Source organism: Cyrtonyx montezumae, unplaced genomic scaffold (assembly GCF_038088225.1).
Source record: "Cyrtonyx montezumae isolate F1298 unplaced genomic scaffold, pur_monq_1.0 scaffold_5, whole genome shotgun sequence".
Taxonomy (NCBI): domain Eukaryota; kingdom Metazoa; phylum Chordata; class Aves; order Galliformes; family Odontophoridae; genus Cyrtonyx; species Cyrtonyx montezumae.
This window is the reverse complement of record NW_027072056.1, coordinates 6,179,369-6,251,457: the sequence shown is the minus strand read 5'-3', so window position 1 is coordinate 6,251,457 and position 72,089 is coordinate 6,179,369. Positions and strand designations below refer to the sequence as shown.

The following is a 72,089-nucleotide window of genomic DNA, read 5'->3' as shown; positions in this document are numbered from 1 at the left end:
TGAGTTTAGCCTTACTAATTTTATACTGAAGTATTTTGGTCCACTTGACAGTGACTATGGCTGATTTGTTCAGATATAGCATCACGTAGGGTACTGTAAATCTGCACCATGAAGTAGACCACGGTACAAAGGCACATTTGTCCCTGCCCACAAAGTTATCATACAGGCTTTTCAAAATAAGGTGATAAAGGAAGAACAGAATAGCTATTCAATCAGCATTACAGATCAATTTCTGTCTGCATGCCTCACATCATGAGAAGATATTTGAACTACACAGGCAAAGAACCAGGCAAACAGGAAATACTGTATGCAGTATGACATTCTGTATTTGTCTTGCTAGCTTATGAACTGGCTAATAACTAAAAAAAAAAAAATTGGTCAGTAGAACTGTTGTGGTTCTATTTTTCTGTACTGTTTTTTACTGCATTTTGCTGTTGTTGAGTTCTTTTCCTAAACTTTTCCAGTTGAGAAGCACTCCAGGAACTGTAGTTTATTTAAAGTGAGTGACAGCTACAGCTGCTTGGATGGTTGTGGATTTAGCATCCTTGCAGGCAGTAAGTCATCCTGCTCATGTTGTCCTATTGTCTACTGTACTGGGGCAAAGAAAGGCCAAACAGTGTGATAAGTTGGTTGGAACTAGAGTGAATGAAGCAATTCAAAGCCCAGAAATATGAACCTGCTGTAGGCTTCAGAAAAAGCACCCATAAAGATACACCATTCCCTAGTCTTTTTTCTTCCTTGTCAAACTGTCACCTCAGTCCTAACCTCTACTAAGTCTACTGGATGTTTGGATGTCTGTGTGGCATCTGATTTTTCAAATAGTAAGTTCACATTTTGTAATAATAAATATTTTGTAGAAAAGGACAGCATGTGAATGGAAGCTTTGTAAGCAGTTGTAATTCATGTAAGCAGCTGCTATTTGTAGAAACTCATCTCTGGTCCAGATTTCTTCATGACTCATACAACAGAGTTATACAATTCTTTACTAATCTTAGAAACAAGCTGTAATATTTTTCAAAAAGAGGCAAATTTCCATCTTTCATAAATAATTATTTAGAATAGCCTAATACAAGGCATATACTTAAAAAAAAATTCCTTGTAGAATTAATTCAGTCTAGTGCCTATGGAATACACAAATAATCTTTAGAAATAAAATTTTTAGAAATCATCCTGCCCACTGCATGGGCTTCAGACAGACTTCAGAGAGCACAATTCTCAAGACATTTAAAAGTTACCTGGGCTAAAGCAAAGAAGAAAGCTAAAAGGTAATGTTACAGTGTTTTTGTGAATATCTGCCCAGCCTACATTGTATTGCTGAGGGCTTTGTGCTTTTATGCTGCTTTCCCCAGCATTGCTGCTAGGAACAGAACTGGCTGTTTTTCACTAAATGACTTTTAGAGCATTCATAAAACATGCAGTTGCATTATTGCTTTTTAAAAGCAGTTCTCAGCTCTGTCTTGCTGGAAGGCAGCATAAAAGCCTAACACTCAATAAAGCATGTCCTGGTCTGTTTCTAGTCAGATATATCTCTGCTGCAACAGATGGCTTTTAGGCCCATCCTACCACAGGTTGGGCCCCTTTCCAGCTGATACTGGATTCAAAGGGTGTTAGGCAAGCACAGATCAAAAAGCAGCAGAGAATAAAGCAAGAGCAAGGTGGAAGACCACATAGTGAAACAGATGAATGGTGGGAAAAGTACACAGCAAGTAAGTAACAACTTAGCAGCTTAAGTGGATGTCTTTATACTGACTGTTTTTTCTGTGCTCAAACGTGCTACACACTAACCACTATACTCGGTATATGTTGGTGTGGATTTGCTTGCATTGAAGGGAAGCTGAAATGCTGGCTGGAAAAAGAGAACACTTTCGGTACAAGTTCTGCTTCACCTTTTCACAGATGGTTGACAACAATTTCCTCAGAGATGCAGCATGTCAGATAGGAGGCACAACATAAAGGCCAGATGCTGTTTGCTAAAAGAAAAGGGAGCTTCAATATTAATTCAATATTTCTGACCTAATATGGGATTTTCAAATTCCCAATTTGCTTTTTTTTTCTTTAGAACTGATTATTCTCTATAAGTTCTATGTTCTGTTGCTAGATAATGTGACATGAGCAATGCACATCCTAACTTCAGAATAAAACACAAGATTTCCCTGATCAAACTCTTAGGAGAACTATTTAACACACTTCACAGCAATGGAGTCCAAGTGCTCACTCTTAACTTCAGCTTTGAGTATATCAGACTCAAAACACTGCTTCCCTCACCCCTTATTCTTCTGGGCAGATCATACAATAACTTTTCCACTTTCTTCTTCTGTTCACATAATGGATATTTCCAGTTCAGCTTTTGCTAGCACAGAGGAAAACATTGGGCTTGTTTTGTACTGCTACCAAGGATTTTCCTCTCAAGGATATCAGCAGGCCATGAGCATTAGCAAATCCAACAACTGTCTCCATAGCATTGCAGTTCTCCATACCTTTCTGCTCATTCTTGACATCAAGTAAGCTAACCAGAACAAGGCCACTAGCCTCTCACTGGACTGAACAGTTCTCAGTTCTGAGTTTTACTTGTTCTCAGAGTTTTTACCTAAGAAAAATACACTCTCTCTCAAATTAGACATGACTCCATAAAGCAAATTGTTTAAACATTTTTAACATTTCCCATTGCTTCTCATAAAAATCACCTTATATCTCACAATAAAATAAACTACAATCATCATTTGCCAGAAAAAAACCAACTATTAAACAACATTGGAAATATTTAATACCCATGAACAACAAAAACATAGAACTGTGGAATGGTTGATGTTGGAGGGGACATAAAAAATGTCAAGTTCCAATCCTCCTGCCATGAACAGGGTTTTCAACCACTTGACTAGGCTGCACGTGGTCCTACCCAGCCTGGCCTTGAACACCTCCAGGGACAGGGCATCTACAACTGTCTGGGATGCCTGTTCCAGCATCTTACCACCCTTCTAATATCTAGTCTAAATACACCCTCTCTTTTAGCTTAAAACCATCACAACATGCCCTATGAAATAACCCAGTGCCTGCGGTCTTAAGCTGCCTGGCTTTTCAGCTGGCTGCTATTTGATACTTTGTCTTTCCCTGCTTGTTACAGAGGTTCTAACCAGAGGGGACCTAAGTTCAGCAGAGCTAGCCTCTTCATCGCCATGTGCAAAGCAGCAAGGGTAGGGAAAATAATTCAAAATTAACAATCTTTTATCAATATCCTGCTGAAAAATGAATTAGTTTGGGATCTTCTTTCTCTGCTTGTCCAGCAGAACAGTGCAGCAACTGTTCCCATGCTGCAGGATACTCTTCCCTTAAAGCCAGAGAAGAGCTGACAAGAAGTTTGACAACAGTCACCCACATGCTCTCCATTCCCCTCCCATACACCATGCAAACTCAAAACAGCCACAGACAAGGAGAAAAATATAACAGGGGAGAGGATAGTTTTCACTCATCTGTCTTATCTTCTTGTAAGTGGAAGCTGGATTCCACGTTCAGCAGTTTAAAATATTTTGGGGGAAAGCAGACTGAACCTAAGACTTCTGGATTTTACGATAAAAAGTTTTACTTCAAAATACATCTCAACATAATTAATGGTACAGCACTAATCCTCCTCTCCTTTGACACTCATAACAGCAAATATTTATTGGCAGAGTATTTACATTCAGTACCATACTACAACTTAGCATTGGCTATGTGACATTCTTACAATCCTATGAAAACTATCATAAGAAAAATATCTGCTTTTGGATTTAAAATCAGAGTAGCAGTTTCAATAGCATGATTATAGGGCAGAAAGGATTTGTTCTGCTACACTCTGCTCCTGACCTTGACACATCCGTCTATGCCACCATCCTAAACTTGGCTCACACCAGTTTTGGATTATGCTTCAAATTGCATGTTGTTAAAAGTTCAAGCGTGTTATTTTTCAGTTTTAAGTGATTGCATTTCAGTGTATCAAGACACATCAAATCATGACAGCTTGATACTTGCATGAAGGGAATTACAACTTTTCAGAAATTCAGTCAAAACTGGAAGTAAACTACCTCCAAATAAAATGTATAGACCTCTTACCAATTACATATTTCACTTCTGCTGCAGAAATACCTTCACATGTTGAAATCAATAGCTTTCTTGGCAGGCTGTTGTTTTATAGTAATCAATACTCAGCATCATAGAAACAAAAAAAAAGTCTTACCGAGGGCTTAGGAAAAAGCAGGCAAAATTGAGCAAGAAAGCAGAAGACCATTGGTAACAGAATTCCAACCTTTTATTGTCCTTTCCAGTTTCTCCTTTCAAGCTTCCACTAGCTTTGGCTTTCTCAAATGAAACGCCATAAAGTATCAGATGAAGACAGAGGAACCAGTGTTCCCAGGTTTTTACATTTTTTACTCCAAAAGTAATGCCTCCATATTTTCCATGGAAACTAGACCCAATACAAAGAGCACAATAGTACAGTTTGATGGAGAAAATTCTCAGCTACAAAATGCTTTTTCAGCAGTCATCACCATTAACCATGCATTTTGGCCAGCAATGAATAAGGGCCTGTAGGCTGTAAACCTAAAAAACTGCATCAAGCGTGTCTTGCCTTCCACATCAGTGCCATCACTGGTAAAACACACCACCCACCACCTCACTGTGCTCACATCCATTGTTTGGTCTCTAGAAACAAGCAGCAAGTGTCAGCAGATGTCAGTGGGTGCCATTTTTTCCACATGGAGAAATTCAGTGCCACTTCTTCATAAGCACTTCCATGTCAGATGTCATTTTGGCAGGCTGTCCCTCTGCTGCCATCTGTCACATGGCAATAAAATGGGATATTGGTGGGAAGATTCAACCTCTGCTGCCATCCCACCAACTTCCACCTTTAATATTGTGAGGCAGTATAATAAAAGAGGAGGCATTACTTTTGGAGCAGCCCTCATGTACAGCAAATTAACATACATGTGGTTAAAATGAATGCCTGCAAATCTAAGAGTTTATCCCAATTACCTTGAAAAGTCATGAATATTTTGCTGAAAGTTTGGAGACAATTTAAATGCTCATCATTGTGCACATCTGCCCATGTCAGTGCCCATCACAACTTCACAGGGAAAGTAGAAACTGCAGCTTCTGCCCTAAACCTTCAGGAATAACCCATCAAACCTTTCCCAAAAGCATCTGCAGAGCTGTGGCTTTAGGGTCACCAAGTATTTGAATTACTTTAAATTTACTAGTAGGAATGTTTTAAAATAAAATGGGAAAAAAAAACTTATGCTGTTCTCTTCCAATATAACCACACATATTGCTTTTGTAATATGCAAGCACCCACTTCTACTACAGACAATAGCTGAAGGAAATGAATATAACTATAAACACAATAGCTTATGCAGCTGGCAAACTGTAATAGTGGAGAACTACTTCAATTTCACATTTTTTATAAGTCCTGGTTCCAGCTAAGACAGAGTTAAAACCTGGACTGAAAACAGATCTGCAAACCCTAGAAAGCCAGCTTACACTGATAATTCATTTGGAGAATTTTGCTCAGGAACAGTTCCATCTTCTGTTATAATATCTTAATATAAATGGATGTGTCAGATATCAAATATAGTCTGCACACTTGCTGTAGGCAATTCCACTTACATGGCTTTAAGAAAATTATAAGACATCATTTGCTCCAAACCTTGCCTCAGTGTCACTGACTAGACATGGGAACAAGAAGCCTTCTTGCTTTGTATATTTGGCATGGCTTTGGACAAAAGAACAAAGAGAAGAAATATCAGTGCAGAGATAGGAAAGCTTTCATTGGCACAGCACTTACAAAAATACAGCCTGCCTTTTTGCTCCTGTCAGGAGATTGGAACAAGAGCTATTGCCAACCTCTGTACAGCCAGTAAGTTTCCACTCTCCAGCAGTGTGAACATGCATTTTTGCTCCTAGGAGTATTGCAAGAATATCCTGCGAATAAGGAGTGGTGCAGGGTACAAAGGGACCCAGCAGAGAAAGTCACTGATACTGACAAGAACATACCTAGATAATTGAAAACGCCTTTGAAAGGAAAAGGATTTTGTTTATTAAGGCAAACTGGAGGAACACACCTGTTGTCTACTCCAGTTCCAGGTCATGGAAGTGCTCAGCACTGAACAAGTTTTGGAATCTAGATGGGTTTATCTAAGAAGAATCGTTGAGAAAGGAGGCCTGAGCTTGCTGTCCACAATTCTGAGTTTTTGTAAATGCAGAACCTCTTGAAAGCTGTCATTCTTCTATTACATAAGATTCAGTAATATCTTTGGTATTTTATATGGTAAGGGAGAACATTAACTGGTTGGATTCCCAGCACGTCAAACCCTCAGTATCATGGTTTGATTTTTGTTTTTTATTAGGTTGTAAGAATTACAAAGAAATGGTTATGGCAGACACTTAAGCTTTATAGTAGCAGTTTAATTTCATACACTGTGTTTCATACAGGAGCGAGAAGACCTTTTCAGTAATACTAGATAAGCATACATAAAGTCATGTCCAGCAGAATCAATCTTAGTGGTAGACTGCTAAGCCTGCCCAAAAGATGCCATGAGCATTTCTTATATAAGTTGCCAAATGTATATTTCATATCCAAAGGCCAAAGTTCTTCCAAAGGTTTCTTGGCCAAGACAACAGGGCCATAATTTTAGCAGTATCAGTTATCTGCAGCTTAACAATTGCTTCTTGACTTGAAGTTTCATATTTCAAAAGACTAACATTTCTTCAAGGAAATAAGTGTGATTCATAATAAAGAAATAAAGAGAAATTACAGATCATACGCATGTAATTACTTTGGGATGACAAAGATATAAAACATATGTTCTTAAATGTTTTATTCTTTTTAAAAGATTTTATGGAAATGACTGAATAGCCTAGGAACGGAGCCTTAGCATTTATGATTACTGACATTTGAGTTTGTAAACTTACCAGTTTTCTTGCTTGTCTAAAGCTCTCTATTCTTGCTTTAATGCCAGCACTCATTTTTCTTACTTACAAAGGGAAGAAATGGCTGTTTGGTACCTTTGGCTTATTGTAACAGGAAACAGTGCTTTATTAGAAAGATTCAGATAGCAGTCTGCAAACTACCTTTGGAGCATTCACTCAGTTCTCTACCATTTCTAAAGCACATGCACTCTGAAAGCTCAGCTCTCCCCAGCATTGCTCTAACTTCATGCCATAACAGGCTGTTAATAAGGCTGTAACACAAAAAATCTTACTAGCCCTGCTATCTCCAAAAGAAAAAAGGAGCAAGTTATAGCATAGCATAAAAGCCAGAACACTTACTCAAAAAAAGTAAACTTTCTTGCCCTCACACTGGTGATGGCATTCCTTTTATACATGTTAGCTGTGATGTTGAGTGTCTTCAAGAAGTTGTGAGAAATACTGGTGTTCCCTGATCTGCCTCCTTAGAGCCCTGACCAATGCCCAAAGTTTTCGTTAACTGAGATCAGAATACTCAAATGAAGTTTCTTCCCCCTATTTGACAATACAGCAAGCAAGCAGGAGCCTCTCTGGAGTTCTGTTTTCCTGCCTCTGCAGTTCCTCTTGCTCTGGTTAATTGATCTATGGGAGAATAGGCTCCACAAATCAACACTTCATCTTCACATTCAGTCAGCCCTGAAGGCTCAGCACAGCAACAGCTCTGATCTACTTTTGCAGAGCTTTTCAGCACTGTAGCATGTGAGTGAAGAAAAGTACAGGATGTTTCTATACACTTTCCAGAATTTTCTAGGTGGTTGTGGCAAGATGCCACTGGTTTTGAGGAAGAAGACACAGTTGTTTCCAGTTAAGGATGCACAAGGCACACAGTACTCTTGAATGCAGACCATTGACTGTAATAATTTCCCACTGCTTCTTTACTCTTTAATGCTCTATAGACTTCAACGCACAGAAAAAAACCCATATCAGAAGAAGTAAACACAAAACCAATCTCATTCACACCAAAGTGAATTTATCTACAAATTCAGACATCTTTGGTGTGAATTTCCCTCACTGTCATTCACTCTGCCTTATTCCTGAATATACTTCTGCAAGCAAGCCTCCCACTTGGGTGTGGAAACATGTGGCTCCACTTGTCTTGCAACTGGTTATATTGTCTTGCATGCTAGTTATGCAGAAAAAAAATCACCATCAATTACCACAGCGTTGTATGTTTTTGCTCACTTTTCGGATCAGTTGCCTGTAAATATTCTGAGCCACAGCCAAATGACTTCATCTATTAGGGAGAAGAACACAGTGTCATGAAGTCCCTCATAATTATCTCTCCTCCACAAGGCCAAGACCAGAGGCATTTGGAATTGGAACAGACTATCTATTTTCTATCTTCAAGGACAAACACTGCCAAACCACTTCCCTTCACACATATTTCACCTCTTGAACAGACACCTCATTGATGATGCCTGACTACTGGAGGCATCATTATCTGGAGTCTATAAAATGAGGCTGAGCAAAACAAAACACCCTCTCTGCCCTGAAAAATAAACAGAATCCCACCTGGGGAGGACGGGACTATGCTACTTATTGAGTCTACCAGATTTTAAGTGGGGAAAAAGGATATTTACATGGAACAGCCTGGATCAAGTAAATAATTACTGTAGTTTCACATCCTAGAAGAAATTACCATCGTTGCTAAAGACATTTAGGACATAGAATGCTTAAGTTCCATTCAGAGTCAAAGTAACTTGTTTTACAGTGAGTTTAATTCATGCAAGTATTTCCTTCATACACATTCACATATCACATCCAACTTTCATTCTGAATGTTTAAGTCTAATTGACAATTAAACAAGAACTGGAAATTGACAGCCTCTTGTAAAACTAGTTTGAGCACTGCTGTTTTCACTCTAAATCCGCACTCTGCTTTCTATAAAACAAAGTTTGAACATTTAATTTTTCACTTACGATTTTTGTGGTACTGAATGGAAACATAACCAATGATTTGGGAGCTTGCTCTAAAGCTAAATGCACACTCCCTTTTATGAAAGGAAGAGGTTATTACACTGGAAGAAGCCTGATATTTATTCTGCTTTTAATTGATGTCTCCATTATTTGACCTCTCAAAAAGGCTACAAATACAAACATAACAGTACATGATTCTGACTTTCCTAATCTCTTGTCAAGGCTGATTTATTGATTTCAGCTGAAGGTTAGCCAACACTGAGCTCTTAACTGATTATATTCACTCTGAATTTGAGAAGTCATTTGGCATATTTGAAATCTGTGAAGTTTAGTGCCAGGCTAAAAATCACAGAAGTCAATTAAGTCATAGCCCTGAGACTGCAGCCCAAATCCAAACTACTAAAGTTCTCAAACTAGCCAGAAAAGCAGGTATACTTAATCCAGTCTTGTGAAACAAATCTGCCATTTGTTCACCATAAAAATTGTTTTCTTCCTACACCAGCTGCTGCTTAATTGCCTTTGTCAACATCCTGGTACACTCTTAGTTAAGACATTATACAGCAGTGATATTTAAATATATAAGTAACATGATGCTTAGGCCAAAAAAAAAAAAAAAAGAAAAAAGGTTCTTCCAAGAAAACATGAACAACTCATCTGTATTTTTCATTCTTTTATTTTTGTACAGAACTAGGCTGAGATTGAAAACAAGCTTCCACAACAACTTATTCTGATATAACACATCTTAAGTTTGTTTCTGAAATATTAGCAACAGCAGATTGTGCTGGAAAACTATTTGGGAGCTTCAGTATATATTTTTCATCTGGTTTTGAAAAAAACAAGTCCTTTTTATAAAATCTCACTAATAACTAATAGCACAAGAATACAGAAAGTGCAGAAGAGAACTGTTTGTAATAGGTAGTTATAAATATCTGCTATAACATACCAACAGCACTTTGTTCCTCTCCATAGGAGATCAATTTATTTTTTTTCCAACAAAATTATTGGGACATCTATGGATCTCCAGACCCTTCTGACCTCTGGTTAGTTACAGGGGAGAACAAAAAAAGCATCTTGGGCATGCTCCAGGGTGAATGTTTTCAAGGCAACTCACAGAATTAAGAAATAGAAATTCCATCTGTTCATACTAAATGCAAGTGAAACTGGAGGTCGTATTTCAGACACTCAGCATACACTCAGACTTCAGGATTCCTCCCACTCTCCCCACCCGACCCCAAACAATTTGAATGTATCACTGCAATTGATGTCAGTAACTCTCCTGCATAACCTAGAATGACTGTTTCTTGTAAATGTCACATATGTTTCTTATTTGAATTCTCACTGGCACAGTTTGAACTGCTCTTTGCAGTTATATTTCAGAAGTGGTTTGGACATACTCTTTACGAGGGCTACATCAATAGATCTTCAATAGAGTCCTAGCCTGAGGGAATTAAGTTGTAACAGAGTTTAGCTTGCTGTGAATTTTTGTTTTAAATCAGAGGTAGTCAACACTACGTGCAATGAATCCTTGTTACTTACCAAACTCTGAGAACAATATATTAAATTAAGTACATATTTACCTTAAAGAAGCAGCAGACACCATAACTTTAGATCCAACTCACTATAGCTTACTGCCCTGGAAACAAATGTTTCAAAATGGGCAGCATGTTTTTTTTTCTCAATACTATGATTTCAGTTTTATAACAATAAAGTCCAGTACCTGAGCATTGTTGTTCATTGCAACACATCAGCAGTACCTGCTTTTAAAATTCTGTTATCGTGTACAGTTGTATTCTCACTCTAGGAACTATTAATCTCAGATATACCCTATGGCTGGATCCATGCCATCTCTTCTAGAACCTAATGCTGAAAACTGAAACTTATCCTGGACTCCTCACAGCTTTGTCTTTGCCCTGACATTCTTTTCAATCTCAAAAGAAAAATTTGCAAAGGAGAGGCTCCTTCCACTCTCTTATTTAACTACGAACAGTTACTGAAGAATAGCAGTCCCCTTTTTTTCAGTAATTACTGACTGTGACTAGAAACAAGCTTGATTCTGTTCCTTATCGAAAATAATTCAAAACAACTACCCTAAGAGGAGGTAGGCCTCAAGTCACATGGCAAACCTCCCACCAGACTCCACCTCACATAACAATGTAGCTGCATATCTCAGAACTTTAACCTCGCACTCTAGTCTGGACAAAACACAGTAACAGGTGAGGAATCAAACTTCAGTACTGAGAGCCTGAAGAACAACAGGAAACAAGGTCAGTGCTGTAAGGCACAGCTGGATCCAGGAGCCTGAGTTTGGAGGTACCCAAGGCATATGCAAATTGCATAGTCAGAGTACAGTCCAAGAAACAAGAACTATAGCTTACTGATAAAAACTTTAAGTGTATTATTACTTGGAGAAAAAAAAAGCTTCTTCCTATACTTAAAAAGATTCACTAGCTGTAATGAAGCTCTTCAGAGTATATCAGACAGCAAATTCTTTGTCTAGGCTTAGACAAGCTATACAAGTAACATCTACTCCAGATGGAAATTAAGCCACATTTATCAAGTGAAAGAAGCAAGGTGATTGACTTCCTAGGCAACTAGTTGCAGCTCGAAAGCACCTCTGTATTCTTCATGCTCATTTAAGATGCCTGGATTTGCTCAAGTGTCTGAATTAGACTGCTTACATTAATCCTAATGCTGTGACTCCACAAAGACCAACATTTACTACTGTGAGCCTTCACTTATATCCAGACTCTTACAGAAAAAAACAAAAACAAACAAGCAAGCAAGCAAAACAAACAAACACAACTAATTGATGTGCAGTTACTAGCTACAGCTGACAGTAGTTTCAAGCATCCTGCTTTAGCTCACTCTGGCCAAACATTCACCTTTTCTAAATGAGCCAGTCATCCTGCTGTCTTTCAATGAAAAAACTACAAAGAGATTCTCTTTCAGTGATTTAAAGAGTGAAATCTTTAGAAAAGTTTCACATTGGGTAACTTATATATGATTCATGGCATATTTTTTAACCCATGACTCTTAAAGCTGAAGACAGAAAACCCAGGCTTTAGAGTTTGTCTGAAACAGAACTGCATGTTGGATTCACATTCAAGAGACCCATCTGAGAATAGAGTGGATTCAGTGTCTTAACATTCCACTCTAGACTCCAGGTGCTGTAAATAAGTCATATCAGGCTCACTTTTTCTCAACCTCGATTTACTTGTGGCCTCTGTTCACACTTCTAATATTGACCTTTTGCTTAAATATTTGTTGTTCGTTTCACATATTTATAGGCAGCAATCATATCTTGCCTCAGTCTTTATTTATCCTGTTTAAACAAACCAAATCTGAGTATTTTCTGATATGAAACCTTAATTTTACAAATAACCTGAGTGATTCTTCTGTATAACTGATATTGTTTCAATACACTTCTCATGAAAACTGACAGGCCAAGTCACAGATGCACTCTCTCCAGTTCTCACAAAGACCATACAATTGACTACTCTCTTGTTTCTCTTTTATGCATATGAACATTCCCAACTCGAACATCCAGTTCTCAACAAACAGGGCCTATGCTTCCTTCCTCCAACAAGCATCTCAGGTACTGATATGACACATCTGGTCCTGGTCTTCATTTTCATTAATTGTTTTCATCCTGCCTTCTGTTCTTTGCTTTTACACATATCATTGTAGAGCAGTTCCTTATTTTCAATGCATTGCTCTATTTCTATTATTATTTTAAGATAAAGCTGCTCCTCTCTTGTTTCCCTATTATCCTTCTCTGACCTCTTCCACTTTATCTTCTGGATATTTCCAAAAAGACTATGGAAGCTATGAACCAGACAAGTCCCTGAGCAACAGACATAGAAATGCACGTGTATTCAAGGAACAAGAAAAACAAAACTTCCACAAAGTACAGAGAAACATTTTCACCACAGTTTCTATGCTTGCTTCTTTGGTCAAAAGGTTATTTGTAAAACTATCAATGACCTGTCCAATGCCTCTAGGTTAAACGCACAATTTGTCTCATTTTGTTTCATTATTTGTGAAAGAAGTTATGTATTTTTAAATACAAATTGATAGAAAAATATTAATAAAATCAGGGGATTTGCTGAATTTCTGAAGTATACAGCTTTTTGATAGGACATAAGTCCTCCAAATTTTGCACTTCACACCATTAGACAAATTCACTTGTCACGTCAAAAGAGCAATACAAACTCATTTTATTTCTACCATCATTACATTTCATGAGCTGAAATATATTTCTTGTAATGGTCTTGCTATGATTCCAGCAAATGAGCACCCAACTCCTAGCAAAAAAATCCTTGCCAGTCATTAACGAGGACATTTATCACAGAAGTGCAAGCTGCACAAGTCAGAAAAAGGTTTTTTTTATAGGTCAGCCCTAAGATTTTGGTGTTTATGTCTCACGCTCTTTTTCCCTCATTACAAGGTCTCAATGTATTAACAGAAAGATTCACTACCATCATCTGCCCATTATGAACAGTCTGTGGAAACAGTCTAGACAAAACACCAGTGGAAAAGATAAAAGTACTTTAAAGAAAAAAACGTGTTAATCTAAGATACTACATATTAAAGAAATCCAGCTTCTTTCTTTCCAGGGGCTTACTCTGCATCAAAATATAACCCTTCTGTCATGTCATCATTAGCAGTAACAAAACAGTCCAACCCATTATTGTTGTTAATATGCATTAAGTCAATTCTCAGACAAACAGAGAAATTAACACTGGCTGTTTAATGAGTTGTATTTTATCAACCACAAACGTTGAATCCACTTGTTAAAAGAAAAAAATTGAAATATTTTATAAAAAGTAAAAGAAAATGAAACCAGTAAACAGTCACTCACTTCTCCTTTTCCAATGTATAAAAGCTGTAATTTAAAGTCTCCTCCCCAGTTTATGAAAGCAGTTCCTTGTTTTCCATATGGGAACACAGATGCTGCTAAGTCCTAAAGCAATATTCCAGTTACTATGCTTATAAGACCTCATCTGAGCTGCAACTGACCCTGCAGTATCAACTACCTTCAATCATTAGCACTTCTGTATCTGCCATCAATTTCCCAATTCCTCTTAACTAATGCCTGCTGTTCAGCATTTCACCACACATGACCACCTACAATCTCTCATTAAACTGTCTCCCATATCTCCCTTTCTTACTTTGATCTAGGGACTTCTCTACTTAAATGTTCTTAAATTTTGACAGAGGTTTTTCTTCTTAATGAAACTTTATTGAGTCCTATTATATACCTTAGTTAATCCCAGCAGATTGGAAAAGTAAATATAAAGCCCAACAGAACACAATTCTCCCAACTTTTGAAGACTCTTGGGGTTAAGAACATGGTTTTGTAAAAGTTGCTTAAAATTTGCAATAAAGTTATGAAAAAATAAAATATTTAAAAGATTGAAAATCTGTTGAAAATGAGACCTTGTTGAAGTTCAGATGCTTTTATTTGTGTAACTGGGCTCTCAGAAGTAATTCCATGTGACAACTCCTCCTCTCACTTACCTCTATTGACTGGGATGAAAGGGGAAGTTCACTGTAAGAATCCATATCCATTGAATAACACTGGAGATGCAGTCCAGTCAGAAAATTCAGCCTAGTAAGAAGGAAAAATATTATTATTAAAGACAGCTCTCAAGAAATGACACAACATTATTTGGAATCTGAATGCTTCAAACTACAAACAAAAATAGGGAAGATTTCCAGTTGGGCACTTTTATTATTTCAGTGAAATACCATCAAGTTTCTACAGAAAGATATTTTTTAAAATCTTCTAAAGCTTCTAATATTGCAAATACAATATTTCAATAGCTTTACTTGTGTTTACCACTCTAAGCATTCATAAAAATCAAGTTACATCTTTTCATTCGTCACAGCATACTCTGAGTGTTAGTTGAAGTTCATGGCTCGCAGATTAGGAGGTCACCTATACAGAGATGGAACATTGTAGGGTCTGTGTCAAGCTCTCTTAATATTTTAGCTTTCCTTCAAGTTCACTGGAGCACATGCTCACAGGATGGCAGAAAATCCATTTTATCTTTCTTCTTAGGCTATTGAAGAAACTGGAAAAGATGGACCTAAGACCTCAGACTTAGCATTTTGCATAAGACCATCGCTCACACTGCATTTAATATAATCAATGGTAGCATTTTCAAATACTCTTAAATTAATTATAACAGTTCTAATTAAGCCAAATATGCTCACTTTTTCTTGTGTGACACCTTTGGCCAAGCTGCATGTGATCCTTTCTCAAGTTTTGAATCTCATTTAGAGTCCATATTTATGCATGCATTCTACAAGTTCCTAAGAGCCTTATCTGTGTTTTTGGAACAATTGGTTTTCAATGAGCTGTTTCAGCTCTCACTGATCTGTTTACTAGTTTCAAAAAGACACCACACGAAGTACCAACACAGAATGCTAAGTAAACTCACTGCCCTACTTTTGTTTCAGCTCACTCTAACTACCAGCCCCCACCTGAGCACCACATATCTTATGTTTTTTCCAGGCTCAATCTGCCCTATTTCTGTCTCCCACAGTAGCTCATCTTCTCACAAGCTTTTTTTCTATAGTTACAAAATAACAAGAATGCATGCAGTTTGGTTGTGTGGACTTTTCTTTAAATTGCACTTTACATAACTAAAACAACTAATAAATCTTTGTTTCATTTACAACATATGTGAGTGTAAAACTGGACACTGGAAAAATGAGCAAGGGAAATGACAATCAACATATCTACAGTAGAAAGAAAAAACAGAAAATATGATCACATCAAATGGGTAAAACCAGATACTTTGTATTGTATAACTTGAGAGGACATCACAGGGAACAGTAGGCTCACAGAGAGTCAGTGGAAATCAGGGGGAAACCAGGAATCACACCACACACTCAGAAGAAAATGAAAAGCAGGGTCTAGAAATACAAACTCAATCTGCCTGCAGTACTCTGTAAAACAAATGAGCGGAGAAAGCTTTACCAGTGTACTAATGCACCAATGTTAGTCAATAAAGAAAGAAACCCTTAAAGGATAAAACAATCCATTTGGAAATAAATGGAAAATGAGGTAAAACTTTGCTATGAAATAAAAACAGGAAAAAAAAAGCTTGTATCCATTGTTTAGAGAGTTACATTCACAGTGTAGAAGAACATTAACTTGTGCAGGTGTTAGTCTCCTGAAAATCAATTTTGAGCAGCTCTGTATGTGACACAGAACTCTCTACTGAACACTACTTCTATCACATAGGAATATGTGTTCCTATCCTCCAGAAACTCACTATACTCACTTAGGAAAAACTCCCGAGGAGTTCGTGACTGCCTTTTGGACGAGAACCGAGAATACAACACACAAGGTGGGGAAACGAGCAGAAGAAAGCCCGGAGCTACACCCTGCTGGCAGTGCTGCCCGCGCTTGGACATATCCCCATTTCCGCCCGTTTTGTGCCGTAGGACACAGGTGCGGACCGCCACAACAGCTCCGCACCTCAGCGCGCGCTACCTCAGAAGAACCGCAAATGGCAATCGCGCTTCTCTTATGTAAGACGGCGCGGTGACGTCACGCCCCTCCAGCCAATAACAGCCTCTGTTTACTCTAATCCGTTACATATTCATACCCCTGTTCTTCCTGTTGCCGCAGCAGTTCAGCGAGAGGGGGCGGAGCGAGCGGTCCAGCCCCGGTTGCGCGGCCGCAGGAAGCCGCGGGTTCGCTGCGCGTTGGTGCGGAGCTTGCCCGGAGCCGGCGGGGCGTGGGGCGGAAGCGCCCGGTACCGCTCCCTGCCGCCCGGGTGCAGGCGACGAGGATGAGCCAGAGAGACACGTTGGTGCATCTCTTTGCCGGCGGGTAGGTGAAGCCGCCGCGCAGTGGGAGCGAGCGTGGCAGCAGGCCCGGCGTGTGCTCCGTCCCCGCGTGGCCGTGTCGTGGCTGCGTCGCGTTGGGGCGGGGAACGGGCCCCGCCGTGAGGGTGCTGAGGCGAGGCGCGCAGGCCGCGTTAAGGCCCGCCCGGCGCCGCTTCCCCCCCGCCACCTTCAGGCTCTGCCGGGCCGCCCCGGGCCGGGCCCCGATGGAGCACCGGCAGAGCGGCGGGGTCGGCGGCCCTCGTGAGGCCGTGCTGCCGCGGGCGTTGGGCTGCGGCGAGAACGGCGCCTGGGCGGCACGTGGGCCCTGGCGGAGTTGCGGGTGACGCTGCCCCTCATAAACTGCGCGTTTCCTCCAGAGGTTTCATACTCTTTTAGTGTTTCTTTGAGGAAATGCGTTGAGCTCTCCGGGCAAGGGGCTGCCCCGGCGTCAGCGAGGCGACCTGAAGGTGCCCATCTTCTCGGCAGTTTACAGACAGCCGCTGCTAACTTCAGGGTCAAGCGTTATTTGAAAGCGTTTCAACGCTGATGTGTAAGGCGTTTGGGTGGGCATTCCGTCCTCTCTCGTAGCTTGTACCGTTTATGCACGAAGATGGACGAAATTGTAGAGAAAAGCATAGTTTAAAATAAGCACGTGGGCCTTGTAGCCCTGCTTAGTTTTGAGGTAACTCAGGTAACTGTGTGTGTGTTGTGAAGCTTTGTAGTGCCCAGTTACACTGCCTGTGTTTCCTCCAGGGGCTGGAGCAACACCTACCTTAAAAGAGGAAAGGAGCAACAGACATGTACTTGGGCAGTTAGTGTGGCTGTGTGGAAGTGAGGGAAGAGACAGAACAGTGAACATAATATAGTTACAAGAGAGCCTGAAGGTTGGATTTCCATTTGTACTGCTCCTTTACAAAATGGTGCCTGTGGCTTGGGTGTTTGAGGTGGAGGAAGACTGCACTGCTTCTTGTGAGCAAGTGTGGGTAACATGGCTCAGTGTGAGCACACACCTTACTGGCTCCAGTGTTACACAACCAATTTAGTGCTTATGCAGGTACTCTCCCCCTGCAACTTTTGGCTGCCTAAGAGGAGGGGGGTTGTACAGCAGTAGACCTGGGATGTGGTGCTGTGTGTTTCTTTCTTCAGTATTCCCATCCTCATAAACGTACAGAAAAAGCAGTAGAAAGTGCTTATAGTGGTGCTTGAAATGCTTTCTGCAAAAGACACATTAGCAGGAAACAGTGCGTGATGATTGAGACAGCATTCCAACCTGTGATCTTAAGAGTGAAGTGAAGATTGCTGAGTTCAACAAGGTTATTTCTTTTTTTTTGCTTATGGGAACTCTGATCTGCAGGTAGCTGGCAGCCAGTTGGGTCAAGGGTAATATTGTGAGGAAAGGGCTGACTTTTCCTCATGTGGCAGCCACATGTTTCCTGTAATCACAGCTCAGCAAAACAGCATATATTTGGTCACAGTGGCAGGAAAGTTACTCAGGTCATTGCATGACTTCTTTCCAAGCATGGTAGACTGTAGATACTTTGAATTATCTTTAGTTCTCAGTGAAACTTAAAAATGAAGGAAAGTGTTTCAGTTTTCACTAGGGATTGTATAAAAACAGCATGGTTGTCTTAATCTGCTGACCCTTTTTACTTAAAAAAAAGTTTTGTTAAATGCTCAGTCTTTAATTCCCATTTTCTTTATTGAGGCTAAGTGATGACATTGCTGTTTCAGCAATGTAGGTGGGGCCATTCTGGGATTTTTCTGTAGCTGCCCAGCTTGTTTCATGACAATTCATCAACAGCTGTCAAACTGCACTATTTCTGGGGAATTACCAGTTCATGTCAGAAGTTGAAGCTTTGTTTGTAATAACTGCTCCTCCATCTTTTCCCTCCCGACTCTGCATCTTTATTGCACTCCGACAAGTTTGAGCAATTTTACTGTTAGTTTCATTTTTGAGAATCCCGTCTATTTCTGCTTCGTAACTGCGTGTCAGCTGTAAATATAACCAAAACTTTACAATAGAAGTTCTTTGTCTAAAAATAATTCAGTACTCATTTTGAGTATTGCTTCTGGCACCATCAATAAGTTGAATTTTTTTTTAGAAAAAAGAGCTCTGTTCAGTGATGTGGCTACACTAGTTGAGGCACCAGCCAATACTTCAGTAAAGTACTACTTTTACATTTCTGATGGTCACTTACCTTGTGTTTTGTCATGATGTGCTTAGTTGTCAGGGTCTGCATCCAAAGATCGTGTGGTTACCAGAGAGCACCACTTGTCCCTGTGAGAATGGGGGCTAGACAGGCTGCCTGTAATGTTGGTTCCTGATACGCAATCATACTTCAGGTGAAGCCTGACTTTTCTGAGTACTCTGCACTCAGGTTGCTTAGAACTCAGCATTTTCAGGTGTCGAACTGTTGATTTCATATAGTCTGTTTTTCCATTTGCTGTCAGATAGCTGTTGGCATTGTAGATAGCATGTTGGCTATGTGGATTCCGGTGAAGAATCTACAGAGCTTTCTGTGTCCTTAAGTTACCAAGTCTCATGATTGAAGGGCAGGCTTTGGGTTGAACATTTTAGCTCAAGTGCATGAGTTACACAGTGATGGGCTTTGCTGTCCATTGGAGTACTCTAAAAAACAAACAAAAACTGGAAATCCTTAATGCCCTCCATGGGGATAATAATGTGTTTTGGTTTAATTGCAGCCATATTTGGACCATTCATTTAAAATCCAGATGTTGCCTACCAAAATCATTTCCAAGTTTTCATGATAGATCTTTAGTTTCCAGAAATCTTATGACAGTAAATCTTTTCTCAGCCTTTTGCTGAGGAAAGAAAAGCCATTTTGCATTGGAGATGGATGGTTGCTGCTCTGAGTTCAGGGTTGAACAGTCATAGGTTTACTTCTGAATTTTCTTTGTTTTCCCCTCAGAAAATTGGGCAGTTTTGATTGAATTTGTGATCAACTATTGGGAAGAATCTCTATTTGTCTTGATAAAATTTTAATTTGAATCACTCTGAAGTTCTCAGCAAATCTCTGTAGTGATAGAAATAGCCAAAACTTAAATAATGTATTTAAGTAAGTCTGATTTCTTTAGAAAATTCAGATACTGCACAGATTAAATATTTTTTTTCAATTTAAGAAGAGATTAATTAATAACTAAGCAGGTAGTGTGCTGACAAGGGTTTCTACTGCCTTTCAGAAGTTGTCACTTGAGCTGTAATGGAGTTACCAGGCCACTTAGTAACCTTCTTCCTTAAAGTATGTTCATTCCTGGCCTGACCCTGAATGCCTTTCAGAACTAGTTCTTCCTGTTGTAAAGCACAGGAGAAGGTTAGTGCCTCCTTGCCCCGACTTGAGCTTGTTTTTGTGTTCTGATACTGTTCTATGGTGGGGGGGAAGAAAGTGGAACTACTTAAAAGGTTGGGTAGCTTGGGTTTTGCTCTCTCAGGTGACCAGATTGCATCAAAATAGCTATATTTGAAAAATAGTGAATCTGATGTGTTTCTCACATTTCCCTTTAGCTGATTGATGTTTTCAGCTGTTCTCTTCTTGATATGAAAGTCATGTTGTGTTTATTTGCCCTGGCTCTTAATTGAATCTGTACTTTGTGTTAGTGTTTGTTTTGGATAATGGAAGCCAGTGATGCTTTTCCATTTGTTATTTTTTCCAATTTTCATTTGCAGGTTTTGGTTTGTCAGCACATTAGGGGAACTTCATTTTTACGCTTAATTAGAAACAGCAAATTTGATTATTACTTTTGGTTCATGGATGTTAACTTAAAAACAACTTCTTAAACCTTGGCAAAAAGTATTATCAGTGAATAAAGGGGCTGGGGCTTCTATCTGGCAGCACACCTTAGCCAGTATATTGAGGCTGAAGACAGAAAGCTATATAATACACAAGTGTAGTGGTATAATTGCAGGAAAATCCTGACAGCTGTGTGTTAATGAGGTGCATTCTTGCTGTTTCTGAAAACTGTACTTAGTTAAGGCCTTAAATTGTCTCAAAAGTGGATATGTGAGCTTAATATCCAGACCAGCAAGTTATCTGTTGATGTGAAAATCAGTTACGACTGCGCTGTAAGGCAGGTCTGTGCAATTGCTGATAGTGCTGAATTTACTCGAAGTGCTAAAGACAATAGGAGCTTTGTTTGCAGGTGGCTTGTTTGTTTTTGACAGTTTTGTGCTCGCTTTCCTTACTATGTTACTTATCAGTCAGTATTTGTGTGGAACTTTCATTTTCATACAGGAAAGAGAAGCAGCTGGTAAAATACGTGAATGAATGTAGATGTGAGATAACAGGGTCAGGGGTTATCTTGGAGTCTGAGGCTGTGGTTACAAACAGTGTAAAAGGTGAATCTGAGGCCAGGCCTATGCAGTCTCACCTTGTGTTTGAAAAAATACATAATTATCTAAAGGAATAAAAGTTGGGGATTCTTTATTAGGTGTAGTAGGTGGGCTGATGGGCAGGGGAACGTTTGTAGAAGCATTTGTAGTCAATCAGTGAAGCTGAAGTGTGAGGATCCCGACCCATAACAGAACTGTCTCTGCTTTTATTGCAGGGTGTAAGGTAGCAGCAGAAAGTACACAACAATTCTGGACAGGAGTGGTGATTCCTAAGTAAATATCCTCAACCTGCAATAATAAAAGGTCTCCTGTCCAGCTGTCTCTGGAAATAAAACCTGGGATTTGCATGCTGAATGGGATTAGATTTTGAAATGTGTACTCTTTTATTTCCTTGAATGTTCTCACAAATAATACAAAAAGATTTGGAATGAAGGGCTGAGTCTGTGTCCTGGCCACGTCCCTGTCAGCAAATGCCTCGCTTTGCATTCAGGAGAAGAATAAATCTGATTATTTTCTAGCTGCTTTCTGAACTGTGCTACTCCTGAACTTGCATCAAGCCACAAATTGGGAAGGACAAAAAAAGAAGAGGCCCCTAGAAAGCTGGAGCTGGTGGCTTTCTGTTCCTGGATCGCCAGTGTGGAGCACAAAGTGGTAGCTGTCTCTCTATTCCCAGTACTATATTAAGTTAACAAGGCTGGAAACATATTTCTAATATAAAATACTGCAGTGGCAGAACAGCAGGCATGTTCCTTAAAAGTCAGTTATTTTTACAAGTCGCATAGTTACTGAATCTTTATTTTAAACTACAAACTATTTATTGAAGTTTCTTATAAACAGATTTTTTGTCAAGCCTTGAAGTTCAAGTGGGTGTATAAGTCAGCATAGTTGCTGTGCTTAGTGGTTCAGTTCAGACCTGGATCTTGTTACTACTAAGCAAAGCCTGGTTCCTTAACATTTGGTGAGTTTTCCTTCACTTTTAAATGTCAGATGCCTTTTCTTTTGTACAGGGATTTTTGAGGGCTGTGAGAGTGATGAGGTATTACGTTTTGACAGGAGGAGAGATTTGGGGTTTTGAAGATATGTTTGTGAGTGATACAGGACCATACAGTGCTATGAAGAACTTCTCTGTTGGTTTTGTTCTCATTTGTAAGTGGCAATCTGAAGTCTTGAAAAAGGGGAGGGAAGAGAATTTGAATCCAGACTATCAGTAGTGAGTGGAAGACATGCAAGATGTTACCAAGTTCTGCTAAGACATCTTAAACTGCTTACTGGAAGAAAACCAACACGCCCGTAAGAAGTAGTGTCAAAGTGTTGATTATTTGAAATCGTGACCTGAATGGCAGCTAAAGTGTGTCCAGCTCTTAAGAGGAGGAAACTGTTTGGCTGCTTCTCTTACAATGTGTGTAAAATTGCACAGGCTACCAGCTGCCCTTACAACAACTGTGCATCATTTGCTCTGAGTGCACTTGGAAAGAGCAAGCACTGGGAAGGTTTATGTCTGCTCCATTCCCTAGCTGTCTGTTATTCTGTTGCTGAGGCAAGTCTAACCAGTGCTATTGTAATTGGGCATCCATCCCTTGTAGTGATGTGGTGTGGTGCAGGGGAGCGTGCAGAATACAGCCTCCAGCATGGTGTTAATCTTCAACCTTGGAAAATTTTCCAGTGCAGAGTAGCAATGGAGCTAGCAGCCTTAAAGACTCTAAATGCCAAGCCCTGTTGATGGTGCCTGACTTTTCACCTGCTCCTTACTTCCCCATTCCATTGTATTTGTCTCATTACATACCATGCGCTTTCTCTTGCTGTTGCTTGAAATAAGTCCTCATATAACCCGCCCAAAATCAAATGCAGAAAGATTTTAAGCAGAAGCAGGCACCAGAGGGATTGAAAACAGGGTTTGTGAGAGATGATATATCAACTCTGAAGCCAGGTTCCTGCATTGCTCATGGCCGTGCAGCACTGGCTGCTGTTGAGTTGCATGAAGTACAGCAGCTTGCTGTCTGGAAGATGGGCTTGTTGCTATAATTGTTCCATCGAGCTATCTCGAGGGCTTCCCTATCTGTGACTCACAGTATTGCAGGTTATCAACCCCAACATGCTACAGCTTTCTATTGCTTGCAACAATGGCTGAATTATGTTTCTGCACATGTAGCCTGTGTCTTATTTTAAAAATATATTTGTAGCTTAACATTAGAAGAGTAGGTAAATAAAATACTCACTCCAAAATGCTACTCTAAAAGCTGTATCAGTCTTACTGCTTCTGTACACTGCTCTGGGAAACTGGCTACCATCTTCATGTGTGAATGCTGTATCTCAAACTGACAGATTTTATTTCCTTAATTCAAATGTGTAAGAGGGACAAACTTCAGTCTGATATTGGAGTTACAGCTGTAACAAGGTGCCTCCAGGCTCTAGGAATAGGCTGTCTCTTGATTGCTAATTTAAATGTGAGCAGTAAGTGAACATATCAAACACAGTATGCAGCTGTCTGATATTATCAGTTCAATTCTTACAGACAGATCAGCGTGTTAGGATACGATGCTGTACTGCTGCTTCTGCTATTATCTGCGGCAGAAAACAGCTATACTTGATGGACTCTAAGTGTGGTACTTGACAGACTCTTCTTTACGAAAATGTAGAAGATCTTGAGTCCTGGGTATTCCTGCTAATTTGTACTGAATTCTCTTTTGCGATTTGAAAGATGTTGTTTTAAAATACTATTAAACAAACCTTGAGGCTTTTTAAAAATGTGCTTCAGTGGAAAGAACGTTTTTTTCGGTGCTTGCCTGGGTCAATTAACAGCTCTACTTATTGCTGGAGAGAAACGAATGCTGAGCCCTTTGAATTTAATACAAATCATATTTGTGTGGTTGCTAGTGGGGTTGTTAGTAGTACTGAGTCATCTAAATTAGTTGGTTTTTTGTTGTTGAGGAGGAGGTTTTGGAAAGTAATGGGGATAACTCCTGTGCTAGTGTAAGTCGCACGCATATTCCTTTAGCTTTCTTACAGAAGCAAGGTTCAGACTTTTATCTTCCAGTATTCAGCTCTACAGTATTCTGTACTTGGAATCCAGTGTGCCATGCTGAAATGGGCAGAGCTCAAGAAATGTTCAGTGAATCATTACTGAGATGGCACCACACACAAAATTCAAAGGGACTTTATTGGTTTGAATTTAAATTGACACAATACAGTTTTTACTAGCGTTCCAAGGAATGATGAGTGTGTGCATGCTGCACAAATCTGCTCTACCCTTCAGGACTTCTGGCATCTCTTTTGTGGTCAGGAGCACAATGAACATTCAAAAAAAAAAAAAGTTAAAATTTACTACAGGAAGTTAAACATTTGAGACGCTGAGCTACTTTCCAGGACGGGTTTGAACAGCATGTGCTGTGGATAATGCACCTTCACCACTTGGGGAAACTTTCTTCTTTCCTGTTAAAATTTTTATTGAATGTTGAAGGATCGATGAATTAACAGTTTGCTTGCCTTCAAGGACAAGTATTTATAACTCTGTCACACGTATGTCACTTATTTTATCACATTTTGCAATTTGTCTCTGCTCAGTATAACACTGTGTTCTTCATTTTCTTTGCAGTTTAGAAAATGGTGATCCTATTTCTGTTTCTTTGCAGATGTGGAGGTACTGTTGGTGCAATTCTGACATGTCCACTGGAAGTTGTGAAAACACGGTTGCAGTCCTCCTCTGTGACGCTGTATATCTCTGAAGTTCATCTCAACACTGTGAATGGTGCCAGTGTCAATCGAGTAACGGGAGTTTCTCCTGGACCTCTCCATTGTTTGAAGTGAGTGTACATGTTACTAGGTTTTTGATTTGGATTTAGGGCCAGAGGGGGAGGCATGCTGGACAAATCTGTGTAAAAACTAAATACTTTTGTGTCTGTCATGTTACCATGAGACTTCCTAAATGTTGCCATTTAACTGTAAGTTTCACATTCTAGTTTTCCAAATGTCTTCCATGATCGAGTCGGTATCCTGGATTATCCAGAACACACATAGCTTGTGGAATTCACAACCCCAAACTGTATCCTCAAAACTCGCTGGGAGCACTCTTTCACACATAAAATTAGAACAGTTTAGTTGTAAGGGACCTAAAAAGATAGTCCAGTTTAATTGTCTGTCTACTTCAAGGCTAAACAGAAGATAAAAAGTGTGTTCTTGAGGACACTTGAACACTGATAGGTGTGGAACATCAGACACTGCCTGTTCCAGTGTTTGGCCTTCCTTACAGTGCAGAATTTTCTCCTACATCCAGTCTCATCCTCCCCTGGCACAACTCTTAGTCTTTCCCATGCATGCCCAGCAGCAGAGCCTGGTGCCTCTCTCTGCCTCCCCTGCAAAGAGCAGTGAGGTCACTCTTGGGCCTCCTTGTCTCCAGGTGGGACAACCCCTGACTCTCCTCATAGGATACACCTTCCAGCCCTCTTACCAGCTTTGTTGCCCTCCTCTGGGTGTTTTAAATTATTTTAACCTCCTTTTCATATTGTGGAGCCCAGATCTGAACACAATATACAAGGTGAAGCCTCACCAATGCTAATAGTGTGAGAACTGCTTCTTTTGACCAATGAACTATGCAGTGTTATTGCAGTTCAAAATATAGTTTGCCCCCTTGGCTGTCAGGGCTTACATAGAGCCTGCTGTCAGCCATCAGCCCCAGATCCCTTTTTGCTTTTCAGCCACTTGTTTCCCAGTCTGTATCTTTCTGGCATTTCTCCTCTCAGGTGCAGAGGGGCCTGCGTTTTCCTTTGTTTAATGTCATACCACTCATTGCCCAGCTCTGCAGCCTACGTAGATCCCTTACAGAGGAATCCATTTTGGTGCTGGACTGTTTGTTAACTGAAGATTTTTTTAACCTGGTTTGTGTCCAGATCATGAATGTTGATGAAAGCAGAGGCACAGAACCGTTTTGGTTTTTTTTCTGTTGGACATGTGCCTAGTGACATTTCTTAGAGCTAATAAAGGATAAGCATGGTCAAATTTTGCTGCAGCCTGGGACATTTTGATTTCACAACTTTTGGAGCAGGGAGAAGCACTCACTGAGAGCAGACACACAGAGAATGATTTTGGGATCCTGGTGGATGAAAAACTGGACATGAGTCAGCAGTGTGCATGCTTGCAGCCCAGATGGCCAGCGATATCCTGGGCTGCAGCGAAGGAGGGGTGGCCAGCAGAATGAGGGAGTTGATTGCCCCCTTCTGTTCTGCCCTCATGAAGCCCCACCTGGAGTATCATGTCCCAGGCCTAGTGCCCCCAGCACAAGAAAGACAGAGCTATTGGAGTGGGTCCAGAGAATGGCCACAAAGATGATCAGAGTGTTGGAGCACCTCTCCTATGAAGACAGGCTGAGGGAGCTGGGTTTTTTCATCTTGGAGAAGAGAAGGCTTCAGGGGAGCTTATAAACAGGAAATAGATAAACTTTTTAAATGATTTCATACTGATAGGACAAGGGTGGATGCTTCTAAACTGAAGGAAAGGAGATTTAGAAAGAAATTCTTCACATGGCAAGTGAACAACATGTTGCCCAAAAAGTTGTGGATGCCCCACCCCTGGCAGTGTTCAAGGTCAAGTTGGATAGTATCCTCAGCAGCCTGATCTCATTAGCAACCCTGCCCATGGCAGAGTGCTTGGAACTAAATAATCTTTAAGGTCCTCTCCAGTCCAAGTCTTTCTGTGAGTCTGTGATTGCTTTTCTTCCCATTCATACCAGTGTGTATGATATAAAGTAGTCAGCAGAAGAGGTATCTGGCTACTGTTACACTGCTAGTGCTGATTGCAAGTAGAATTCACTTTGAGGGGCTCAGCCAGGCACTTGTGGGAAGGTACATTCAGTATTTGGCTATAAGAAGAGGAGAGTTTTCATCCAGGAAGGATCTGCTATTGCTTTTTGCATTAGACTTAGTTAAGATACAGACCAGCTACTGCTGTCCAGAGTTATTTGGTGAAGTAGTTTGTAGGCAGCCTCTTCTGGCAGTTTCTGTGCAGGATTTAGTGTTTTTCTGGTTAGAGGGTGGTTCTTCAATAGAGCTTATACCCAAATAGCTGTTTGCATGGAAGTTTTTTTTTAATATTTTCAGACATGTAAGGTTGGGTTTTGGTTGTCTTTTCTCATACCAAATTCAGTGCAGTGCTCCAAGACTCATGAGTGAGCTTACAGTACTCTGTCTAGAACCAGGACAAATTATGTAAGTGAAGTCAGTTTCAGTTTAACTGACTGTTGTGGAATCAGTTCTGCATCATAAGAGACAACAGCACTGATTTCAGAGGCATCTATGCCAGGAAAATAAACTCAGAAGAGTGAGTGCCAGGTGATGGCATTCTCTGGCAACAGAAGTGAATTCCCTTATTCCTAAATATCTGTTGGGTGTATCATATTGCTGGTGCCTCTTGTGTCTAACTTGGCTGACTTCAAACCAGAGGTCTTGATAATGGAAACCTGATCAGTCTTGCCTTGCCCACTTCCCCACATGATGCTTGCAGGTCAGCTGGGGCCAAATGGAACATGACCGCTGCTCTCCCAGCCATGGATTTGCCACAGACTCTGAGATCTGATCTTTAATTCAAAAAGTTTTTCTTATTTTTGGAGTAAACTCTTAACTCTTCCAGCTGATGTCTGTGAATGCAGAATAGCATCAGTAACTATCACCGTTATAGTCCTGTCTGCTTGCTGTTGAGGAAAATGCTGTGACTTCTGTTATTTGTTGCTCTTACAAGTATGAGGACGCTGTTGATCAAGAGTTTTATTAATATATATATATACTGTGACTTATTTATTATTTATATTTATTGGGCTGCAGTCATTTTTCAGTTAGGCTTAAACTTATGTTGCTGTGAGCTCCCTTACAAGAGAAGGTGGGAGTTTTCTTCAGGAGTGATTTAAGAAGACCTACCAGCTCCACGGCTGGCAGCATTGCTTGGGTAGAAGCACGCAGGCAGTGGTTCAGAGCTGTTAAGCTGTTGCTGTTGAGTGGAGGATGGAATGCCTCCAAGCCTCAAGGAGGGGCCACGTCTCATATTCGGCATTTCCACTTCTTTTTATTATAGGGGGCATTAAAGTCAAAAGAGTAACACAAAGAATGCATTTCTGTTTGAAAACTTAGTAGAGTACCTTATATCTTAAGTGATTGCGAATTATTTTTTACCCAATCAATAGAATAAAAATGTTGAGTACCTCTGTCTCAGAAGAAGCTGTATTGTGGTGCAACAGGTGACACAGGTGCCTATAGCTTTGTGAACTTGCATACCAGTGTATGAAGAAGCACTTCAGGGGAATATGAAGGAGGTATAGGGGAGTGCATAATGCTAGAGGTCACATGTATTGTAGCTTGAATCTTGCAGTACAAAGTTTCAAATTCTCATGTTTCAAAATTGTGAGGATGGCACAGACCATGTTCTCTAACATGATTATTTAAGTCATGCATGAGTGCAGAGAAGACAGTGCTTCTTCTACGAAAGGCTGCTTTCCTTGAAGTTTGGACAGGCGACTCTCTGTACTGAATCTTATAGAATCAAATGCAAAACTGTAGTGAAGTTTCTATCTTGATGAGAAGGGCAGGTGGGAGCTTGTAAAATATATGCTTGGCTGGCCGTGATTTAAGCAGCGGAGCAAGTACTCTCAGAACACTTATAGCTGTTCCTCTAACTGAATCTTTCTTACTCTCTTCTTCCCCGTTCTGCCCTTCTTATGCCCAGAAGTTTTCAAAATCTGAGAGCTAAAGTGTATGAAAGGAAGACAGAACAGAATCCATTTCTCTCTGTTGCTACCTAGAAAAGAAAAATCTATACATAATGAAATAGAAAATCTTTACATAATGTGACTACTTCAGTGCTTGGTATTTTCTCACTTAAAAAAGGACACTTGAGCGTTTTAACAATGAATAGCATCACAGGTAGTATCTGATCCTTAAGGAAAGTCTGTATGGACATTATAAGACTTCTGCCTTTAGTTTCTTGGATTTTTGTGATACATGAAGGAATAATAGAATTTTATTTTATGCTGATTCTGGGAATTGATTCAACTCCTTATTGTCAACACTGCATTGTCAAAGCTATACACAAAAGCAATGCCATGTTGACTGTGGTCATTGCATTCAGTAATTTTGATATTAATATTAAAATATTGTTTTTGTTTTCTAGGATGATCTTGCAAAAGGAAGGTCCTCGTTCTCTGTTTAGAGGGCTGGGTCCTAATTTGGTTGGCGTTGCTCCTTCTAGGTAAATATAGATGCTCAATGAGTGGAATAACTTCATTGGAAACTTGGTTGCTGTTTATTTTTCAAGAGATTGTGGGCTTGTTTCAAGAGAGTTATTGCAGTTAAATACTTAGTAGTAAATATCATTTTGTTCCTGGGATAGATTGTATCTGAAAATCCTGAACAACTCATGCTTTGCTGCTCCAGACCCATGATCCTGCACCAGCTGTCTCAGTATTTCCTAATGCCTTGCTCTGTGTGCTATTCCTTACCCTGAGTTTCTTCCAGATAAGAAGGAATATGTTTACGGAGTTGCACTTCTTATCAAAAGTATGTACCTTATGCACAAATAGCCACAGTTCATTCAAAAATAGAATACCTAAGGAGGAATATGTAAGCAAAGATGTGTAAAGCAATTATAATCCTGGATGAAGGCAGTAATCTTTTGGCCCATTTTCTTTCTCTTCTATTCTGTTTTTAAGCTAAAAGTATTTTTTGTATCATGTATATATAGTCACAGTGATTTTATTCTTCCCTTGACTTAGTGCCCTGCTTCTGTTTTTTTGTTTCCATCTGAGCAGATGATATTATTCCTGTTTCCTGTACACTGATCAACTGTCAGTGTTCTTGCATGCTTCTGGAAGACCTTGTTAAACTGGGTTTTCTATTTGGTGTTGCCTTGTCTTCTATTTGACAATGGGGTGGTGTTCCCTAGATTGTCTGTGTGAATAAGAGGAAAGTGTAACTCAGCAGTTGGAATACTTTAATTTTAGCTGATTTTTTGAAGTATTTTGAATACCTGAGGTATTTTGTGATCACTAATTTAGCATTGATGTTTGGAGAAGCTGAAGTGATTCTAGTAGCTTTGTGTTCTTGACACTTATGGGATATCAGTGTGTAACACTGCATCATTCTGAATGTAATTTCTTCAAAAATGAAATGAGAGAAAGGAAATCCGGAGTCATGTTCTTTCAGTCTGCTGTTATTGCGCAATTAGCATTTGAAGACTGCTGAAATGAGTACAATATGATGTGTATCTCTAAACTAGGAACCACCAACAAAAAATATAGGTAGCAGTAGAGGGAAAAGAAGTGAAGTAAGGCTAGAAGAGTCAATTTCCCTGTTTTTTTTTAATCTAGATAGTTTCTAAGCTGATGAGTGGACTTCAGTTGATAGCCAGTCTGGATCTTGAATGCTCAGCATTGCAGCTTTCGCTGGTTCCAGCAGATGCCTTTGCTAGGAGGTTCTGTCACCTCCTGTCCCTTTAATCTCTCCTCCTGTGTTCTGTGTTGATGTGCAATAAAGCAATGCATAATTGTAGCTTTTACTTCTTTAATACCTGCAGCTTTATTCTCCCTATGCTACTTATAGCACTCCATGTGTGGACTGCTGTTTTGTGGTCACAGTTCTCACTTTATCCTTCTGCAAAAGAAAGTCATTTTTACATCTAATTTATCAACCCAAGTTCCCTTATTTCTTCATCATTATTTAGGGAAAGTAACTTCTGAGAACTTAGCGCTTGCTGGGTTTTTTTTTCTCCCTTAATCAGCTTTTGTTTTTCTTTTGGATAGAGACTTAAAAGATGCATGGTAACAGTCATTCTTATGTAGCATTGGGTTTGTAAGTGACTACCCTCAATGAAAAGTAACCTCAATTGCAAATATTTTTTTTAGGGAATTTCTTTTTGGTAAATTCCTTTTGCATCTAGTTAGCTTGCTTTCTTCAGTGTTCATGCTAAAATATCTTCTTGGAGTAATGCCTTATAAACAAGCTCATCCCTGTTCCCTTCAGCAGACTCGGTTTCCGTCCACAGCTCCATTTTGACTGAGCACTAGCTAAGTGGATTGAACAGCCGCTCTTTGTTTAAATAAGCTGTAGAGAAGCATGTTTTATAACATAGCCAGTATGCTTAACTGGGTCCAGATTCCATTTTAGAAATTGTGTCCATTAGGCAAGCACTTCATCATTTCTTGTAATAAAGAAAAACATGTTTGCACAGCTAATGAAATTAATGTTCTGATCACGAAAACTTGTATTTCTTTTTCCTTTTGTAAAGATGTCTAAGTAGTTTAATAAAACTTGAGTTACAAATTCAAATGTGAGGTTTATGTTCTTAAAGTCAGTTTTATGAATGAAAACAAGTATTATATTACTGCACTGACATGCTTGTTTGTCTAGCTTTGTTTAGATATCAGCTTACAGACTTGAATGTAGCAGAAGTTTACAAGCATATTCTATGTAATATATCAAGGAAAAAAAGTGTCTATTCTAAATACAGGACTAGAGAAAGGAAATGAAGATCCCATCTCTGCAGCTGCTGAAGCATTTTAAGTTTAAATATTCATAACTAGCAGTTATTGAATCCACTGTTTTTAAAAATAAACAACCAAACCAAAAGTGCTCTGTATCTGCTGATTCTCCTCAGATTGTAATGCTGAAAAGTTATGTCATTAGAACAAAGTTGTTTTGTTACAAAAATACTGAGCAACATAATCTCAGGCCTCAGTTCAACATTATTTTGCTTTCCTGGCTAAACATTTTGGTGCCACAGAAGCCACTGCTGTATTTACAATTATGCATCCTTCCCCTGGTGTTGTCATTTTGTCATTCCTAAAATATATCCACTGCTTTGGCCTTCAGCAGTTTTTTTCCTTACTGTTTGTAAGAGTGTCAGTGCATAAAACAGCATAACTCACATCTTGTTCTAATTTCAGAGCGATATATTTTGCTGCTTACTCAAACTGCAAGGAAAAGTTGAACAATGTTTTCAATCCAGATTCTACTCAGGTACACATGATTTCAGCTGGTGTGGCAGGTAAGGATCTGTAACTTTATAGCTTCTTCATTCTACTGTCCTAGTGACCAATGAGAGGTGGTTGTAAATGTGTGAGGTAAAAAAAAAGCAGCAGAAAATGTTTGGTGACCGAGTGACTTCTTTTGGTAGTGGTTACCTGTTTTGGCCTCTTGTATACAAAGCACTTGGAGAAATATGTACATGAAACTTTGCACTTCATGCTAATGAAAATCTTTAAGCTGTGTGAATAATCTTTCAGAGGAAAACTTGCATGCCTGCTTTCTCAGTTGTATATTTGTGATGTGAAAAATGAATGCTTTAAACACAGCAGTTATCTGCTCTGCAAACTATAAACAGCATTGTGTATGTTGAACTTAGGCTAAATAATTCTTAATCTACTTTTTATGCTCATGTTATCTGTTATAGCTTTATATGTCTGACCAATTTTTGTCTTTCTGAAATATGCCTGCAGATGTGTATAACTGTATATAACAGTTGTCCATCTTCCCCCTTTCCTAACTGTCCTTTGCTCAAATGCTTGTCTATGTGAAATCTGCTCAACCACTAAAGTGGCACAGAAGAGCAGATTTCCATCGTAGGCATATATTTTCTCTGGAAATGCATTCCTTTAATCTACCATGTAACTTCAGTATATTTTAGCAATTGACACTACTTGCTACTTGTATGTTTTGTGATCGTTAAAGAGGGATCGAAGGTTCTGATAACAAACTTAACCTGAAGAAGCTGAGCTCACACTTTGCCCATCGTTGCCTGTCTTTCCTACACAGAAACAAATTTTAAGAATTTTTTTCTGCATGGGTCAAAGGTGCTTCACAGATGAATTCTACAATACTATTATAGACTTCTGAATTTACCAATTCATGTCAAACTTCATAAGCAATCTGGAATGTGCTGCCAAGGATCTTGACAAAAAGATGATCAGAATAACTTGTTTAATACTTGCTAATAACGTGTTATAAAGAAATTACGCACCATAGTGAATTTGAGTGGCATTAGCTTTTTACTTAAATAGTGCACTGATGCTTAGCTCTGTCATATGAGAAGCGTGGCAGCAGCATTTGACCTGACCTACAGATGTGAGGACAGCTGTATATCTTAAATGGGCAAAAAGGTGTTCTCAAGGGTAGAGTATTTCTTCCCACCTACCAGCACGTGCTTTGTTTGTAGGTGTACAGCATGAGGTGGAAGGAGTTTCATGAAAAGTTGATCCTAATCAGCTAATCCAGACCTAATTATATACACCTAATTATGCAACTATATTTTCTTGTCTTCAGCTGTTTGTTAAGAGGATAAAACAAAAATTAAATTCTAAAGGGAGAAAATATATGGGTACCAGGGGAGAGGGAGAAAGTGTATCCTCAATTGAAAATCAATTGTAAAACTCATGCATTGCTTACAAACACATGAGGAATTGGTTTTCTGTATCTTTGGAATTCACTGTCCTCTCTCCATAACAAAAAGAACTGCTGTGGAATTACAGCGCAGTGAGTTTCCCAAGAACTTGCAGACACAGCCTGTAGTCTTTCAAGGAGTTCTGTATCTGCCTGTTGACTTGATTCCCTTCCAGAAGAGTGTATTTTGCATTTGCACTTAAGTCTGCTGCTAAATGTAGGCTGAGGTATTTTAGCCTAAATTGCTGGGTTTTTTTAGAGTCAATTTATTATTGAACATTTACGTGGCTGTTTTCTTTCTGACACTTACCTAGCTCTCCGCGTGTGTTCTTGAACTAGATAGCTGGTGAAACTGAATGCCCAGTGCATTTCTTTTGTATATTCCAGACGTTCTCAGGAACATCTGTACAAGAGGGTTCTTTGACAAAGAATTTCTTGATGCTCAGTACTGCTGTTATTTTGATAAACATGTAAACAACTGTAGTTGTAAACAGTGGGTTAACAGTGCTTTTTTGGGAACGTGCTAACCTTGTTTTTATAATTCTAGTGTATTTCAGACAATGCACATAACCCACCTGTTAAGTTTTATCAGCAAGGTTTGTATTGCTACGTGATGCAAATAAACTGCAAAAGAACAGGGGCAAAATAAATGAGACCTCTTAGCTGGTTGACTGAAGCAGGTTAACAGAATTTTGCTGTAATATGCTTGGGAACCTAAAATTGCAAAATTGGCGAGGTGGACAAACACAACAACTAGCAGAAATAATCAGTATTGATTTTTTTCTTTTGCAGCTGCCATTGGTTTCAGTAAGGAACTGAGTCCCTCAGTCCTAAATAAGGTTTTGTTGTTTAGATATGACCTTCTTCTTATATGAAGGCTTCTGATACCTGATAAGCATGAGGTGGTGGTTATCTATAGTGTTATCTCATTAATATGTTGTATGAAAGCACTGTAAGTAGTGAACTTTGGTAAACTTGAAATCTGTGTTAACTTGTATCACTGATAGTACATGAGTATCCCACACTAGTCTAATATTATTGCAAAGTAGATTACTTTGTACACCCTGAATTTTTGGAAGCAAGAAGCAGAGGTCCAGAATTTTAGACCTTTTTAGTTTTAGACTTGATTCTTCCCAAGATTAAACATAGGTTTTTGGTTTTATTTGCACTTAAGTAAATTTGCTGCTTTTTCCTAGGAGGGTGCATTATGCTGCCTATTGGTAACTGATGCCTTATGCAATTAGAAATGAATATTTTTCTTTTGATGTCTGCTAGCTTCCAGCATATAATCTGCATCACCTTCATCTTTAAAATATTAGTGTATCCCCCATGAAGAATTGAATTACTTTTTGCTTACCACCTGACATATCACATGATTCTTACTGCAAGCTCAGACAGTGAGTGGATCTGAGGCATACTACAAGAATGAATGTTTGCTGTGTGAAGATCATTTCTCTGTACATTCCAAAGTTAGGCTAAATCTTCAGATTCACTGTGTGAACTCTGCCTTCTCATTTTGCTTCCTCAATATCTTTTATCCCAGCAGAGAACAAAAACTTACTTAAGAACTGAATGGAATGCTTGATTCCTGTATGGCTTTCTGATTTTCTTTTTAATGATTTTAAAGCATCATTCAGGCAATATTGCTGCAAATCTGCTGCAATACTACTTTGCTTAATGTACTGTTGCTGTTCCTTTTGTAACTCTACTGGCAAAACAACCCAACCAACCTTAGCCTAGATTTATTTTTTAGTTTGGGACTGCTTTCCTTCTTACAAAAGATAACATATAACTTTTTAGTGTACACAGTTAATTAAATACCAACTAAAATGTGCATTTAAGCCACTGATTATTGCCACTAGAAACTTTGATTTCATAAGGCATCTACCTTGATTTTGTAGTCCTGAGATGGGCTTACTTTTTTTAATGGTATTTGGGAGGGAGTGGGAAAGGAGGGCTCACTTACAAATCTCATATATAGGTAAGTATTTGGAGATGTAAAATTGAACTGCTGCAAATGAGCAGAAATTTCAGTACTCAGTGCATTTTACGCAACTATTTATTATCTGTGGCCTGTTCTGATTATTTTTCTTTCTTTTCTTCCTAACTTTTACCTGAAAAAAGTTAGAACTCAAAATAATTCACAAACCCTTCCAATGGGATTCGATTTGTACACATGTGTCTGATGAGGTCACTGCTTGTTGTTATGATACAGAAAAGCCTGTGTCTATTTTAGGCATTTACTGTACATTTCTCCTGTGAAAAGAGTGAGATCGTGTCATCTCATGCTCCCCATCCGCAGGTCACTTCCTGCAGAAATATGGACTAACTTAAACCTCGTGAGTACTGAACTGAGCGTCTCTTGCAGCCTCTAGTGTAAGAACCACACGTTGGGTTTGTAACATCTATTAAATAAACAAGGGGAATTCACTTTCATTATCTTGAATTCACATTGTGTGCATTGTGCAAAGACAACACTTCTCCTGAACTCTGTTAAGAGTTAATTTTTTTCTGTGCAGTTCAGGGAAAGGTGGAAAATACCTTTCACTGGTGGCTGCTACTTTTACTTAGCTCTCTTGCCTAATTCAACGTCCCTTACTGGGTTAAACAAGGCTTTTTTGTTTTTTGAGTGTCCTAGAGCTGCCTTTAAAATGCTGCAGCTGATATTTGTTGTCACGTTATTTCAAAGGCCTCTTTTTTCTTTTTCTTTTTTAATGTCTACAGTCTCCTTTCTGTCTCTTTCTGTTTTCTCTTTTGGTTCGCTTTTATTTAACTGTTTTGGATTTCTGATTCAGCATTCCATATTCACATGTGTCTGTATCAATTACATTGGCTTATAGATTTAAAAAATATATATAACTTCTGAAATATGATGCATAAGTAGGAATACCTGGGATCTTACCTGTCATTAGCTAGGATAGCTCAAAAAGTTGATTGAGAATAGTGTTTTCAATCTGAGACTTGGATAGGATTTCATAGACCATACTAAAACACAGAAGTAGAAGAATTTCTGGTATTGCCAGATTGATCTTTACATGTAATGAATTTGAAATCTTAAATCTCTTGAGGATATAATACATGGATAAACTTGAAATGCTTTACAGTACTTCAATCTTAAGCATACAAAAAAAAAAAAAGGAAAAAAAAAGATCTAAATAGTTACTGGAAGCCCTTCACCTTCTTTTTTTTTAAGCAGTAGTTATGATGTAGGCTTTCTGTATCTGTAAAGAAAAGCTTATCTTATCAAAGATCCTGAAATTCTGGATATTTATGTTTTGGAGCCTCTTCCTTAAGGTCAGCATCACTCAATTCTTAATTTTCTTCTAGTGGCTGTTTTTACTGCATTACATCTAAGAATTGAGTTTTGTTGGTGTTTCATCATGAAACCTGAATTCCTGAAGGCTCTTTGATTTGAAAGCTTTGGTACAAGAGTTTGTTCTACTTGAGCTTATGGCAGCTCTGGGGATAAAATTGCTTTTGTTTAGTGTCCAAGCAGTTAGCAGTGCTAATCTTAAGTAATGTATAGAGCAACCCACGGAGGGCATGTTTGGACAGAGTAGGCTGTGTCCTGTGGCAACCACCATTCACTGGCAGTTTCCAGTGTAATCCTTCCCAGCCAGCCTTGAAGGATCAGGATGCTGCTCTGGGCACTCAGATATCACTTCTGATTTTTTTTTTCCTGTTCCAGATAGAGCATCTTTACAAACCAGTTCTTTGTGCTGAATAGGAAAAAGAGAGTGCTGAGTCAATAGTATTGCGAAATGCAGTCTAACACTTAATTAAAATCTGGAGTGTATGCCTGAGATAAATAGGAATGCTAAAATATTTTTATCTCATTCAACTAATTAAACATCTGCAATTAAGAACTAGAAGGGATTTTAGAATGAGTCTTGCCTTTAGGAGAAGCCTTTTCCTGGAACATGCACGTTGGTAGGGGAAGTTATTTTCCCCACCTTATTTCAAAGTGTCTGGTTCAGTCATGTTCATTTCTGGTATCCTTCAGGAGCTGTACCTGTGGAAAAAGTGATTAAAGATAGGAAAAGGAAAATATAAAATGTACATTTAGTTCAATTTGGGGTCAGACGTTGCTGGAATCAGTGGAACTCCTATGCTGTAATGTGGCAGATCAGAAAGACTCAAAGTGGTTGATGTGCAGAACTTTTTTTTTTTGCAGATGTTATGTTCTAAAGTCATCCAGTGCCTTGTTAGATAGGTCCCTGGTGGTTTTAAGTTTTCACATAATTACTTGAAGTGTGAAATGCAGGTATAAAACACTTCTGGCTTGTTAAGATTTCATCTTATGAAGGGTTATACATTGTCTTGATATAGAATAAATAAGTAGTGTGTCAAAAAAGCGCCAGCCAAAAACCTTTATGATCTATGCAGTCAGTTCACAGGAAATTATTTAGTTTTAATTTAGTCCATTTAAAAATATATTTAATCACTGAAATTGCTAAGGTGTTCCTGCTATTTTGGCACAGAAATATAACTCAATTTTAGTAGCTTCTAAACCTCATAGTTGGTTCTTAAAACTGTAACTGAGAATCCTAACTGTCCTATTTAAGAGTTCTGGGGGCAGGAGCAGAACAAACCGTAAAAACAGTTAAGATCCCCTGGCATTTCTCAGAGTATTGCAGTCATTTGTGTGCAATGTAAACATAGATTGTGATTAAACAGAAGTAACTGGTATGCAAGCAGTTCTACTAAATATATCTATCTATGTAACCTGTTAAGGATCTCCATAAACAAGCCTATTGATACCCTGTTACTTGTATAAGCATTTTGTACCAGGTATGCACTGAACAAGTTAACTCTTGGTTGCTTTCCCACAACCCCAGTCCATTCCTTTGCAGGAGGGCAGCATGTCTTTGTAGTGATATACAAGTGATGTGTGCCACTTAGCAAGCAGCTGTCTAAATTTATCATCTCTTGCCTGGCCATGTTCCAGTCCTTCCCTTTTCCTTCTCTCTTCTGCAGACATGTCACCTCATTAATGGTGCACGTGTGGTATTACAACTCTAGATGGTTTGTTGTTTTTTATTTTTTTCAGAGCTGCCTTTCACTTTGCTCTTTTTCTCTCCATGGTTGTGCAGAAGTAAGAGTGATTCTTACTTCTTTATTTTTTTCTTCTCTCTCTCTCTCTATTTTTTTAATTTGTCTTTTTTCTTTTTCTTTTCTTCAGTGGACTGAAAATCAAAGCTTTAACCTGTAGCCCTGATGCAAGCCCGAATTGTTGCTGTCTGTCTGGATAGTTAGAAGTCATACTATTTACTTTAACAATTTAAACACTCATATGCTTGTAAAACTATTCCTGGGCAACCAACAATCTGCTTTGAATACTAAATAAAACATTAGCTCTTAAATTTAACTTCTCTTTATAGTTCACTATTACAAGGTCTCTTAACTTACATGCCTTTTAACTGCACCGAAAGTAGTACTTACTCAGTTTGCATGCTTTTAAACTCGGATTGTATTTCAGATAGCAAGTTAAATTGACACAATGCTTTATACTATGTCAAACTGCTATAGCTGTATCTGCAGTGTGTTCTTACTGAAATGTTTTCCAAGTTAATTGGCTATAATTAGACTAGCTTTGTTCTACGGTGTCAAAAAAGGGTTGATATAATTGCATAGGCATAGAAATATACACAATTGGGCTTATTTTATATGGGGAATCTCTTGCTAAGAGTAAGCTTAAAAATCTTAATGTAAAATTTAAAAAAAAAGGCTAAATGTTTTTTGGCTTTATGGACTCATAAAGTATCATGGGTACTTCCTAAAAATCAGTATAGTCCGAGTTTTTGCATCCTATCTTACCATGTGCGTTTCAATCTTAGCTGCAGTTGCTTTTATGATGCTATCGTGTCTAACACTTTCATTTTTAAATATTAGGTTTTACTGCAATCACAATGACCAATCCCATTTGGCTCGTAAAGACACGGTTACAGCTTGATGCAAGGTGAGAATCTACAAATTGAAACTGGAAATATTTCTGTTGTGATAATACAGTGTTTAAATGTTGCGAATCTTTTCTGCTTCTCAGCATGGGTTGACTCTCAAATATCCAAAATTTTGAATTGGGAAGTTGGTGCTGATCAAGTTACAATTAAGAGTTATACTATCATTTTTCTGTATTAGTCTATTCTGAGGTGTGCTTGAGACACTGTAGTAAACTGGCCAGCCAGTTAGGAGTGAATTATGAGGTTATCAATCTGATTAAAATATTATTCTGGCAGCCTCACGCTTGCATTTTCCTTCAGTAATGCATACATCTTGTTTCCGCTGAGGTTTCTCTCAAAACTCCACTGATCCCATTAAGAGGGTGTCTGGGGCTTTTGAAGCAATGTTGAGGGTGTCACATCAAAACAACAACAACTTATAGCAGTCTGTGTCAGTTCACCCTTCCAGATGTAAAAGAGATATGTGGCTTGTGATATTCTCGGAGCTAAAGATGTAGATCCAGCTTCTCTTGTTGCTAGTTGTTCTTCCACTCTGTTTTCCCATCCCATCAGCAAATCAGAGCTGGCAGCATTACCTACTGTGGAGTGCCTACCACCCAGCTCAGCCGAGCTTGGATCTGCAGCTGTGTGTACTTGTGCCCTCTCTTAAAAGTTGGGCTTGGTACTTTGCTTTCTGCTGTCTGGTACTGCCATACTGCCATTTCAGACCATAAGGGTTTAAATTCTGCCATCTAGTGATGCCTCGTTTTACTTTCATATGTCTGTCTTGCTTGGATGGTATCCATATGACTCATCATAAAATCTCAGTTATTTGCTGTTTTATTCTGTGCAACTTGCTCCTTCAGGAGACCTCTGCTGGCAGAATTTGTGTGCTGCAGCTGCGTGTCCACCTTGCTGAGCTGAAGTTTATATCTTATGTATTGTTGTATGGATTTTGCTTAGTTGTGTACAACATCTTAAATCCTTCAGCCAGTCAGCTAAAGTGAGAGTTAGATTTATTTACCCAAATACTCGTTGATACTTTTTAGCATAACTTGGCTCGGGTTTATGGTTTTTGTTTTGACATCTGAAAGTAAGAAGCAAGAGGATAAGGACGAAGATTTTGTTGTCCTTCAGGTGTAGTGTGCATATCACGATGACTAATGAGCATACACATGGCATCAGCTGTGGCTTACCTGAATCAAATGAAGGTTGCCTATGTTCTATTGGTTGGACCTTCTTTCCATATCTCAGTTGTTTGCTGATAGCTGTGGTACTGTGAGGGCTGCAGTTTGAGTTGTAGCTGCTCTCCGCTCTTTTCATGTTCAAGTGTCTAAAAGCCATATATTCCTAAAGGCTTCACTGCAGAACATGCTATTCTAGAACAGGATGTCACTGCCATGCTGTAGAATCTGTTTATCTGAAGCATACTTTAAGGGAAAATCCTCTCGTTATACAGAAGAAAATCATCATATTTTTCACAACTAACTTCTACAATTCATTTGGTAGCCTGGTTTTTCAGGCAGTTTCATCCTTTGTTCTGTAAGACTGTGGGAAGCCTGGAGTTGCTCAGTTCATCTGTATGACATCTTTCCTCAGTCATATCATATGAAGTTTGGCGTAATGCTTTTCTTGTGTTCGTTTTCAAATTGTGTCTTCATTTAAATGTCAAAATTGGAATCAGCATTGGTGTGAGATATTTCCCAAGTTCTCTTGTCACTCAAACAAAACTGCTTAATTTAATTTTCTCATCTCAGGTTGCATCAGTTTGATGTCTGTCTTGTTCTTTTCTTCTTAGGAACCGTGGAGAAAAACGAATGAGTGCTTTTGAGTGTGTCCGAAAAGTTTATCGATCAGATGGTGTTAAAGGCTTTTACAGAGGAATGTCAGCATCTTATGCAGGCATATCTGAGACTGTTATTCATTTTGTTATTTATGAGAGTATTAAGAGAAAAATACTGGAACATAAGACTGCTTCTGCCATGGTCAGTGAGGATGAATCGGCAAAAGAAGCTTCGGACTTTGTTGGAATGATGATGGCTGCTGCCACTTCTAAAACTTGTGCGACATCAATAGCTTATCCTCATGGTAAGAGGGACTTGTGGAGTTGAGAGCCTGCCTCAGTGTGTTCAAACTGAGTCTTTCAATTTATATGTAGCCAACTTTGACTCACTTGCTCAAGAACTATTTCTGTCCGATGCTATTTCACTGCACATTCAGAGAGTCAACATGAGTGTAGTATTTGGAAACAAAAATAATTTTAAATGGAATTCTACAATGGTTGGTTTTTGTCAATGTTTATTTTTCCCAGGGATTTGCCAGGGTATGGCCTGAAGCACTTAGGGGCGTGGTACTTTTTTCACTTGGAATCTATGTACCCAGGAATTTTACGTAACTCAATGAGGGACTGTGGTGGTTTAGTAAGTAGCTAAGCACCAATGCACCGCTTTCTTACTCTCCCTCCTCAGACAGGGAAAAAATATATTGGATATAAGCTCACAGGTTGGTGGAAGTCCAAATAAACCCAATACAGAGAGAACTTCTTTCTGGCCTGTAAGAAAATAGGCACCCTAGTGTGGTTTTTGACTGCACTTGATTTTCCAGCAGAATCATTATGTATACATTAATTTTGTTCATGTGTTGAGTACTTAATTTGTGACAATTTCCAAGCTGAAAAATATAAACCATCCTCTTCCGGATTTTAATGAGCGAACTCCTCTTGCTCAGCTGTATATCCAACAGTGTGTGAGTATTTAGTTTGTCTCTTACACGTTGCTGGTTTGCTCCTGTTTGTCTTCTCAAAATTTTTTAAGAGCTTCTCTGATACTGAGAACCTGAAATGGGGGAATGATTGACTTCTAATGTGAAATGGCTAGTTGTTTACTGGGAAAGATGATATCAAACATAACCACATCTGGTTTCCTTTATACAGAAGTTGTACGAACAAGGCTAAGAGAAGAGGGAACAAAATACAGATCTTTCTTCCAGACATTATCTTTGCTTATGCGAGAAGAAGGGTATGGATCCCTGTACCGAGGTTTAACTACACATCTGGTCAGACAGATTCCAAACACAGCTATCATGATGTCAACCTATGAAGTCGTAGTCTACTTGCTTGATGGATAGCAGCGCGACAAGGCTTTCTAGAGGAAGGCAGAAGACTGAAAGACTGAAGTGGACTGCTGAATGTCAATGCCAAATGTGGGCAGAAGGAAAGTTGTATCTGGAACATGCAGATATTGACAAAATAGAAGGTTGATTGTGGGTGACTGTGATAATTTTGCTGCCTTATTGTATGGTTTCTTAGCAGTGTTACAAGTAGAAGCTGCCCCTTAGGGAATGCCTCTGTGCATCTCTTTATTCAAAACTACTTCTTTGTTTCCATCTGTTAATGTATAGACAAGGCTATTCAGTCATCTTCAGCTTAATGGGTGACAGAGGGGGCATGGAACTTTCTGGGCAGCCTTATTCCCACCTTCTAATGATTGCTCTTAACCACATTCTCTTTGTTCTGTTCTACTGCACAGTAACCTGTTGGAAGAATGACGAGGATAACACTTCCATGTTTTTCCATGTCAGAAATTTCCATTCATTTGCTCTGAATATCCATGAAGAGACTGAGGTAGTCAGTGTGTAAAGATTTCCATGTCGCTACCTCAAGATAGGATATGGCACAGGGACCCAAAATTGAATTACTTCTTCACTACAAATGGTGATACTTGTGTTGTATTTTTTCTCTTTAAATTTGAACAGTGTTCTAGAGTAGTGAGAGAGAATCTGATTCCTGGTATGATTTCATGATATTTGATGTATGTAGAGTTTTAGTTCTTCTGCATCATTGGTTTTTCTTTCTGAAGTTTTCCCCCCTTCTTAAGAAAGAGAGGCCTATGAAACACTCTCCTATATTATCAGTTTTTCCTTGCCAGTCTGTCAAGTTGTTCACACAGCTGTGGGAGAGCCTGCTGAATGCTACCTTATAGCCTTTCAGAGGATGCTTACCGTTACAAGATTTGTGGAGACCATTTGTGAAGGCAGGATTAATTTAGAGTTTTGTGCTACTGAAGAACAAGCTCTTTTTATCCTAAAACTTTGGGCAAAGCTTGACCTACTGGTATCTGTATTTGAGTACAAGGGAAGAATACACGTGATTATGGTTGAAAGGGCTAGAAAGCAGAAAAAGTTGGAGCTGTGGTAAGTGTCTTCAGTGCAGACAACCTCTGTACAGAGTGATGGAGAAAGCAGTATTATCTTTTTTGGTAAGCGTTCCCCTTGATATTTGCTGTATGATTTTTTCCAGTTTGAGCCTGTGTTCAGAACAGCAGTTGACAGTATAACCTTGTCCTCCAGTTCTGAATATTCAGGCACTGTTTTGTTGTTCTTTAAGCCAGCTACAAAAATGTGTTACGTTCAACAGCAAGGCTTAGGTAATTAACTCTGTTGTAACTTACAGTGTTTTCTGAGGTCATACAGCAGGGCTGTCAGAACCAGAAATTTAATGTTGTAAGAACTTGTGTAGATTTCCAGACAAATCTTTAACCTGCACTGTGAGTATTTGTCTATCTATGTCCATGATCCTTATAGGAAAGATGACCATTATAAAACTGGGGGCAATAGCTTTCTGCATATAAATGCTGCTACACTGCTATGACAGAACGTGCGATGGACTCTTCCGGTGTGGTACTTCAGTATACTTAAACTGTGCATTGTGTGCAATGGCTTTCTTATGAATGACTCCTTATGCACTTTGTGGCCTTCTGGCTTGTGAATTTTCTTTCCCTTACTGGTTATCTGTAGTCAAACTGTGTTCAGCACATGCAGTTTGGTTTTAAACAAAGCATGTGGTTTGATTTCCGTGTAACTGCAGGATGAAGCATTTTCTGCTGTAGATCTGTAGGATCTCTGTTGCAGCATTTCTGTAAGCTGCATGTAAAAGCTTGAAGCTTACAGAACAATCTGGCTTTGCTTTTTCACTTTATTTTCACCCATGTAATGTTCTCCCCACTGTCAAAATATGTGAGTACTTTGTGTAAATGTACTGATTTCTTTTTACTCTAAGAGCAACCTATAGCACACACAGTGACCTTGCAGTGGAATCTTGTCTGTATTGTTGTCTTTGTCCTTGGACAATGTTGTTTTACCTTTTATAGGCAAAAACTGTGGTCTGTGATATACCCACAAAGGTGAACTTGATTGTTTTAAAGAAGTGAGGGGAGTGCTGAAATGCATGTTCTAAAATTGGCCTCTCTAGGATAAATCCAGAGTGTTATTTGTGGCTCTGAGTTTCAAAGTTTTACTGTGATACCATTATCCAGACAACTAAGTGCAGGATTGGCTACTTTAATTTTTGATATGTAAGAAGTGGATTTCCCTTCAGCTATCTGAGTTGTTTGCTCAGAGCCAAACTTTAAATTGTCATGACAACTTTCAGCTTCAGTGTTTGTGAATAGAGTTAACGTTTGCACGAGTCCAGGCTTTGTGCAGGTTACTCTCCTGTGGTTTTTACTGGATACTGTCTCCCTTGATAACATGTACATCTCTTCTAGCAGTTCCCTGTGTGCCTTCTGGGTGAGATCAGTCCCCTTGGAGTTGCTTTTAAAATAAAAGTTTAAGCAAAGAATGCTAAAAGAATAATTAAATATGAGAGAGAACAGCTAAAAATACACAACTGGCTTGTTGTTCCACCTTGCTAACAGGGTTGAAGTATTGTTTTAGCCTTAGGTGATCTTTTGTTTTGACTTCCTTAAGGAAATAAAACTTGGATTTTTGTTTAACTACCAGTACATACAAAGTTACCTCTGAAATATTTCCCAAAGATCTTTAAATTATTTCTGTTGTTCATATTTTTTACAACAAAAAAGAGCAAAGGGATTAAGTACATGCTACATTAGTAATATCCTTAACTACAGAACTGAGAGGAGTGCATTTTATCTTTCTCGTAACTTAAAAAATGGTCATTGTAGTTTATATTTGAATGTAGTGTACTTATTTCACTTTTTTCCCTGCCAAAGATGCAAAGCTTTTGGAGGTCAGAAACAAGTCTCAGTAATTAGCATCTCTTCATCTATTTCCTTTGTCTTGATAGGCCCCTAGATGTTACTGCAAGCTATTAATTTTGGCATGGCAACCAGACACTGAGGCTGCACGTTGCAGAACGTGCCAAAAGGTGGCACTGGAGCATGTGTTGATCAGAGTGATAAAGGGGCTTCTCTGCCCAGCTGTGTGTGACAGTGTGCTGCTTGTCATGGGCTTTCTCCAGCGTCCTGGGGGGTAACATGGCAAGGGTGACCTGAGATTAGAAAGCCAGAAACATTTGAGTTCAGTGGGCGCGGTCATGTCTCACAGCCCCTCTGTTACCCCTTCTGTCCCTGTAGTGCTGTGATAACAGGTGAGTTGTGCTTTGCTGCAGCGGGCTGAGCCTGGCACTTATGCTAGCAGATCTGTCAGTCAGTTTATGTTGTTCTAAGTAGGTTTACACTAGAGTTTTATGGAGTTGTTTGATTATTTTAAGTGAATCATCAGCCTATTCACTTGTATGTTGACACTGCACCTATCTAGTTCCCTGTTTACATAATGCACTCCGTATATTTTCTTTCTAATTGAGATGTTTGTTAATGACAGTTTTTGTTCCTGTAATTACCATTTGTAACATTCCTCAGACTGTAGTGTTTTAAAAGAATACTTCCAGATCCAAAAGTTTGGAGAGCCTTTATGTGTATATATATATATATATATATCACTTCCTGTTTAAACTGTTCAAATTCAGAAAACAAGCTGAATGCTGAAGTGTGCCTAAGTAAATGTACTTTATTTTTTCAAGTTTGTCTGTACAGATTTAGTTATGTAAGTTTTCAGTTCTTCTATTTAAGAGAGTCTGCCTACCCTGCATATGTGAACATAGTTATGCCCTGAGAGTCATAGCTAAACACTCACAAAGGATAGTTTGAGAATACTTTCATACTCATGTGAGGTTTGCTGTCATTCTTGCATACATTCTTGGCTATAAACTGTGTGCATTTATTCCGTATTTATATTGTTAACTCTTTTGTTTGGATTGCTTTAACCTTCGAAGCAAATTAAAATGATGTGCTTCTATTCAAATGTTGCCTTCTGTGCTAAACTGTACTTTGATGTTTCTAATTTTTTATTATTGATATATACCAGTGCCTGGACAATTGTGATTAAAGAAGAGCAATTCATTAGGATATCACTGAATCATTTCATCTTTTGCCTTATTATATTGTCTGGGAGTCATGCATTTGTGTTGTACTTGTAACAAGCTCATCTTTTGCTGGAGGTAATATTTGACCTAAGTTAGTTGAATATGCTCTTGCAGTTAGATTGAAGTGCTGTTTTTATAGTCTGTCAACTGAGATCCAGTAACCAGCAGTCAGAAAACTTATGTCCATTTAAGGTACCATCTAGCACACACTTCTGACTGAAATGAACAGCAGTATTTCCTCATAATGTGAAGACTTCAGATTCAAAGAGTGGATTATAACCGCTTTTGCAACGAAACATTAGATTCCATTTCGTTTGAACAGAAGGTATTTGATACAAAGTCTATCATCAGGATTTCTTCATAAGTCATTCTGCATAAATACATATGGGTTTGTTTGCAGTTCACGCTGTGTTCTGGCCTGGTCTTTCCCATTGTATTCTGAAACTGTATCCTTAGCAGTCTGTGGTGCAAACTTGATGTCACTGCTTGCATTCTTCCAGCTGTTCAGAAGCATTTCAAAACTCACATTAAAACATCACGTGTATGATAACTTTCAATTTCTTTTTTTTCTTCAGTAGGTGTTGATCTGAATTGACCCTGCTCTGCTTCTGAGACTTTTAGCATTGAGGTCAGCCAAACTTAGAGGTGATCAGTCTGCTGGAATTGCTGCAGGCAACCTGTGTGCTCGTGCCTGGCACATCTGAAATGAGACCAGTCACTGACATAATGGTAACTGTCTGCAACTGATCTGTGTCAGTCAAGCTCTCGGAGGGGCAGATTGGCAGATGGAACTCAGGTTAAGTGTGCAGGGATGTTTTGATGTTCATGTTACTGTACAACCCTTTCTACTCGAGTGGTTGTATTAAGCATGCCTGGACAAAAGGCATGTGTATGTGAAATCCTAATTGAGTCATGGCATGGCATTAATGCAGAGGTGGTTGGTCGTAGATGCAACCTAGAAGTGTGTGAGGCTTAGTAAATATCTCTCAATCTCTCACAATTAAATCCTGTGAATTTGATATTAAAGAAGATACTTCCAAGTGCAAATGCTCCTCAAATCTTTTAGGCATTGTTTGCCAGCCTCTGTGCTTTAGGCTGATTCAAAATGATTAGTTTCTGTCAAAGGCAGGAAATGCTGAGACAGAAATCTAGTTCTAATGGACAAATTGATACAAAAAAAAAAGCAGAGTATTGAACTGGGAAAGATATACTGGTGAGTTTAAATCTTAATACTGTATGGGATACTCTTAATGCTGATTTCACTAATGCGAATGTACTTGCTACTGGTAGGCTTGTGTGAAGTTAATCATCTTTTAAAGATGGGCTCCAGGTGGTGAATCTTAGTGCTTCTGCGTGCATGTTGATCTGCGGGAGCGTATCCTGCCTTAGCTATGGCGGTTCAGAAGTTGGTAGCTTTTTCTAATCTTGCTCCCACAGCTAAAAGTTTTGCCTCTGAAGTGTAAACAGAATTCCAAGCAGTCTGTTCTGAGACTTGAGCATCCATCTAGAATTTGAAAATAGGCATGTAAAGTGCAAGTCTGGCAGAAAATATTTTAAGGATTTTGATAATTTGGGACTGCTGTTATATAATTAGGGACTCGATAATGTACTGCCAATATTGAAGAAGGAAAACAGTTAAATGAGGAAACTACAGGTTTATGCATGAGCAGAGCTCCAAGGATGTCCTTGTACACAATGACGTAAAGGTAAGCGTACAGTAAGCAAGTACTGTTCGTTTTGAAATAAGTTAATGACTGCAAGTGGTAATGGATATTTTAAATGAAAAAATTCAGAAAATGCATTTCATGTGGATTTTATGGAAGTATCTGATGTGGAGCTACAGAGAAAAAATCTTTCTGTTATTCCAGTCTGGATAAGATCTTGTCTCAAGAGGAAGTTTTGTAGTGGGAACTGTTGGGTCAGTGGTGAGTAGCATAAATATTTGATGAAGTCTCTAGAAAATTTCTGCAACAGTCAGACTTTGTATTTTATTTGCTATGTCTGTAGTGCTTTAGACAGGAAAAACTTGGCTGCCTTTGCTGGCGGTTTCCATCCTATGAAATAAAACTGTGATTTTGAAGAATTTTAGTTTTTTTCCCGTTTTTCTGCACTAGATTCTTCCATTAACTGCTCTGAGTGAGGAGAACGTAAAAGTGAACACTCTGAAGGGCTGTGTCTAGCTCTGTGCTGACTCCTCAGTAGCATCTTCAGAAGAATGTCCTGTGGAAACATTCCTGCAGACACGTTGCCTGCTTGCAAGGAAGAAAGGCCAGTTTTTACAGGGTTATCCAAAGTATACTCGGGGCAGGCTTTGGTTAAAATTAGTGGGAGCCTTGTGGATACGAGTGCAGCAGGGAGAGTACATCTCTTGGGAGTTATTTCACCTGTTCATCTGGAATAACCTTTGAAGAGGGAGTGAGTGATTGAAAAAGGAAACAACTGTTCTTGCTGAGAAAGCCCAGTAGGTGTGAGTCTTTCCAGAGAGGGGACAACTCTGCAAGGAGTTCTACTGAAAAAATCACTGTGGATTTCCCTAGGCATTCCCTGTTTTCAGCTGTATCCAAGAGCAGGGTCTTCTAGGGAAAAATTAGAGGTTTCCTTCTTCATCCTCTAGCAGAAGATATGCAGTCTACAAATACTGTCTTCTATGTTGAACTCTTACGGATGTATAAATAACTTGTTGACCTCTGGCTGGGGAAGGCAGGCAAGTGTAACTTTTTTCTTAAGTTGGTAGATTTTCATTATAAATCTTCTCAAGTGCTTTCACTCCATCATTCCTTGAGATACTTGTTCCCCTTCTGTCTCTTTTGAAACTTAGTTATCAGTATAAGTTTAAAGTTTATATTATCATTGCCTGCTGCTACAAGTGTTCCCTGGCTTTCACAGTGATTGAATGACTTGCAATTTGCTGTGGGGAATTCCTGCTGGATTTGTTCTGGTTACATTTATGGGTTTGGGAATATGGTTTGAATTTCTTGCAACAGAAATGATCTATTATCATCCATACGTTTTCCTAAGAGACCAGTTGAGGAAAAATAACAAGCGTTCAGCTATGCTTGTAGGGTGGTCCGATATTATTCCCTAATTCACTCAGGCAATGGATAGACATTTAAAGCTCTTTCTTTGCTATACTAAAAATCACAAAACCAGTATAATAATATTGACCTTTCCCCAATAGAGGAAAGAATATCTGCCATAGTCCATTACTGTTATAATTGAGGGGACTGCTGCCAAGTCTTTATAGCTGGGATGTAAATGGAATATTACCTTTTGAGCAATGTCAGCTTAGAGCTGTTGGAACCACACACACTAAAGTACCTTAACCACACAGGTGAAACAGTTTGAGCTTCCAGGTTCCCTTGCAGTTCTCCCATGGCTCATTTCAGCTAGAACTATATCATCACCTTCTTTCCCAAGATAAAATAGTTTCCTTATGGTAGGATAGGGATGCTGGAGTAGTCTTCAGATTTTCTCAGCTATTTCTGTGGGGTTAGTGTTCTGATAATTCTCAGAATCTGAACTTAGGGAAAAAATAGCCCCCATTCCTGAAAAGGGATGCAGAATTAATTTGTGAGGGATGGGATTTTTGGAGTTGGCGGATATGAAAAGCCACTGAAAGGTAAGTAGAAAGTATAAGGTTTTGGTGTGAAAGAAAAACCCAGAAGACATAACTAGGACCCCTAAATATCTCAGGGAAGATAAATGGCGAAGAAATGTGCTTCATTTTTCCTTAGCTGTGAAAAGACATTCTTCACTATTCAAATGGAGAGTTGGCAATATGTGGTGGCAGTATTTGCCAAGCTTCCTGTTCCTTCCTAAAGATGAAACAACATTGGGATTCAGAGCTGTAAATACCTTCTGAAATGGTGTAGGTGAAGAGATACTCTGTAAAATATATATATATATATTCCGATATATATATTCATCTTAATACAATTATATCAGGTCTTTCTGAGTGTGCTGGAGAACCAGTAGAGGAGCTTTCCCAATGTCCAGTTTCTCCTCAGCTTTATGTCAGAATGCACTTGGAAGGGAGATGAAATAAAGCTGTAGCAATTCCCAGCCCTGTTTGCATGCTCAATGTAAGTCCTCTTTGCTGAAGTCAGGTACAAAAGTTGGGGAAAGGGAATGGATTCCAGCTGTTAATGAGGCACAAAACTTTTCTGCCTGGTTTTCCTCCTGTCATGGTTTTGTCTGGGAGAGAGTGTCCTTAGAGACTTGTGTGATATCATGTTTTGGATTTAGGAGAAAAGTAATGTTGATAATACACTGTTTTAGTTGCTGCAGGGCAGTGCACGCAGGACCAGTGTTTTGCCAAAGACATCTTGCTGCTATAGAGGAGCTGTAGGAATGCCTGAAGAGATAAGAACACTCATAGATGAGAAAAAATCTCAGATTCATATCAATTCTCCGTCTAGAAGATTCTTGCCTTTCAGAAGTGTGAGACAGGCTGTTCCTGGCTCAGATTTACATTTCCTGCTTCTTCTGTTTTTGTTCTTTGGTTTTGTTTTAGCATGCATTATAAATGTAAAGAATTCAGGAAACTGGGAGGAAAGGAAGGAGGAAAATTTTATGGAGTTATTTTGTTGGCTGGTTCTTGCCTCTTTTCTCAAATCACTGGCTAAAATATAGAACAAGGAACACAATCATGGTTTTGCTCCAAAAAGGTGATTTGCCTTTTGCCCTGAAGTTCATTTTCCTTTTGTATGTTCTTTGACATCCCTTCTCCAAATATTTTTTTCTAATTGTTTTTTCTACACAACAACTCCACTTCAGCAATGGAAGTGAAGGCCGTCTCTACCAAGAGAAATGTTAGGTTCATGTGCGTTTACATTTCCTTCAGTAAAGGAGAGCCTTGGATTTGCCATGTAGTTTCCTGTGGCTCAGGAGCAGTATGCCTTGCTGGGGTTTTTGAAGGAAACCATCATGTCTCTCAGATGCTTTGCTGTTGTCTTCTTGACCAATGGTGCTCTCTGCACCGAAAGTCTCCTAAGGTTTGGTGGTTAAGACCTGGCTTTGTATTCTCTCTTACTCTGGGCAGATGTGTAAATATTCAGAATTTTGGTGCTTTTTTTAGTTTACGCTTGGGATGTGAGATCTTGTTCTGTCCATACTTACACTGGTGGTCTGGGACATTTAGGAACTTCAGTTCTTTTTCAGGACAGAAAACCAGCAAAGTAGCCAATGAATTTCTGGTTACCTATGTCCTGTTGTACTCTGATACAGTTTGTTCTTCTGTTGGCTTTGGTCAGTAATAATGTTCTGTCAAGAAGAGTTTAAGATCTTCATATTCCTTTTTTTTTTTTTTCCCACATAGAGAAAACATGATATTGTAGTGGAAAAACAGCCCAGTTGAACCCTGGCTCAATTCTGTTTTCCTAGAGCTCTCTGTAACCAGGTATTAACAGTGTACTGATAGAGTTTAGAATGCTAGTACAAAGCAGGAGGAAACAGGATAAGCCAGGAGGATATGTTAAGAATGACAGATGTGCTTTTATCTTACACAGGCCTTCATTTATTTTCTTCCTAGCATTATGTATTGATTTTTGTGGTAGAAATTGCTGCAGCTTGTGGAGGTGCAATTATCTCTCTTTCGACCTTTAGAAAATAATTACTGGTGTCCTTTCTTTGGTGTTCTAAAAGAGAAAAGCCTTGAAACTACCAGTGGTCAAAAAACATTAAGATATTGCTGTAGTTCCAGCACACAACTTTTAACCTAACAGTTAACTCTTCCATGTGAGCCCAAATTAATAATTAATAATAAATGCAAATTGATTTTTCAGCAAACTCCTAAGTTGGGTAAATGGTGTAGTTCAGCATTCTTTATTTTAGCTTCCACTTGGTTAATTTTTCAAAGGCTTAGGAGACTTAGTGGGAAGAAAAGCATTTCCACCTGTAATATCTGATATTATTTGGTTTCTTAATCTGAAGCATTTAAGTGGCTCGCTGTGAAAAAGCAGTGTAACTCCAGGAGACCTAGAGGGGCTAGTGAAAAGGTGACTGTTTTTGTAAGGGGTCATTCTGAACTTTTGACTCTGAAACTTAGGCTTGCTCCTGACCTTGGGATTTCTGGTCCCTGGCCTCATGCTGATCAAGAATATTGGAAACAGAGCTGTATAAAACTACCAATTTTTACTTAATATGAAAACTGATAGTTTTGCTAGTATGTGAAAATTTGATCCAGTGTACGGTTTGCTCTTTCTGCCAGGCAACACTTACTGCTGGTGTAAATGAATCAAGTTTTCCCTCTGGGCAAAATGGTAAATTTGTTCAGGCGCAAATGTGTCTTTTCATGGAGAAATTTTATCCTCCTTTTATCAGAAGCAGCTTTTTATACAAAAACGTGGTTTTCTGCACTATTTTTCTAGTCATAAGAATTTTTGTGCAGAAACAGTAGTATGGTCTTATGGGAATTGCATAGCAGGTAAAGCAATTCCAGTAATTGTTCTCTAAGCACTACTTCCACCCACTGACACATGCCCTCCACTTCCACTTTTCCAGGTTACTAGGAAGTCAGTAAGGCAGCATTAACAGAGGCAAAAAAAAATGTCTAAAAGATTAATTCACCATTTCCTTATTTACAGACAATCAGACATCTCCGAATCTGAATGTAACTTATGTGACTGAATGAAAAGCACGAGGCTGTCTCAGGAAAGCTCTTGAAAAGTGAAAGACAGTGATAATAACTTATTTTCAGAGTTACCTGCAGCACAGGTGGGGTCACCAAACAATAAGTAACAAATCTGTCCAAACACTTACAGTATTAGCACAAGGTCACCTTTACAAACAACATCTTTCCTGTTACACAGAACTGCAAATGTTTGAGCTTTCCTGTATTTTCCCTAAGTATGTGAAACATATGGGGAATTAAGAGTAGAGTGGCTGAACATAAAGAGCATTGCATATAAATCAAAGCTCGTATTCTCAGAGTTGGATTTTAACTAGTTACTGAGCATTTCATAATGGAGGGTTCGATGTTCATTCATAGCTTCTGATTAGGTTGATAGGCATAAAAGCTTGACTCATGCTACTTGGTTTAAAAATAATCAACAACCAAAAATGTGTCCCTTAATGGTGAGTTTTGGAATTAACAGATCCAGTGAGCTGACTGCCCTGCTTGGAGCTACATCGATTTGCACAGCTGTCAATCATAAATATCTTTGCTCTCCAGAGGTGAGGGCACAAAACAGAGGTAAGTTGTTAATGTAACTCTTCCATATTTAAGCATGTTTCAGGCTGGTAATTTTAGCTGAAGACAACAAAGCTAAGAAGTGGAAGTCCTGAATAGCTGTTACATGCCAACAAATTAGTCCCAACTAATTAATAACCGTGCATGACCAAAATGTGATTCTGGTTTGATTAAATCCAGGTCCTTTTTGTAATAGGAATTTGTGACATGTGATACCATTCATAAATCGATAATACCTCATCTTTAGACTAATTAGGTTACTTTTTCTACTGGGAGATTGCCTCAAAACCTCACTTTCTTGTTTAGAAGCAGTGCTCCAATTTAGTGTCCTAACAATAGTCCATATAAATCAATGTAAATCAATGTGACCAGCAGGAGTGAGCGTGGGCAGCCCTCTGAAGGGTCACTTTTGTCATGTGTTGTTTGTATCTGAGACAAGTGGTTTCCTTTATCTCCTTCTTTTCTTGGGTTTACTTTGCTTTACAGTAGTTTGGGAAAAGATCTTACATATGGGAAAGTGACATAGGTTGCCTCTTTCTTTGACGTGAATAGCAAGAGTGCTGTCTTGTTAATGATTTTTTTAATAATTAATCATTTCTAAAAACAATCAGAATCATGAGTCAGCTATTTCATCTTGTAGTGAGATCGCACAGCTGGCTCAGCTTCTGTGCCTCTTCAGCAATTAGTTCAGGCTGACTCTCTTGGATTGTTTTTGCTGTATCTTGTCAAAATTGCTGAAACCTTCTACAGAATGCAGCAGCGATGCGTGCATTCTGTTGAAGCATTTCTATTAATATTAGCCCCTAAATTTCCTATTGCTTATACATGAAAAAAGAATGCCATTGAAAAGTAGCCTTGTAATAATTCTGTTTGCATCCTTCTGTAGGCCTGATTCTGGACATTTCATTCAGGAACACTGCTGGCTGAGGTGCTTGCACCAGCCCGCTGGTGTGCAGTATCTTTTTACTCTTTTATTTGGTATGCAATGTGAGGCTATCCTAAAGGGAGCATCAAACACTGCAGCTTGTTTTTTAGCTTCTCCCTCCTCACTGCTGTATGTGTCTACAATTGTTTCTGCAATGTTTTGTAAATCTTGTCCTGGCAGTATTGCCCAGTGCCTCTCTGACCTTCCAGGCTGCTCTGGAGTGGTTCTGTTGTTCAGGAGTCTCAGGAGCAAATGCTTCCATTCCTGGCTGGAGCTGTGCCATGTACATCAGCGTCTGACTAGTAAATCATGTTGTCATGTCTGTAGAAATTAGACAAATGTGTAAACTGAGATGGATTCAACTGATCGTTGATAATATTACTCAGTGACAACCAGTCTGTGTTACTAATTTCATCACTGTTGGTGAGAAGCTGGCTTTTATAGCTCCCATTGTTTTCCTGAGCATGTTCTCTCCTTCCCATTATTTGCTGATGTGAACTGCATTGTCTGTAAATCTCAGCTGGAAGATTATGCAATACTGCTTCCAGACCTTAGTGGGAAGGACAGCTCTCTCTCTAAATCTTAGAGAAGCTATCTGATCAGCAATACTACTTGTAAGAATTTTTATTAATAGAACCTTCTGAAAACCTTCTGTTTTAGTTTGTTATAATATGAAAAACTGCTTTCACCACAATGTAAAATGAAAAGCAGGCTGTTTTTAAATCACTACATGAAAATCAAATGGAACTGAAATGAAAATGTTAAGTAGATCCAGACAACAGATACAAAAAAGCATATATATATATTTTTTTTAAATCAAGCATGTTGTTCTGAAGGAGAACTGTGGATTCAGCTTCAGTATTATCTTGTCAAAGCTGGGCTGCCATGCCCTCACAGTAATTAAGGGGGATGCACTATAGATTGAAGGAAATGAGGATTTTATTTTCTTGCTCAAGTGTCTGAAGTTTTCTCTCTTTTCAGACTTGGAGGCTGTTAGACTGCTTTGCACACAGCCCTGACTGCATCCTGCTCTGGGATGGAAGCACCTGGAATGCTGTTTCCCCTGGCCTGGGAGCAGCTGCACAGCCACAGTGCTGTGCTGGGCTCTGCTTCTTCCCGGGTCAGTTGGAAGGGATTATTCCTTAGCCTGGTTCTTCTGCCCTGTTCTGCTGGAGGCGATTTTCTTTTTAGGTGTGTTGGCATCTGCATCTACGTGAAGCTGCTCACAGAAACAAATCCTTCCCAATAACTGTACTGACAAAGGTTTTTGATGTTGTGGATTTTTAAATTCCTCATTTTTTCAGGAGACATTAGGACGTGAATGCATGTGTTGTGAAGCTGCAGCAGCAGCAGGGGACAGGGCAAACAGCTGAGAAGGGTTTTGCAGTAATAATGTCTCATGGTGCATCAGAGCAGTATGACTAGCCTCAGCTGCAGGAAGGTATCTTACAGTCATGCTTTACTGTATGTTTGACACCTTTTTTCTCCTACATAACTAGTCATTAAATACTTGGCTCCTATTGGAAGTCATCTGGAAAGCCTTGAGCTGGATGCTTCAATTCCATTTGTCTTTGAAAATTCCTCCATTCATTTTTCCAGTGCCCAGCATTGTTTAAGTCCAGAAGTCCCCCGGCTCACATTGAGGTACTTAATGGAAGAACAGATTTTATGATCTGAAGACGTTTTACAAACCTGCTTTGCAATGCAAAACTCATTCATAGGGAAGAAGTTGAATCAAAGGCTTGCCACTGCTAACTGATTATTTGGTATACTCTAGCGGATGTTATGCTGCCAAGAATGTCCATTTCTCTTTTTTCTCCTTTTTTCCCATTATGAGAATAAGCTGACAAATTATTTTGCTTATTGACTTTTGATTTGCACTAGATTTTCTTCTGTGAACCTAAATCTTTTCCTTCTTTCTTGACAAATTTGGAAAATGGCACGCTTTATCTCTGCACTTGGAATCTAGAAGTAAATACATTTTGCATCAGATTTATCAAGTTTTCAAACAAAGGATATTAAAGTATTTTTGTTAATATAGGAGAATGTGGACGCCAGGATGAATGTGATTCCTCATCTCTGAGAGGCTTTGAGTGTGGTGATACAAAGTGAGCATTAGGTTGCTGAAGGTGCCTTTAGTTCACAGCTTTTGCAAAACGTTTCAAATCCTGTAAGGCTGCTGGCAAGTAATTTTATCTTTGAAAAATTTCTGTAAAAGACCTTTTCGTAGTTCAAACAAAGTCAAGAAGGCAAACCCTGGAATTCAGACACTCCTGTCAGAGTAAAGCAAACAGCCTAACAACCTGACTCAGAGCATTCTGCAGTACCAGCCCTGCCAACTCAGTGTGGCTTTCTGTGTGCAATTGCTAAGTAAAGGCTGATATTCTGTTCATTGGAGTTGGTGAGAAACTTAGTGCTGGAGAATTCATAAGGAATAACAATTTATAAGACGCTCACACAAATTAAAACAGTTATGTCTCCTTGTTGCAATACCCAAAAATAAGCAGCTTTTAGTACAGACTTCTTTTTTGGGTACAACTCCTTGTGGGTATCCCATCTGGTGCTATGATTTCATTATCTTTGCAGTCAAAGCGTATTTCAGTTTGGCTCTGAGGCTGAGAAGGAAAACCCAGAATGCTGCAGTCAGTGTTTTCATGTAGTAAATAGCACTGTTCCTTCTGTTCCAGCTGTTTTGGTGATAAACTGTACTTCTCTCAAGATGGGCAGGGTATTTATTTGATTAAACACCTTTAACTACTTAGTTTCCTGATGGTATGTATTCCCACACTATCACTTGTGATGGGATCTGTGACTGAAAGGAACCCTACAAGGAGACACGGTACAGCTTGTGAGCCAGGCTTCTCTGTGAAAGACTGCAAGAGGCCCCTGCTAACACAATTTCCAGCTTTCATTATCACTGCCAACTGGATTTGTCCCACGAGTCTTACATCCAGGTACTGACTAGCTCCTGTGTTAAGCTTGTAGGATAGGATCACGGGTGAGAACACTGTGTGTGGAGCACTAGTTTTTTGTGCCTCTTGTGCTATATGTCAGTGGCAACAGAACACAACAGAGCTGTAAACAAAGGCATATTGTCCAGCAGCATCTGAGAATTTCAGTTCTCAACAGAGCAGGTAGTGATCTCTTACATGCTCTTAGTGCAGAGGCAGCTTCCAATTACAGTTCAGCTAAAGCAAGCCAGAATGTATTGAAATAGAGCTGTTTCCACAAACATGAAATGTTTGTTCTATGGAGATGTAAAGCCAGCGAGACGTCCCGTTGGGCTAAATCTGAGATCTTCGAACAGGCCTCATGACAAATGCATTTCTAAAAATGTATAAGTAATGTATCTGCCAGCTCTGGCAGAGCTTTTGCTCCTGTCTCCATAGTGATCCTGACGCTCTCAGCAAATGGAACTGGTCAGTCAGAGAGGTAATTGAGCCATTAAACTGTTGTAACCCAGGAAATCTGAAATCTGTCATAGCTGCATCCTTATTGTCTGAACTTAATGAAGGAGAAAGACTATTGAAATAAACAGCTTTAAAGCTATTTTGGAAAGGAGAACTAAAGGACAGTTGGGGAGGAAATTATTAAATAGTATGAAAATGGAAGCTGGCAAAGCTATACTGGAAGCACAGATTTAGGTGAAATATTTCAGCAAATGGATACGTGTCCTCTCAATGTTGGATGGAGAGAAAAAACAAATTCCTGTGAACAAGGAGGTGCAGTCAGGTCTCATCTGTTTTCATGAATTTCAGTGATCCAGTGGCAGTCTAAAACATGGCTGGGATTTAGCTCAGTGAAGGCAACAGTGGGTTTTCTGTTGGTTTCACTGGGCTTTGGATTTGCCAATTTTATGGCTTTGAGGAATATATATATGCACACTATATTTGACTTCATGTTACGTAGGAAGATGGTTTTGCTAATTCTATGAGTGCCTGTAGTCTGATATGGATGCTATTTTGGATTTTTTTATGGCACAAATTGAAGAAAAGTAGTTATTGATATTTAAATGGTAAATGAACTGTTATATGGAGCTTCGACCATATATTAAGGACAACCCTTAAAGCTTTGTGCACACTTCCTGCTTTGTGCCTTTCTCAGGCCTCAAATAACTGGTGTCATGATGGTAATTCTGATGCCCTTTGCCCAGTTCAGTTGAATTCTGGCCCCTTAGGGGTAATACAAAAACAATCATAGCACCCAGGAGGGGAAATTGGTTTTGGTGGTCTGAGTACAGACCTAACGCATTACAGAAGTCTCCTGGCAGTAAGGTGCAGACTCAGAGTCTTGACCTCTTGTTCTCAGGTCTCTGCATTTAACTTCCTGGGCCATCTTCCCAGCTGGAAATAAAACAGGCTTTTTAATGTTGAAAAACAATTGGAAATATTCCAATTGGTGAAAATGTTCAGCTCCTTGCAGAGATGACTGAGCTTATGCATGAATAACACTTATTTGCCATCTTTGACCTTACTTCTGCAGGCATCTAGGTATGGGTGTCACGTCAGGAGAGATTCATCACTGCTTGCTTAAATGTGCTTGCACTTGGGTTCCTGGGGTTGTGAGGTTCTTTGCAAGTTTTTATCTTGGTGAAACTTATGGAAGTTGAGGTGGCTTTTACAATTAAGCAGTCACTCACCAATGCTACTGCATCCTCAGCACTGATGTCACTGTGGATGTATAGATGTACTGGTTAAAAACTCTGGAAGAGCAAACTGAGAAGAGAGGACAGCGATCTGGTATACACAGAAGATGAGACTTTCACTTTGGGTCCTCTCAGGTCACATGGCAGTTACAAACTCTGACATCTCTTTAAGACAAATTTTCCGTTGCAGTGGACATGTTGATATCTAACAGAGGCTGGTAAGTAAATTGAACAGCTTCTGTACAGTATATATTATCCAAGCCATGCACCAAGCAGTAAGTGCCCATTTAACCACACTTCCAAAGGCTTAATTAAGACTAAAAGTACTTTTTAGGGGATCTGCAATAAAAATTCTTGAGGCAGGACGGCTATGTTTGCTGTCTCAAGATTCTCTGGCTGCAGCTCAGGTTCCCTGCTTGTGTTAAGAAGAAATAAGGGTGAGGACAGTCAAGAAGCCAAGGTGCAAATACAGAAATGAGCTGATGAGGTGGTGTCACTCTTGGTGACCTGTACGTTGCTTGGCATTGTATTCCTACTGTTGTTCCAGCCTGTAGCGTGTGTTTCTCTGAGCTGCTACTGCTTCCTGGATGGTGATTAATGAGGTAATATCCTGAGCAATACCACCATATGCCTCAGTGATACTGTGTCTGTGCTAAAACACATCCTCTGGGTCAGAAACTATTCAAAAGTAGCTATGAATGTAACAGGGCATTTCCTATCAGTGTGAGTTACACTCACAACTGTACCCCTGCTAAGCTGCTGTAATATGCTCCCCAGACAGGGGAATCTAAATTTGTAATGAGGAGTGACAATCTATCTTCTGTTCATTTTACTACATAACTGCGTCCCATCTGCCTGCCTGCCTTGCGACTGCCTGGGCAGCACACTGTGTAAATTGTTTCTGTGCATACTAATTTTTATGGGCAAAAATTTGTGCTATTAAAGAGCTAAGAACAAATTTGACATACACAGCACAGATTTTCCAGCTCAGATGCTCATTGCACTTGAAAATCTTGATTCTTCCCAGTTGAGAACTAAATAAGCAAGTGAAAGTATTGAGTTATTTAAGAAATTAAATTCCTGAATGTTTTTTCTAGATTAGAAACAGACTTCTGGGGTTTACTGCCAGTCCTATTTTTTGTTTTCAAACACTTATGTATAGAGAAGCTAGTTTGAAAATGGAGAAAGTAAAACGTGCTCTTAAAGAAGTTCAGAAATAATTGCAGGGATAACTATAAGAATGTTGTCTTGTTGATTGCTTGTTTTATTTTAAAATACAGTCTAGCATTGATTATATGCTTTAAAAACAAAAATCCAAATGTCAGTAGAGTCTGACAGAAACAGGGCTTCAATAGGCATGTTGACTGAACGTATTAGTCATTGCTAATATCTGGGGAGAGGGGGCATTTTCTCGTTAGCTCATAAAATGCCCCATAAGCTGTACACCTGATTTGTCTCTTCTGTTCTCCTTGCTTTCTCTTCTGCCAAGTATCTCTGATGCAGCTGTCAAAGACAGTGTAGGACAGGAATAGCTGTAGGTTTTGTACCAAAACCCATCATGCCCTTGATGTCTTTTGTTTAATCTCTGTGCTGAAGTGTTTGCTGGGTGTGACAGTCCATGTCCGGGTTATGTATCAGTGCACGCTGTCCTTTAAAGTGAATTTATCTGCTGTCCATGTCATTTTTAACTAGTTAGAACAAGAACCTCTGGTTGTGTTAAGTGTAGGCAATTCCAAATTGTTTAATAGCGTGGCTTGCACTGTAAGAAACTGTCTTGTCAAAGCCTCTAAATCAATTTGTTACGCTGCAGTTTACATGGAAATGTGTTGCCTATTTTTCAGCTCTTCTTAATGTGGAACAATAACTGGAAGCTAGGAAGAGACCCAGTGTCACAGGCTTTCCATTCTCAGTAGACACCTGATCTCAAAGTGGGAACATCTGCTCAAATTCCTGTGGTAACAAGTTAGTGCAATTGCACGCCTTCCAATTTTAGTCCTTATAACGCATTTAAAGACGTTCAGTATAGCTTAATTCTCCTGAACAAAGATGTGTAATGAACTCATTAGGAAGGCAGCCATGTGGATAGTTTGGTGTCTAGTGAGTCCTTTCTTCAGGCAGCCTTGCTTTGCGAGAACTGTTAACCTGTGCCAGGAAGATATTTTATGGAAGACTTGTACAATGTATACCTGTTGCCTTCCCTATGCTTGGTGAAAGCTGTGCATTAGGTAAGTTACTCTTTAAATAGATGTAAGCCTCACATTGCTGTGTGCCAGGAGCTGAAAAGACAAACAGAAAAGTACCAGGCATCCATTATTGCTTTTGCAGAGGGACATCAATGATGCTAAGAGCAAGTATGTGATGAGAGAAAGGTCAACCGTATGTTATGTGAGCAGCAGAGGTATGGGATCAATCTTTCAGAGAACTGTTCATTTCTGTGGTATCGTGGCAGGCTGGTGCTCCCAAGCCCAGGGATGGGGTGTGGAGAGCCAAAAGATTCTTCCTTGTTATTTGTGCCAAAAAAACAAGTTGGTTAATGCTTGGAAGCAGTGTGAAGTGCATTCTGAGGAGAAAATTGAAAGGCACTAAAGGAGACTACTTTAGGTACAAAGCAAAAATTGAGAGAGGGTCATGAAACACTTCATCTGTGCTTTGAAACAGGGAAACAAGGCAAAGCAAATAAATGATTTTAATCTTGTTGATTACAAGTCCATGTTGGACTCTTAAGCATACTAAATTCAAGATGAATACTTCAACATGTATACCTTTCTCTGAGCAACTGTAGTTACCCATGTTACCTCGTGGCTATGAACTAGTTAGCCTAGGAATTAGGAATTTCCTAGGAACTAGGAATTTGCTCTTTTTACATCACTTCTGAGATGGTATCTGTACCTCATTATAAGACAGTGCTTCACTTTACTTCAGAAAAAGTATTGATTTTTACCCACAGGACCTTCTTATTTATTATGTCTTGGTTATCCTGGAGGGCAGCAAAAATGAATGGGCTTTGAATGGGCAGACAGAAAAAGAATGAGAACTTTCACTTAGCATTTCTAGTGGCATTTGCTGATTCTGTGTTGTTGTAGTTTCAGATCTACAACCTGAAAGTGTATGCACACAATGGTGGCTGTTGTGTACTGGATGAGTAGGAGGTGTGCCACTATCAGCCCTGCTTTTATTCTTATTTCTGTCTGGAGTTTGGTTAGGGCTTGATATTTTTTTTCTGTAAAACATAGTTAGAGCTATAGTTTTAGTGGATTATTTTCTCTATTAAGTTTAGGGACGGTGTCAGGCTGTAAGGAGTAAGAATTTGCTTTATTTCATGTGCTTATTGCAGATTGGGACAGAATCTCTGCTCTCCACTGACGACATTAAACTGTATATTTAGAAACTCTGAAACCCACCTGCATTGCTTCTAGGCTCAGCTCCCCAGGCACACGTGGTGCAATATAGCAGTACTTCTATGTAGTGTGAACTGTATGTTCAATCTGTAGAATGATTTTACATTTGTTTGTTTTTTTAGCTGACAAATGACAAGCATGTTATGACCTCAGGGTGAAGATCAAACCTCTAAATGGCTTCTATCTTCTTGTCTTCAAAAGTTGCCCACTGATGTGTTGGTAGCCAGAGCTATCCTTCCTCAGACTCTGTTGTTCCTGATGCCTCTTTGTAAGTGTCCCTCATTTGCTTGCAGAGAGAGAATTGTCTGTGGAATCAAAGCAGACGACTTACTTGAGCAGTTGGATTTAAAAACAAAACCAAACAATCCAGAACATTTAAATTCAAGTAGTATCAATTGCGAACTCCTTTAACTTGGCACATATGGAGGCACTGGTTTCAGTAATGTATCATACTGACTGTGTAAACAAACAGTTCATGGGCCTAAAGAGGAATTGTGTTTGGGGTGTGATGATAATACCACCGATATTCTTGTCTAAGCAGAGGCAGACAGTGTTTCAATCTTACAGATAATTGGGAAAGTGTGTGTGTTAGTAGTAATTAACATTTCAAGTAGTTAATATTTCTAAGTCCGATGTAGGAAGTTTGGGATTCTGTTGTGCATAGCCACTGGCTTCTGTCTGTGTGTCAGTGCTCATTTTGTCAATGAACTGACCTATGCAGTCAAGCTGACAGTATTTTGCTGAGCATGAATCAAAAGAAAATGAAGTAGGGCATGTTGGTCACTGTTATTCATTGTGCTAGTGGAACTGTCTTACTGCTGTTCTTTCCCAGTTTCTGTAGGGAGGAAGACTAATGAATTCCCATTATCCATCAGTGTGTCTGTGTGTGTTTCCCAGATTACCTCTCCAATTTATAAGAGGAGATGGTAAAAAGATATAGTGAAACAAGCTTATCCAAAATTGGTGGTGTTCAAGGGAAAAATCCCTGTGAAGCACCCTTGTGAAGGGGAACACTGCTGCTGGGATGTGCACAAAACTAGGTGCCAGAGTGGCCTCCGAGGAATGAGGTCTTGGGCTAAACTTGGGTTAAAGCACCCAGTTGTGAGAAAGGTGTGCAGGAAGGCAAACCTCACGAGCTCTGCTGCTTGTAAGGAAAGCTTACAGTACTCTGCATTCTAGTGAGGTAGCACTGTATGTTTAGCTGTCTCTGTATTTAAAGCCATGAAACTTGCTTTTTCAGCAGCTATTCCATAGAGCTGAATGTAACTAAGTACATATGCAAGATGATGCCATTGACATAACCGCCTTTCACCACAAGAAATGTTCTCCATGTTTGGAGGTTATGGGCTATAATGGCCATGGAAAAGTAAGTTGATTTCTTAAATGCTTTTTGAGCCCTTAACAAAGGTGTGTATTGAATCAGGGAGCTGCTGCTCTTTTTTTTTTTTTCTTTTCCCTTGGACTTCTGCCCATCTTCATTGTGTTCAACCAGGGGGAATTTTCCCTAAATGCATTCAGCTGGTTTAGCAGTGATTAATCTTGAGTAAGGAATGAAATAATAACAAGTACAGCTCTTCGCTTCAGTTCGCATAGCTGAAATTGAGACATCTTTTGCAAAGTCATGGAAACAAAATAGCTGTGCTAATCTGAAAACAGCAACCATGAATGCCAATTCAAGGAGAAAAGAGAAGAATCCTGCTGCCTGTGAATAGCTGTATCTGTCATATCACAATTTGGGGCTGTAAATTTAGCAATTCTATACTGTCCAGAATTTTCTGCCTCAAACTGAAACGCAACCATGCTATCCTTTAGGAGTTCACATACATTAGTTTGCATGTCTTTATGCAGTGTCAGTAATTTCCCAAAGTAAGGCTTACTATTTATATAGAAACAATACCACAAAAATGCATGCTTGTTTTTTCTGGGTCTGCTTGAACATAAATTAATTCAATTCCAAGGGCTTTACTGAGTTATTCCCTTTCTCACTGTGTGAGCAAGAGACAAATTTGCCTTCATTTCCTCGATAGCACCTGAATGGCTAAATAGCTATTAGGGCTTTCTTCTGAGTTCATTGAAGCAATTGACAAGTTTTCAGTGTGCATGTCCTGTTGGTCCTTTCGCACGACAGGTAGATGTGAGCAACAAGGAATAGTGCACAATGCAAATAGTGTGATAAGAACAAGTTTGTGATTATTGTTGCAGGGGTTTCTGATGTCTGCATGATTTTTCATGCAACTTACGCATAATTTCTCATATCCTATTGAATTTACGCTTTAAGAGCTTAGCTAATGCATCTACAAAATCCTGGTCAAGAAGTATATACCAGTCATGCTAGATGTTGGCTGAGCTCTACTTTTATAATATGGGTAATACAGGGGAGAAAAAACACATTAGGAATTTCCTGATGGAGATATCCCCTGGCTTGAGTCCTATCTGACTAAATATTGTTAGAAATAAGTATTATTTTTATCTTTTTCCGGTGGATATTATAATTTGTGTTGTGGCAATGACTGAGGTCCCATTTAGTTGGTCACTGAAGGAATAAGCAGAAAACCAGCTCCTGAAGAGCTGCATCTGCTGATTTTTGTAATTGTCTTCTTGCTTCCTCCTTAAATAATTTTTTTTAAATGTAAGAAAGTATAATGAAAAATTGTCTCATAAGAAATGTTCTCTGTGGGGGAAATATTCGTGCTATTATTGCCTTTATGTATAATATAAAGGGAAATTTTATATGTTGTGACATACTATTTTTCAACTTGAAGTCATCTTTATGTCTTTACCACCCTGTAAGCTGTCCCTACTGTGAATGATAATCCCAAATAGAGAGCAATTGAAAGTTATCATGAGAGTTCTTGCTCCTTTGAAATTTCCGATGTCAGTGATAAAATAAACTGGGAGATGAAGTCTGGGTTGGTGTGCATTAGTGGTGATGTAGGAGATACTTTGTCACCCAACACAACAGCTGTAGACAAGCTAATCTGATGTGCCTCAGATTTTGTTTCATTTTCTGGGATTCTGCTTTGCTCAAATTCTGTCAGACAACTTGAGCTGTCAGATGATAGCATGAAGAGTCAGAACAAACAGAAAATAATGTTGTTACATAAACATGTCTCTGTTTCTTCCTCTCCTGTCTAGAAAGTGACTTTGCCTCTGCACCACTGAAGCATTTGCATCTCCTTTTTTTTCCCCTTTAAGAAATAAATAGGTCACTTGGCTGCAACAGGCTGGAAGAAGCCGGCTGTGTTCATGCTATTGCCACCTGCTGTGGTTACTTAAAAAATGTGGTTATCTACCAAGTAATTGTGTGTTTCTCTGTCCATATTTTCTTGTGGAGGTCTTGTTCAGTAGTGTGCTGAAAATGCACCTGTTACAGAATAAAGAAATGCAATGATAAGGAGATTCCCTGCATGGTGATTCAGCTCTTGCCAGCTTCTCCTAAGGTTACCTTCGTCAGCTGCCCCATTCATGCTTCAGTTCCTATTTTGTTTCAGTGCTCTGTGCAATAACAGGTTGCAGAATTCAGTTTCTTAAATTGGCTTCTTGAAAAAGTCTTCCTTTGAAAAGCCTTTGATAATTGTATATATCCACTCCATACTCTTTATGTAATAATTTTGATTTTCCTTTTGTAGGCATTCAAGATCTAAAGCAGTGTGCTATAAGAATAATAGGAGAAGAAGAAAAAAACAACAACAAAAAAAAAAACCCAGAAACAACAGCTTTTCCTTGTTCTGAAAACCGTTTGGCAACAGCTACTTCACTCTAGGAGTTCTCTTTCATGAAATCCTCAGAGTGCTGTCCAATTTTTTTGAAATGGTACTTAAAATTTTATGAGCAAATGCATTTAATATGTCTCCCATCTCTCGAGAAGTGTGAGATCTACAAATAGAGCCAAACTGCAATGTAAGTGGCTGAGTAAATGCTGAAAGTTGCCTAGGAGGGAGCCTGCTGAAGTCAACTGTTATGGTTACACTTGTAAAATTTATGCTTATTTAGTAAATGTACCTTCTATATTTTTAATCTCATTTTATTCCCTAAAATGTTGGGGGTAAGTAGTGAAGAGAGGAAAGGAATAGGGAAGTAACTGCTTTGAGAATGTTGATATTTATGAATTGGGTCTATTGTGTGGCAGCTTGATTCACTTTATAGTGAATCAAACAGCCTTCTGATGGTAAACCTAAGAATTCTTAGGCTATCTAGAAGTATGGAAATCAATTTCGGTATTAAGCTAGCTATTTACTGAAAACTATCACAACAGCCAAGTGCCATTTAGAGCAATGCTGGGTTGCTTGCAAAGGGAAAGATCAACTCTGAGGGGGGAAAAGGCTCCAGAAAAGCTAAAACTCTAATAGAAAACTATGTTTAATATATTTTAAAATCACAATTTATCATTCCTTACTGAGTGTCCCTATAATCCTTTAAATAAGGTACTGAAAAAATACTTTAGCTGAAGGATTTGGGGTCAAAAGAACATATATGTTCTTTTTTACATGTGGTTTGTCAGCAATAGTGAATAGAATTTCTCCAGACCTGTTTTGCTGAGGGTATTTTCTTTATCATTGGTTTCTTTCTGATCTTCTGTACTTCCTGGGGAAATCTGCTTTATTAGCAGCTCTGAAGAAATTGAGCATCAGGATTTTTTTCCTTGACTGGCTGCTAGGTGAAAAAGAAATTACGGGTAAGTTATGATTATTTTCTCCTGCTGAGCTGTGATTAGAAAAGCTCAAGTTGGCACTTGGTTGTGACTGCCATCCATGAAAATACACAATAAAAATGAAATATAGTATTTTGTTCATGATTGAAGAGAGGTCTCAGTTTCTGTGCTCACTTCCTTAAGATCTCTTCCATCCATCAATTATGTTTCTCTGCTTCTCAAGATGATGTGTACTTCCAAACTTAGTACACACAAAGTAGGAAAGAGAATTAGTGATATTTTCATTCTCTTCTCTGACTTGAAGGAGGAGAAAGATAATGTAACAGTTCCTTTCAGTCTGCAAAGAGGTGAGATGTGTACGTGTTGGTGTACCTGCACTGCTGGTCCTGCAAGTATCAACGTCTATTGCCTTTTTCAGAACTTGCTGAAGACTGATAAAGATATAACATAAGTTCAATTAAGAGTTTGTTAAAATCATTTTCATGTCTTCAACTTTCCTGTGGATTTAGCTAGATAACTTCAGAAATAATCCCAGAGTGATTCTCATTTTAAAAGTGAATGTAGATATTTCAAGTGAATTTTGAAATGTTTTAAGTGAAAATTTTTGGGAATCATTTGAGTATAGGAAATTCTGTCTGTTCTGTTTAAGATCTGGCAGTTTTCACAGGAGGCATTTATTTTTAGAAATGTATTTTTTTTTTTCAGAATCTTAAGGACCATCTAGTTCCCACCTGCTGCTGCAGGCAGGATTGCTACTTACTAGACTGGGCACCAGCTCAGGCTGTCCAGGGCCCCATCCAACCCAGCCCTGAACACCTCCAGGGATGAGGCATTCACAGCTTCTCTGGGCAGCGTGTGCTGGCACCTCACCACCCTCACAGTGGATTATTATTCTTTCTAAGGAAATTGTTATTGCTATTTCAGGGCTATTATTTCTATTCATTTTCAGCATGACAAATTGCGAAATTGTTATTCTTCCTTCCCATCCCCAAATCTGTCTTGTCTTCTGTTAACACCAAATGCCTTTTGCATATGGAAAGTATTCAAATCTGTTTACTCTCAAAAATATTTTTTCTTATGAAGCATATCGATGCTATTAATCATGCAAAGCCCTTAGAAGTTTTTTGAGGTGTTGACTGCATTATTCCTTTGTTATGAATCCTAAGCCAGTATGCCTCATCATTTGAACAGTAGGCAGAATTATATGTGCACCTTATTCATGATATTTGAAGGTCTCACTTTCTTAACGTAAGTATACATGCTTGGTTGTTATTTTTTAATACCTTAAAAAACTTCTGCTTGACTTCTCACAAGGAGAGGTGTAATAATTACTTTTAAAAAAAAAAAAAAAAAAACAACTTTTATAAAGACATGCCTGTAATAAGACTTTCTTGAAGATGGGTCTCCACTGTGAATTTCTAATTACAAATGTGTAGTGAAGAGTAAGGACAAATAATGATTTTCTTGTTCTGATAAATGCACTGAATAACTTCAGAAGGGCAAATACAAGAAAACTGGTATGCAAGTCTTTCTCCATGGCTTATTAGAAACTTCCAAATCAAGATCACTTGGATATTCTCTTTTAACCAGTACTACGTTGTGAAGCTTCAGATTTAAGATGGTCTGGATTCCTCTTGCTCTTGGTTCTGACGTACTGTCATAGCTGTTAGCTGTTTGTGAATTAAACTTTAAAATTTTAAAATTCAAATTTGATTTAAAATTACATGTAAATGAATTTCTAAGTTGTATTTATAATCACAGAATCACAGATTCATGCTGAGTTCTGTTTAAAATATATTATCATGTCATGAGTGGCAACTGAACAAACATCTGGAGGTTGATTGACTAGCATGGAACTGTAAGCTTTTAAATTCTATAATCCTAATTGTGCCTATTTTGTTTACTAATTGGAATGGGAAATGCAGTGCTTGCCTGTTAAATGTATGGTATTCCCTGTCTTAACTCCTGTATGGTGTGTCTTGTTAAGAAGTGTGTCCTGATTCTGAATTTGGATGCCTGAACTATGCTGCACTTTTCAGGAATCAGAATGTTAGATTGTCTCAAATGCTTGGAAGGTGTCAAAGAAAACAAACAAAGCCCACCAAGCCAACAACTTGTATCGTTTTTGGTCATTATGTTGCCACTTAAGCTATTTGCTGACGTCCAGACCGCTGAAGGCTCTTCCCTCTGCCCGGGGGAGCGGCCCCGCCGCCCCTCAGGGCCGACTGCGGGCGGCGGGCGCTGCGCTGCTCCGTCAGGGGCGGCGCCGCGGAAAAAGGCGGGAAAGCGCCGTGCTCGTGTCCGCGTGCCGCGGAAGAAATCGATCCTTCTAATTGTGTCCTTACAGCATCCCCGTGGGTAACAGCCTGCTGTGTGTGCGCTGGCGGTGACAGCGGGTGTGTCAGGTGTGGCTTCGCCGTGAAGGGGTTCCAGTTTCGACAGGAATATGCTATTGATTTCCAATTCCAATCGATAGAGATGTCTCCAGGAGTCCAAGTTGGTACCCAGGTGGGACTGCAGCATCAGATCTAACCGAGGCATGTCAGTTCGGGGAGCTGATTGAATCATTCTAACTTAATTAGTCTAAATGAAAGTGTGTCCCTCTGATTTTGATTAATTTTAAAAGACCTTTAATTCAGATGGAGAATAATCACATAGTTACTTTACAAGCTGACCCTTAAGTATATGCGCCTCATAAATTTTGTAGTTTTGTCCATCTAGGCTTATCTTGTATTCTGATGGAGAAAAGCCTGATGCCTGTTAAAGCTGATGATAAAGTGCTTCCCCAGAGTTTCCATCTTAAAGCCTACTCATGGGCCGTGTCTGACAGCTGTACTGCAGAATTACATAGCGATGTTATGTGTAAAGAGCCATTGATTTTACATGGAACAGAGATTACATAACTCAGCTCTCAATACAACTATTCCAGGATGCACGTACACATACACACACACATGCTGAATACTTTTCTACTGCTGTCCCACCAGTATTGGTTTGGGCATTGTGAGCCAACATCATAACAAAGGAGGCATTACTTTCAGAGCAGTCTCATAAAAATTAATTATATAGAAATCTGCAGATTTTTTTTTCCCAAAATGCATCAGAAATTGTGTGCTTCTGTGAAGCAGTGCAACTTCTTGAGCCATTTTTGATACCCTTGTTTTTTAAGTTCTTCAAAAAGTAAACGTGTGCTGTTATCACTGGTGAGATGGCCTTGGTGGCTCTGGTGTCTTTATCTACAGGTGATTGTAAGAGTGTGTGGGTGTGGAGCTAAGCAAGTATAAACTGTGTAGTAATTAAGACAATGATAATATCATGTATCTATTTATGTCCGAGGAACTACCTGCAAAGTGTTATTTTTGGTCCAATTACTACCATTTGTGAACAGAGCTACTAAAAGCTTAAGTGCCAGGGATGTATGAATTATGAATGAATATTTGCAGACAAAAATACGTGAGTTTTGGATTTCAAACAAATTACCTCTTGGAACATGTAGACAATTACAGCGTGTTTATTTATTCCAAAAATATCTGAGTTCAGATTGGAAAGAGCTTTTGAAAGCAGAATATAGGAAAAATTAATGAAGTAAAACATTCACTTCTGACAACTATACCTGATGAAATATTCATAGTTACACAGATAAGGTATATTTTGTGAGATGGGATAAAGAAATTTGCTACGGATCCTGAAGATGTCTGATGCTGATTACATCAGACTGTAATTATTTTATATATTCTCATGATAATCATATTGGAATAGCAGATATATATGTTTTTGACTGGAAAGGTTGTTCATAAAGGTGAGATGTCCTACAAGCATCCTGTGAGGTTTCTGCAGCTGGCCTTGGGTGTCAGTCACAAAAGTACACTTTGGTTTCACTCAATTTACTGGTATTTTCATCATGCAAAGCACTTGTTACTCTAAATATCTGAATATACTCAGTACTCCACTCTGACTTCCCTTGTTACCACCATCCATTAAAATGATTTTTAATAAGACTAATTTTAATGTTTAAGAATACACAATTGTCATAATTTTGCCTGGAAAATGTGCCCTTTTCAGATGCAAGTGCTACTTCAGACTGCTAGTAAGTAGAGACATTATTCTTACTTGAATTTGTTGCTTTGCTTTGTCAGCTCAGTACTAGCTAGTCAGTGCTAAAAAATATGACCTTGTCAGTGAGTGGAACAAAGGGGGTAGCTCAGCACCTGCCTGCAGCAGAGTTCCTGACCTCTGCTGTACAATACCTTTTGCTTTTAGAAAAGATGTTGATCTACATCAAGAGTATCACTATTTCTTTAAAATTACTTCAGCCCAATGTACTTTTAAGAGCATTCTGTCACTTCAGGGATGGTTAAGTGCTCAAGCACAGTTTCTGTTGAGATTGGCAACAAAGTGTATTGAATTCTGAGAATTTGTTTACTCCCCCCAGAACTACAGTACAGCTCACTTGTAAATGAATATATATTCAAATTCTTATGTCCAGGTCTTGCAGGACTGATCCTACAGGCCAGTCTAAGAGCTGAGTCCTGAGTTCAAGTTATCCTTCTGAACAAGAAGCAAAATTGAAAAGGCAGTAATTGCAACAGTGATTATTTGTGATTCACTTCA

At 39.0% G+C, this 72,089-nt stretch overlaps 1 protein-coding gene across 2 annotated transcripts; it reads left to right on the top strand.

Moving 5' to 3' along the window:
* Nucleotides 1-16,618: 16,618 nt before the first annotated feature.
* On the top strand, nt 16,619-43,572 carry SLC25A36 (solute carrier family 25 member 36). 2 transcript variants are annotated; one of them, XM_065748312.1, is made up of 8 exons: nt 16,619-16,758; nt 24,732-24,902; nt 29,251-29,328; nt 32,021-32,121; nt 38,563-38,607; nt 39,405-39,471; nt 41,250-41,539; nt 42,384-43,572. In XM_065748312.1, the coding sequence occupies exons 1-8, from the start codon at nt 16,718-16,720 to the stop codon at nt 42,575-42,577; spliced, it is 987 nt and encodes a 328-aa protein (XP_065604384.1). In that variant the 5' UTR covers nt 16,619-16,717; the 3' UTR covers nt 42,578-43,572. The 2 variants fall into 2 exon arrangements, with proteins under 2 accessions (XP_065604384.1, XP_065604385.1); XM_065748313.1 differs by lacking the exon at nt 38,563-38,607 and having other exon boundaries at nt 16,621-16,758.
* Nucleotides 43,573-72,089: the final 28,517 nt, after the last annotated feature.

Bases quoted from the DNA above. Each gene is read 5' to 3' on its own strand.
- SLC25A36 (XM_065748312.1), top strand. From the start codon at position 16,718: ATGAGCCAGAGAGACACGTTGGTGCATCTCTTTGCCGGCGG. The intron at 32,122-38,562 runs GTAAGGATCTGT...TATTTTTTTCAG, and splicing joins GATTTCAGCTGGTGTGGCAG to AGCTGCCTTTCACTTTGCTC. The intron at 38,608-39,404 runs GTAAGAGTGATT...TTTAAATATTAG, and splicing joins CTCTCCATGGTTGTGCAGAA to GTTTTACTGCAATCACAATG.